The 58,543-nt window shown below is 39.7% G+C and overlaps 3 protein-coding genes across 3 annotated transcripts; 1 reads left to right on the top strand and 2 right to left on the bottom strand.

Moving 5' to 3' along the window:
• Nucleotides 1-10,341: 10,341 nt before the first annotated feature.
• LOC134673836 (gastrula zinc finger protein XlCGF57.1-like) lies at nucleotides 10,342-15,648 on the bottom strand. Its single transcript, XM_063531865.1, has 3 exons — nucleotides 15,505-15,648; nucleotides 14,952-15,207; nucleotides 10,342-12,303 (listed from the first exon to the last, which is right to left on the bottom strand). Exons 2-3 carry the CDS (start codon nucleotides 15,142-15,144, stop codon nucleotides 11,279-11,281), a joined length of 1,218 nt encoding a protein of 405 aa, XP_063387935.1. The 5' UTR covers nucleotides 15,145-15,207; nucleotides 15,505-15,648; the 3' UTR covers nucleotides 10,342-11,278.
• A 23,235-nt stretch (nucleotides 15,649-38,883) lies between these two features.
• On the bottom strand, nucleotides 38,884-41,482 carry LOC134673824 (zinc finger protein 260-like). Its single transcript, XM_063531852.1, has one exon. It carries the CDS (start codon nucleotides 41,443-41,445, stop codon nucleotides 39,325-39,327), a length of 2,121 nt encoding a protein of 706 aa, XP_063387922.1. The 5' UTR covers nucleotides 41,446-41,482; the 3' UTR covers nucleotides 38,884-39,324.
• An 11,749-nt stretch (nucleotides 41,483-53,231) lies between these two features.
• Nucleotides 53,232-55,894, top strand: LOC134673818 (zinc finger protein 883-like). Its single transcript, XM_063531844.1, has one exon. The coding sequence runs from the start codon at nucleotides 53,240-53,242 to the stop codon at nucleotides 55,358-55,360; it is 2,121 nt and encodes a 706-aa protein (XP_063387914.1). The 5' UTR covers nucleotides 53,232-53,239; the 3' UTR covers nucleotides 55,361-55,894.
• Nucleotides 55,895-58,543: the final 2,649 nt, after the last annotated feature.

The raw sequence follows: 58,543 nt of genomic DNA on the forward strand, positions 1-58,543 counted from the left end.
GAAATTTAAATTTTCTTATTTCAAGGACAATAGAAAATAATCCTTCAGATAGATGACATTATGAATCATATAAATGTGCAACATAGTACATTTTTCTAATATTTTGAATATAAAAAAAATTATGTTAATTCTTTTTAATAAAACACCCCTCAATCAATAGTTTTAAAGTTGTCCAAAAAGAACTGCACTTTGTGCTTATTTAAATTGGGATTGTCAAGTAATAAACATGTCTAAATAGACGTAGACGTATATACTCCATAGACGCGACCGCTACAGGCGCAATTGAAGTCTGATTTGAACTAATTTCCACTTGAACTAGTTTATTGTACATGAAGCAGGTACTCACCCAGCAGCGGGTCACCCGCGTCGCTCGCCCCGTCTCCGGCCGCCGTGTTTAACCGGAGCATGTCATCTAGAGCAACCAACACTATATTAAACCTCATGTTCCTCACAGTACCTGGGACTGAATGCAATTTCTTCTTTACAATGGTTCCGCTATAGGATTATTCTTAATAACACTTGTTACCTTGAAGTAATTTATTTAACTTTCACTTTTTTTCTGTTCTACACTACTGATAATATTAAATATTTTACAAACCTCTTAATACCCATAGATTCAATATTCACATTTATGCAATGTTTTAACTTTAGCCTGATGCTCACACATCACACATCATCATATCTTCTAAACCTGTCGTTAAAACTAATGACTCACGGAATCTCTCATCAAGTATTTCATCTTCTTCCAGCATCTCCGGTTTGACCGGGGGCTCGTCACCTGAAGCAAACATATAAGTTTATAAGCAACAGGCTAGTTCATCCACAAGGTATTCAAACCTAGTAACCACTACTGCAAATCTAATTCTCATTAGAAACCAAGTAGTGAGGGTTTGGAACAAACTGCCAGAAGATGTGGTCTCGGAACACAATGTCAACACCTTAGACAAGCACATACATGTGTCTTCTAATACTTGGCAATGACATTATCTGAAGATTGCTACACAGACAACATCAGTTGTTATAACTGCTTGTCAGCTTAATACATAATAATACTAATGTTCATTGAAGAGCAATAGACTCACCTGATACCGGCTCACTGGTCTCATCTTCCTCCTGCATTTCTGGAGTATCTGGCTCGACGGTAGATTCTTCTTCTAGAGCAAACAAACAGCATATAAATCACATCATCTTTCTGTTAAATTGATGTTCAAACAGCAATTTTAAAGAAGTCCAATAACACTATTGGATTTGGGCAGTCTGTCCTTAGCAGGAGGGTGTATGGTGATTGTAACATAGTTTTACAGTAGAGTTCTGTAAAGAGCTCCAACGGAATTACTACAATTCACTACTCATTTGATGGTCAGTGTGTCCCTACCTTTGACGCTCGCTCCCTGCAGCCGCGCCTGCAGCTCCGCCTGGCTGCGCTGCACTTGCAGCTTGAAGTCGCTCGCGTCTCGCAGGCGGCCCACGCATGCCGAGCAGATGCCGCACGAGCCCGCGCCGCCCACCACCAGCTGCAAGTTAAATTATTCAAACAGAAACATTTAAGTTTTCACAATTCATTGTTTGTGTACTCAGATATATTACGATAACTAGATTGTCATACTTTTACTTACATGTATATCGAAGCTCTCTTTGATCATGTCGGCATATATCTCCGTTTTGCCGAGATGTGTGTACGGCGTCGTCAGGTCCTTGTCCGGAGCACACCGCAGGCAGCAGCGACACGCGTGCGTCACGTCCATCGCAATTCACGGCAACTGTGCGGTGCGCAGAAATACTACAACGAATTCAAAAGAATACCACAACAAGAGGAACTGCTCTTTATATTGTTAGAAAATAGGCAGCTTCTTGAGCCTTTGCTAGTCAGTTAGGATTAGAGAATAAGTGCCAACAAAACTAAATAATAATATACATTATTAGATTTATTAGCAAGAAAATATGAAATCCAAAACTAAAAAACGGCGTACTCCCATGGTACTCTGGTACTCCCCGTACTAAGTGACATGACACTGACATTTAACATGGTTTGACAGATAGCAAAGCTAAGGATACGTTCAGAAATAGTAGTAAGTCTAAACGGGCAACTTTAGTCCGGTCCGAGGCTCTGTTCGATCGTGTAACGTATGCGGAGTGAAATGTGGACAAAGTTCAATATTGTTTTAAATTAAAAAAACACCATTTTTTTTTTAAATAATTATGTTCTTATAATAATGTATATATCAAGGCTTAATGTATAAAATAGTTTACTCCCATGCGAGATGCTTTACGGCAGTTCTGTGGTACTTTGTCCATCGCTGTCGAAAACACAGATGTCGGCACTTTATTCAGCTCCGATTTTATTTTTCGAATCAAACTCTGTACATTTTTGGGACGAAAATCATTGCAATATACTCGCCTCTTTAGATTTGCCCAAAAATCTTCTATAGGGCGAAGTTGCGGAACATTAGGTGGATTTGATGTCTTCGGTACGTATGGGATGTTTAACTGCGCCATTTTGCTAAGGGTTTTTTTGGAATAATGGCTTGAGGCTAAGTCTGGTCAAAACACTACATTTTCTCCTCTATGACTCGTATTTATGAAATCCCGCACTAATGGCAAACAACGCTCTATGTAGCGGTCGGCGTTCACAGCTAAACCTGACTCAAAGAATACAGGCTTAGACATTCCGCGTCGACTGATGGCAAGCCATAGCAAAACTTTTTTAAGAAATTTTGTATGCTCAACATATTTCACGTTCTCATCGGTTGGACCGTTGGTGTTCTCTAAATAGTAATTGCCTTGCCACTCGTTTCCATCTAACGTGAAATATGACTCGTCATCCATAACGCAAGTGACATTGTTTATAGCGTAAAATATTTCTTTGACTAATTTACGCAGCCGTACTTTCTGAGTGATTTCTTGGTTTTCAGAGACAGTGGGCTTAACTTTTCTACATCGCATATCGATGCCCATGTCTTTAAGATATTTTTTAACAGTTTTGCCGTCAGTTTTAAATTTTCTGCCGAGCTCTCTATAAGATTTTGCGACACGGCCGGCCGTAATTTTCTTTAATCGAGCTCTCTCGGAAACCTTGCTCAAGCTGGTATAGTTTCCAGAACCAGGTTTTCTAGCAGTGGTTTTCTTCAAGGCAAAGGACGCCAGAATATTGTAAATAGTGCTTCGACTCTCACCCATTTGCACAAAATATTCCACCACCTTTGATTTCGGCCATAGGGGATGGCTACTATAGAAATTACATACTGTTTGACGAAGGCGTTCTTGTTGATTTACCATAATTACAAAATTAAACACCCAATCTTTATGAGACTTACCAAACTGATTGACAGACATATTGACTTTACATTGACGACACGTCTTTTTTATTTAGATTTTTGTGTTTTTATATATACCAATTTTGTTCAAATTTCACTCCGCATACGTTAGAAGGTTGTTCGCCGTAATACACTACCGCACCGCACCAAGGTCTCAGGTAAGTGAGAGCGAGAAAGAGATATCTCGATATGCGGCACACCAAGGTTGCGGTACGGTACGGTAGTGTGGTATGGCTCTACGAATTTCGGATCTCTCGGACTGAATGTCAATTGTCAAATTTTAGAGGTTATGTTATACTGTGTTAATTTAATTTTGCTGTTTTACGATTACGGCCCAATTACTTAGATATATTTTAATTTTATCTTATTTTATTTAGTATTAGTTTTTAGTTTTATTTTATAGATAAGTTAGTTTATTTTCATTTTTAATATTTGTATCTACCTTATCAATAAACTTATTCATTTTGCTGTAAATTAGTTGTACCAGCGCGAGTTGTCTATGATACGTATTTTGTAGTTTTGTAAATAGATATGCTCCCGCTTTCGTTGACTGTTCGAAGCTGTAACGAGAAAGGTATTTTCATTACTTTCGTATGTTATAGTTACTATATTGTAGCTACTGTCACATGTAGGTAGTTATACTTGTTAACACAATTGCGTCTAACGCTATCCAACTTATATTTCTGTTACTATCTTATTTACCTCACACCAAACTACTCTGTGTATACATAGGAGATGTAGTGACAGTTATTTAGTTAAGGTGTTTTTTTTTCTTAATGAAATGTACCTTATTCTGTTGGAAATTAAATAACACAATGCTTCTTGATCTACTGTGATTGCTGTGAGGCTCCACAAATCATCACATGATTTTGCATTGCAGGTTCTCACTGGTACTAGCTTGTGGGCACACAACATGTCACTAGAGACAGTGTGTGTGAAGATGGAGCCTGGAGAGGTGTGTGTGAAGACGGAGCCTGGAGAGCAGTGTGTGAAGGAGGAGCAGGAGTGTGAGGACAGTGCTGGGGTGAGCGCGGCGGTTGCGCGGGCCGGACTGTATGTAGATCATGTGGTCAAGGACGAGCTCGTGCTGGGCCCTGAGGAGTGGCATCGCCCTAAACTGCTCCCACTACAAGGTCAGTTTATGATTTAAAAATAATAATAGTTTTGCACCTGCAGCCTAAGAAGCTGAGCTATTTATTATTAATATTAATATGGTAAGATTGTGCACCCATTTGTTTACAATCTAAAGTAGGTTAGGTTAGTTTTCATATCTCATGCTCTGAAAGTGGGTCGTTGTTGTTCTAAAAGGTGCGCAGAAAGTGATACGTTTATGCTCTAGTGCAGAAAAGTGGTGTACTCCTCTGCGTCCCCGTCCCACGAACACGAACACTACAGATAACCGGTGGACCAAACATGTCACAGAATGGTTACCAATAGACACACCGAGAAAACAGAAAAAACCGAATACTAGATGGAGAGATGAGCTACGAAATTTCGATAGATTCTGGTGGAGAACAGCACAGAATAGGAAGGAATGGGAAAAACTGGGGGAGGCCTTTTCCGCACACGCGGCATGCAAATGAATAAAATAAATTGAAAAACAATAAAAGTTAAAAAATTAATAATTTAATAAGTATAATAACAAAGAAAGTGTAAAAATAACAAAAAACGCATGAAATAAAGGCTATTACTATTACTATTACTATTACTCCTCTGCGTCCCCGTCCCACGAACTACTGGATGGAAAAATAGTGTCTTTATTTCCTCGCCTGGAACAATTGGTAATTGTTTAATTTTACTAATCCCACGTTGATCCTTTTTATATAAAAAAATGATGTGAATTGTTAAAAACAAATTATTCTTGATTTCTTTCGTTGAATTCTATTTACTCGATTTCATAAGGCGGGAACCAAAAGGAATACACCAAAAATATTTTTTTAACCTTACACTTGCGTAAATGAGCAAAGTCAGAATCTTATACAGCCACATTTAAACGTTTGTACGATATTAAATTGATTGTTAAAGTTATTTAGCACTATATTCATGAAAATAAAATAAAAAACAAGATAAAAATTACTTATACTATTAATTAAATTGTTATTTAATATTTAAAATACTTTTATTATGTTATTACGTGGTGTGGTGCACCAAGGTCGCGGTGCGGTCCGGTAGTCTGTTGCGGCTTTTAGAACGAAAAAGTATAAAATTAAAAAGTAAGAGGCAATCCCGCTGATTTTCATACTATAATGAACAAAGCATTTTAAAATTACTGCAGTTTGTAAAAAAATGTGTTTTTTCTTAAATATTGCAATCTAAATGTTTTTCGCTAGGGATTATTAATCTTCACACATGTAAAGTCTCCGATTGCAAGTAAGTCCTAAGGAAAATAAATCATGGCCGTAGATCTATTAGGTACTTCCATTACTGATTTTGTGAAAATGCCTTGTCTTGTTTGGTTTCCTCGCATTCGATATGAAAAGTAGAATGTTTAACTCGGGTGAAAGGCACCATTTCTGTCTCGGACTATTGGCTCTCTCACTGCGTTCGAGCGCCAACTACCTCGACAGGAATGGGTGCCTTTCAACCCTTGGTTAACAATCTACTATTGTAATCTTCCTACCATCAGTTTACAATTTCACTAGCAAGATTGTCAACTGATGGCTGTTTAAAAGTTTACTGTGATGTTGGACAAACTACTACTATGTGTAATTAAACTGATATTTATACAATGCTATTTCAATTATTTACTCACATACAACTTAAGTTCTTTGATCTATTTGGAGGACTGTTTAAAGACATACACAGTTAATAATTTTAAACTTAGTTTTTCTTTATTTGACGAAAACATATTTCTCATGGTTATAAATAGTTTGATTGTGTTGGTGATTATATTTGGACTGAAAAAGATACATAAACCATTAATCAATATTAGTATCACTACACCTTATAAAACAAAGTCCCCCACCATCTCTGTCTGTCTGTGTGTATGTATGTATGTTCGTTATAAATTCGAAAACTACTAAACGAATTTTCAGACGGATTTCACCTACCTATCAATAGAGTGATTCTTGAGGAAGGTTTACTTGCCTAAGTACTTGGTTGGCGCGATGACCCAAAATGGGTCTTGGCCTCCAACACAAGAGCACGCCACTTGCTCGGTCCAGAGCGGTATCCCGCCAGCTTTCGCCGAAGCTGAGGAAATTTTAGGTGTATACTTTGTTAAGGTTTTGTGTTACCCGTGCGAAGTCGGGGCGAGTCGCTAGTTGAGTAATACGAGTATGTAACAGTATGATCAATAATTACCTGTATAAGACCTACATACATAATTTTTACATGGATCGTTAGCTTGTTTGTAGATTATGGGAACACCAATAATAACTCCATATCGACAAGAAGGTCTCTGTCGGTAGATAATGAATGACTGGTACGACCAAGATAATTCTGCAGTGATTTTCATAAACAGCTCGGCTTTTATAAACATTTTTGACTTTAATGATATTTTTTCGTTGTCTTCCTTTGCATGTTCCTTTGTGGCACTCTACAGACCACACGTGTGGCCTGATTTGATATGACTTACTTCAATTGATTTGTCTTGATGGTCGTCCCTGTCACTCTTAACGCGCGTCAATCAGGCGAAATAGTCATTGAATGTAAGTGCTATATGTATATAATTAAAATTTTTTGTTCATTTGTGTTCCAGTGTGTTCGGACAGCAGCGCCGCCCGCGCCAGGGAACAGCTCGCGATGGCTTGTTCCGTGGTGCTCGAGCGCCTCCGCGGCGACGCGGCTGTTCACAGTGGGACCAAACCATACGGCTGCGAACACTGTGGCAAGCATTTCGGACACAAATATATTTTAAGGAACCACATACAAAACACACACTTGTCGACCGGACATAAGCCATTTGCTTGTGATTTTTGTTGTTCTACGTTTTGCACCGAATCGCTTGTAACAGAACACGAGAAGAGCGAACACGGGGTTACAAGTTTCATGTGTGCTGAATGTGAGTATACAACAAGTTCCAAAAAAAGTTTGGAGACTCATTTAAAGAGTCACTCTTTGGAGAATAATTTCAATTGTAGTCACTGTAGTTACAGGAGTTCGTGTAGAAGTGATTTACACAAACACCAAACAACACACATGGCTGGTGAGCCTTTAAAGTGTAGCGCCTGGAATTTCAAATGCAACGTTGAATCAAACCTGCAATGTCATCAGAAGACGCACAACCGGAGACACCAGAGGTTACACACTGAAGAAAAGCCTTACAAATGTAGTCATTGCGACTACAAGTGTAGTTTTAGTTCTATGTTACGAAAACACGAAAGGACACATACTGGCGAGAAGCTTTTTCAGTGTAGTCACTGTGATTACAAATGCAGTCGGAAGTCACACTTACAAAGACATCTAACGATACATACTGGGGTGAAGTCATTTCAGTGTAGCCACTGTGATTACAAAGGCAGTCAGAAGTCACACTTACAAAGACATCAAACGATACATACTGGGGTGAAGTCATTTCAGTGTAGCCACTGTGATTACAAATGCAGTCAGAAGTCACACTTACAAAGACATCAAACGATACATACTGGGGTGAAGTCATTTCAGTGTAGCCACTGTGATTACAAATGCAGTCAGAAGTCACACTTACAACAACACCTAATGATGCATACTGGGGTGAAGCCATTTCAGTGTTGTCACTGTGATTACAAATGCAGTCGGAAGTCACACTTACAAAAACACCTGACGATACATACTGGGGCGAAGCCATTTCAGTGTAGCCACTGTGATTACAAATGCAATCAGAAGTTAAACTTGCAACTACACCTGATGATACATACTGGGGCGAAGCCATTTCAGTGTAGCCACTGTAATTACAAATGCAGTCAGAAGTCAGGCTTACAAAGACATCTGATGATACATACTGGGGCGAAGCCATTTCAGTGTAGCCACTGTGATTACAAATGCAGTCGGAAGTCACACTTACTACAACACTTGACTATACACACTGGGGCGAAGACATTTCAGTGTAGTCACTGTGATTACAAATGCAGTCGTAAGTCACACTTACAACAACACCTATTTAAACATACTGGGGCGAAGCCATTTCAATGTAGCCACTGTGATTACAAATGCAGTCAGAAGGCATACTTACAACAACACCTGATGATGCATACTGGGGCGAAGCCATTTCAGTGTGGCCACTGTGATTATAAATGCACTCTGAAATCAAACTTAAAAAGACACCGGAGGCTACACACTGGAGAGAAGCCGTATACATGTAGTCATTGCGACTACAAGTGCAGTAATAGTTCAGCCTTACGAAGTCATGAAAGGACACATACTGGTGAGAAGCCATTTCAGTGTAGCCACTGTGATTACAAATGCAGTCAGAAATCATACTTACAAAAACACCTACTGAAACATACTGGGACGAAGCAATTTAAATGTAGTGATTGCGACTACAGATGCAGATTTAAATCTCATTTAAAAAGACACCAGACGATGCATACTAAGGCGAAGACATAACAATGTGGCATTTGCGGTTCCATGTGTCGTGAGACTGTAGACTTGCGCAATCACCAAAAGATACATTCAGGAGAGAAGCGGTACAAATGTAGTCCTGATCAGAAGCGCCATAAATATACCCACTGCAAGTACACAAGTCGACATAAGAAGTCGTTACAAATCCACCTAAGAACAACATAGACATTTCGTTTAAAATCCCTAGTGTGTGATTTGACAAGTGGTGAAAAATGTGATCCGCTAGTTACCGGTGGAGCATGTGTCGGGTGTGGGCTGTGTGATGTGTGTGTCGTGGTTCCCTTGCACGCGCGTGCACGATGTGTTCCCGGTGTCGTGCCGGCGTGTGTCGCGCAGGACGAGCGAGTGCCGTGTGTCGCGGCGAGAGGCTGCTCGCTAGCCGAGGGGCTCCAACACACGACACTGGACTGTATGCAGTAATAATGAGTTGAACGTGATTTGTAATATAATATGAAACTAATGTAGTATGTTGTTTTTATTGTATTTAATTTCCCACCCCGAGCTGTACCGCTGTGGTGGATGGTAACAAGTTCCTCAGCAGCCCCGGCCGGCAGCACGACTCCTGTTCCAATTTCAACCTCCTGAGACTCTGTGTACTTTTTTTGTATTTCCAGCTGTAAAAGTGCATGGCCATTTATAAATTATTTCCATTCTTAATGTATCCATGTAATTTTGCAGCTGGCTGTACATATTCCACAATATATTTTTAACCGTTGTACAGTAACTAAAATTTCCAAATTCAAACATAAACATATGCTTCTGAGTCTCCGGAAGATAAATACAATTTCAACTGATAAATGAATTCCTTTGCCGGAACCACGACTCGGCAGGATTATAAGCGACCACGTGGAAGATATTCTGCGGGATCGCAAGCCCTAGTCGCGGGACGTCTCCGGGCCTCGACGAGTATGCAAGAACCAGTAAGTACACTCACGCTCCGTGATTGTTACGCCTCTTAGGGTTCTAGCTAAATTGGGCATTCGATAGCGTAAGTATGGAACAACCAATTAATTTGACTCAGACACCCTGAGTGAAACCTACACGCCGAGTATATACACTCGCATTAGGTACATCAACGAGTTATGAAATGATTAACTTTGTATGTCGATGAAGTCATGAATGATGGGAGACACTGACACTTGTGCTCCAACGTACACGACGCGTTGCCGTGCTCCAAAAGGCTGGCAACTTCGGAATGTTCCAACTTTTTAATAAGGCAACCTAATAAGTTAATAAGGTAATATTTCTTATCCCGTATCTCGCACAGGGGAATGAGATAAAGCACACAGGCGATACCACAAAGGTATACCTTACCATTTGCATACATAAAGGCGTTATACCAGTTATATCCCCGCTCCTTCTGCGTTGCTGCTGTGTGGAGCCCCCTCCATGAGTATATAAGTAGTGTGAGCGCGGCGCAGTACTGGTGTCTACTCTGTGGCGCCGCTCGACGACGACATGTCGCCGACGTGACAGCCCGGGACGGTCGAGAGAGAGGGCGCTATGCGACAGCGAGTGTGTAGGAATGGTAAGGAAAATAAATATATACCTTTTATTAAAGGCTACACATGAATCAATTTTCAATTAGTTCTAATCATTAATAGTGAAATACAAACTACATATTCTAACACGCAGCGGCCTCAAGCCGCAGTTGGCACCGCGACCTTCGAGAATTGTGTAGATTATCTCCATCTCTGTCACTCCAATAAAGCAAGAGCGGAGGAGATGTAGATCTCACTGCATAACTAAGAGGGTTAGGACTTAGGACTATTGTTCTCATGACAACCCATTCAATAACTTTAATATGCAGGTTCATTTGATATATTTTCCTCCAGCAAGCAAACTACAAAGGAAAGCAAACTATATCGGAGCTGTCGAGGTGCTCAAAAATATCTGAACACGCGCTCTAACACCTTGACAACAGAGGCGTGTTCAGATATTTGTGAGCACCATGGCCGTAAGTCTCAAGAAAGTCGGTGGTACTTCGTGTCTGGAGTTTGAGCCCACGACCTCCGGCTTGGAAGCCACATGAGGGCATACCGCGAACATCAAACTCCGCAGATTGCGGGTATCTTTCTCTTTTCCTTCAATTAAGGCGCAATTAGAGGGACAGAGAAAGATGCCCGCAATTTGCCAACTTCGATTTTCGCAATTACAGCCCTGATCACTTCGCCCTCAGCGCTCACTCACTGCACTAACTAGCGGATCGACACTAATATAATATACTTCACCACTGTATTTTAATATTAAGTGATTACATTTGTACGAGTACATTATGTTTGTACTGTAGGAGCAGCACAGGAGCCCCCTGCTTATTGCGATGTGTCAATGTCAGGTTAAATTTCCCGTTTTAGGACAAAAGGCGACATACCCTCCGCCGCGAACGATCCCTTTATAAGTTCAGGCTGCACTTGCAGTCGCTATTATTGCTTTTTAAGCTTCGTCCCATGCGTCTTCTGGTGACGTCGCAGGTTGGATTTATTGCTAAATTTGTAATCACAATGACTACATATGAAAGGCTTTTCTCCAGTGTGTATCCCCTGGTGTTTTTTTATACTTGATTTAGTATTGCATTTGTAATCACAGTGGCTACATTGAAATGGCTTCTCGCCAGTATGTATCATCAGGTGTTGTTGTAAGTTTGACTTCTGACTGCATTTGTAATCACAGTGGCTACACTGAAATGGCTTCGCCCCAATATGTATCAACAGGTGTCTTTTTAAGTATGACTTCCGACTGAATTTGTGATCACAGTGGCCACACTGAAATATCTTCGCCCCAGTATGTATCAACAGATGTCTTTGTAAGTATGACTTCCGACTGAATTTGTAATCACAGTGGCTACACTTAAATGGCTTCGCCCCAGTATGTATCGACAGGTGTCTTTGTAAGTATGACTTCCGACTGAATTTGTGATCACAGTGGCTACACTGAAATAGCTTCGCACCAGTATGTATCAACAGGTGTCTTTGTAAGTATGACTTCCGACTGCATTTGTAATCACAGTGTCTACACTGAAATGGCTTCGCCCTAGTATGTATACTCAGGTGTCTTTGTAAGTGTGACTTTTGGTTGCATTTGTAATCACAGTGGCTACACTGAAATGGCTTCGCTCCAGTATGTATCTTCAGGTGTTGTTGTAAGTGTGACTTCCGACTGCATTTGTAATCACAGTGGCTACACTGAAAAGGCTTCTCGCCAGTATGTGTCCTTTCATGTCTTCGTAAGTCTGAACTTTGACTGAACTTGTAGTCGCAATGACTACAAGTGTACGGCTTCTCTCCGGTGTGTATCCTCTTGTGTGCTTTTAAGGATGATTTGCAACTGAATTTGCGATCACAGTAGCTACATTTGTGAACATTCGCGTCGTCGCGGAGGCGCTCGAGCACCACGGAACAAGCCATCGCGAGCTGTTCCCTGGCGCGGGCGGCGCTGCCGTCCGAACACACTGAAACACAAATTATAATTATTTTTCTGACCTCCGGCCGGAAAAGCCCAGCTCAGGACTCGCTGCGCTAAACGAAGTTGCCGCTTTCCGGCTTCGTCGGAGAGAAACATACATAGGATACATGTACAACTCAGGCAGTAAATAAGAAAGCTGAGGCTTCACGTGTAATTGTCGGCCGAGGCCAAGACATTTCTTACTTTACTGCTTTATTATTTATTGTGAAAACTTCTTTAACGGCGCTGTGCACTTTTTGTGATGGGGAAAAATGTTCAACTCGTAACAGGTGTCACGTGATCGTAAGACGTGACGTCACGTGCGACGGATACTGTTACAATGAGTTTTTCTTTATTGATTTTAATACCAACGACTTTATTGAGTTTCCCTCAAATTGGTACTTACAAAGTGATGTGCTTAGGGTTTTCAAGTAATGCGACGAAATAACGCTAGATGGCGTTAACCTCACAGTCGTGGTGCTGCAGACGTTCATTGAGTTTTCACTTCTGCCGGCACGCCCGGAGTGCAACCCGTTGTTTTTTTTTTAGCTTTATTTACTCAGTGCTAAACATATTAATATATACAATTCAGAAGTGTATTCAAATTGTTACTTAATCCTATTTCATGTTAGATTGGTTGCACTTTTGATTTCACTGATCCCTGCTGGGTGGAAGCCTCCTCATTACCCTTCCATTTCTCTCTGTTGTTTACTGCTTTAGATATGTAATATCACAAAACACAAAACGTTCGGACAATCCGCTGAAGTAAGAGTTAACAAAATCGACTCACACGTGTGATCTCTTGAGTGCCACACAGGAACACACATAAATATATACAGGGTGATCAATCCAAATGGGTCAGTATGGAGAAGTCAGAAACTATGAGAGATAGCAAAATCTGTTCTTAGGAACCATGGCTTCGATTTTATATTTAATAATAATGGCATTATTTTTTTTTAAATCTATCATACATAACCGGGATTCGAACACGGTCAATATTCTTGTTGTTTCTTTGTATGGCAACTTTTAAACGATGCGTGATAGGTGGGGGGTGCTCGGCCAAATATCATAGAGGGCCCCGAGACAAAACAAAGTACATTAAAAAAAATCAAAATGGCCGACTTTTTTTTGAATTTTTTCAAGTTGGTCCGAGCGCGCTGAGATTCGGCATGCGGCGAGCCTGGGGGCCCAAGATTACAATGTCAAAAAAATATTTTTGGAAAAATTCAAAATGGCGGCGGACACGGGCAAAGTAAAATTTTCAAGTAGGTTAAGCGAGCCCGAAGGGCGACCGACACGACCCAACACGTTTCCTATTGGGAGTCGCTTTTTGGGCGTCGGGGTGGAGGCTTCGGGCCTTCGGCTCTCCACCGGGGTCGGAAATTTGCCCGTGTCCGCCGCCATTTTGGATTTTTCCAAAAATATTTTTTTGACATTGTAATCTTGGGCCTTCAGGCTCGCCGCATGCCAATTCTCAGCGCGCTCGGACCAACTTGAAAAAATTAAAAAAAGTCGGCCATTTTGATTTTTTTTAATGTACTTTGTTTTGTCTCGGTGCCCTCTATGATATTTGGTCGAGCACCCCCCACCTATCACGCATCGTTTAAAAGTTTCCATACAAACAAACAACAAGAATATTGACCATGTTCGAATCCCGGTTATGTACGATAGATAAAAAAAAATGAATGCCATTATTATTAAATCTAAAATCGGAGCCATGGTTCCTAAGAACAGATTTCGCTATCTCTTATAGTTTCTGACTTCTCCATACTGACCCATTTAGATTGATCACCCTGTATATGTAGTAATATGTTAAAGCGGAATTTGCGCGATTAGCGAAATCATCCAACTCATTGAGGGTAGTAGGAAACAAAAAAATTACTTGATTGAGAAGGCCTTTTCTAGTATTAATGAATTTTATGGGTATTAATTAATTTTTAATTTATTTAATCATTATTATTATCGTGTAATCGCTTTTTATTTTTTAATTAATTGACTTGTGTATACGAGTATGTACAGTTTTAGGTTTAATTAGTTTTAGGTATGTATGTGATTTTATTTTTATGTTTTTACCATATTAAACAATCTGAATCTGAATTACTATGTAGTACACATTACCTTTACATCGTTTTGATTATGTTTAAAATTATTTGATTTATTTAATAGCCGTTTTAAATTTTTACACAATTTTCAATCGTAGCTGAATGGACGGGCCCGTGCCTTTGATGCCTAACTAAACTAGTAAAAAATTACAATATGGAAGACGAATGTATGTGCTTGCAGCTGTCGTGAATACATAGACTATCTTAACATTATATTAACTGTGGATGTATTTAAACAGTTCTCAAATTGAATCAAAAGAACTTATATGTGAGTAAATAAAATAATTTAAATAACATTTAGCCTTCTTGAGCTTACCGTGGGACTTAGTCAATTTGTAAAATAATATTTATTTATATATTTAATGTTGCATTGTATTTGAATCAGTTCAATCAGACACCAGTAGTCGGTCAAAGAAGGTTTGCAAATTTTGATGATAATGTACAATGGTAAATATCAGTATTTATTATATTATATTATGTGAATAGTAAAAGCCCTGCTCAGGTTCAAGGGCTGCACATGCAAACATATCATTATTCTTACATAATAAACGACTTTGTAAAGAGAGCACTTGAGGGCGATGCCACTCCTCGGGGCCCAGCACGAGCTCGTCCTTGACCACATGATCAACATACAGTCCGGCCTGCGCAGCCGCCGCGCTCACTCCGTGCCCGGCGCTGTCCTCACACTCCTCCTTCACACACAACTCTCCGGGCTCCGTCTTCACACACACCTCTCCGGGCTCCATCTTCACACACACTGCCTCTAGTGACTTGTTGTTGTGTGCTCACAAGCTAGTACCAGTGAGAACCTGCAATGCAAAATCATGTGTGGAGCCTCACAGCAATCACAGTAGATCAAGAAGCATTGTGTTATTTAATTTCCAACAGAATAAGGTACATTTCATTAAGAAAAAAAACACCTTAACTAAATAACTGTCACTACATCTCCTATGTATACACAGAGTAGTTTGGTGTGAGGTAAATAAGATAGTAACAGAAATATAAGTTGGATAGCGTTAGACGCAATTGTGTTAACAAGTATAACTACCTACATGTGACAGTAGCTACAATATAGTAACTATAACATACGAAAGTAATGAAAATACCTTTCTCGTTACAGCTTCGAACAGTCAACGAAAGCTGGAGCATATCTATTTACGGGGCGAAAACTACAAAATACGTATCGTAGACAACTCGCGCTGGTACAACTAATTTACAGCAAAATTAAATTAACACAGTATAACATAACCTCTAAAATTTGACAATTGACATTCAGTCCGAGAGTCCGAGAGATCCGAAATTCATAGAGCTATACCACACTACCGCACCGTATCGCAACCTCGGTGTGCCGCATATCGAGATCTAGACACGCGACAGCGTGTCAAGCCAAGCTCAAGCAAAGGAACTGGCTAGCCAGCGCCGAGTGTAATATTACACGAACCACTTGGTGCCACTTTTGACCCTTCTATAACTCAAAACATCTTTGACGTAAACACATAAAACTACGTGTGTTTAATTATATCCATAAGGATATCTAGAAGCCCAAATTTCATGAAGCTAGCTCAAACGGTTATAAAGGTATGAAGGTCAAAAAGTCGTAAATTTTAAGACTGACTTATGACTTATAGTACCTAAACCTAACCTACTTCCAGATGACCTAGAAGGATGAAATTTGGAATCCAGCTTGGTTATTGTGTGTAACCGTAGGAAAAAATCTAAAAATAAAATAAAGTTAAAAAATAGGGGGGGTCCCCATACAAAAAAACACTTTTTATTGGGACTGACATATAAGTACCTAAACCTAACCTACTTCCAGATGACCTAGAAGGATGAAATTTGGAATCCAGCTCGGTTATTGTGTGTAACCGTAGGAAAAAATCTAAAAATAAAATAAAGTTTAAAAATAGGGGGGGTCCCCATACAAAAAAAACATTTTTTATTGGGACTGATATAAGTACCTAAACCTAACCTACTTCCAGATGACCTAGAAGGATGAAATTTGGAATCCAGCTCGGTTATTGTGTGTAAGCGTAGGAAAAAATCTAAAAATAAAAAAAAGTTAAAAAATAGGGGGGGTCCCCATACAAAAATATTTTTTTATTGTAGCGTTGGAACCGTTACAAGCAGATATTTGAAACTACCCCAATATATGTATTATTATATTTGCTATATTAAAATAAAGTTTAGTCAAAAAATAAGTGGTGTCCCCATACAAAAAACTTTTAATACGCTCTAAACAACCGGCCAACGGTGTGTCGTCGGCGGCGCGCGGTACCACATAATTATACAAAGAACAGAAGTAAAAACCATACAGCGGAAACACAAGAAAAAACATTAAATCTCAATACCTGCCTAGTTTTCTTTACAAAAAGTATTGATATCCCACCAAAAACATAAATGTAAAAAAGGAGAGCCAAGTTCAATACAAAAATTATGCTTGGCTGTGGGGCTCGCCGCAAAAAGAATGCAGATCTAAATGAGTGCCACTGCCAAGTTCTATGCAAAATCCAAATATGTATTTATAGGAACAAAATAACATTATAAACAAGTATTAAACTCTATTTCTTTGCTTTATTGGATACCTATAACAATTGCTGTTATTTAAAAAAATGTGAGATCTTAAAGTAGGTTAGATTTGGCTTGGCCAGGTTTTATCAGAATTACAATATATATAAAATGATTGATATAATGAAAACTGGCCAAGTCAAATCTAACCTACTTTAAGATCTCACATTTTTTTAAATAACAGCAATTGTTATAGGTATCCAATAAAGCAAAGAAATAGAGTTTAATACTTGTTTATAATGTTATTTTGTTCCTATAAATACATATTTGGATTTTGCATAGAACTTGGCAGTGGCACTCATTTAGATCTGCATTCTTTTTGCGGCGAGCCCCACAGCCAAGCATAATTTTTGTATTGAACTTGGCTCTCCTTTTTTACATTTATGTTTTTGGTGGGATATCTCTTTCTCGCTCTCACTTAACTGTGACCTTGGTGCGGTGCGGTAGTGTATTACGGCGGACCACCTTCTATACGATCGAACAGGGCCTCGGACCGGACTAAAGTTGCCCGTTTGTTATAGCTTTAGACTTACTACTATTTCTGAACGTATCCTTAGCTTTGCTATCTGTCAAACCAATGTTAAATGTCAGTGTCATGCCACTTTGTATGCGGAGTGCGTCGTTTTTTAGTTTATGGTTTCATATTTTCTTGCTAATAAATGTAATAATGTATATTATTTAATTTAATTTTGTTGACACTTATTCTCTAATCCTAACTGACTCTAGCAAAGGCTCAAAAGGCTGCCTATTCTCTAACAATATAAAGAGCAGTTCGTCCTGTTGTGGTATTCTTTTGAATCCGTTGTAGTATTTCTGCGCACCGCACAGTTGCCATGAATCGTGATGGACGTGACGCACGCGTGTCGTTGCTGCCTGCGGTGTGCTCCGGACAAGGACCTGACGACGCCGTACACACATCTCGGCAAAACGGAGATATATGCCGACATGATCAAAGAGAGCTTCGATATACATGTAAGTAAAAGTATGACAATCTAGTTATTGTAATGCATCATTCATTCATTCATTTATTCCTTTATAAAACATAGTTTTACATGTCAATTACATTATTTCATCCAAGTACACAAACCATAAATTGTGACAACTTAAATGTTTTTGTTTGAATAATTTAACTTGCAGCTGGTGGTGGGCGGCTCGGGCTCGTGCGGCATCTGCTCGGCGTGCGTGGGCCGCCTGCGAGACGCGAGTGACTTCAAGCTGCAAGTGCAGCGCAGCCAGGCCGAGCTGCAGGCGTGGCTGCAGTTAGAGAGTATCAAAGGTAGAGAAACACTGCCCATGAAACGAGTAGTGAATTGTAGTAATTCCGTTGGAGCTCTTTACAGAACTCTACTGTAAAACTATGTTACAATCACCATCCTGCTAAGGATAGACTGCCCTAATCCAATAGTGTTATTGGACTTCTATATGCTGTTTGTTTGCTCTAGAAGAAGAATCTACCGTCGAGCCAGATACTCCAGAAATGCAGGAGGAAGATGAGACCAGTGAGCCGGTATCAGGTGAGTCTATTGCTCTTCAATGAACATTAGTATTATTATGTATTAAGCTGACAAGCAGTTATAACAACTGATGTCTGTGTAGCAATCTTCAGATAATGTCATTGCCAAGTATTAGAAGACACATGTATGTGCTTGTCTAAGGTGTTGACATTGTGTTCCGAGACCACATCTTCTGGCTGTTTGTTCCAAACCCTCACTACTTTGTTTCTAATGAGAATTAGATTTGCAGTAGTGGTTACTAGGTTTGAATACCTTGTGGCTGAACTAGCCTGTTGCTTATAAACTTATATGTTTGCTTCAGGTGAAGAGCCCCCGGTCAAACCGGAGATGCTGGAAGAAGATGAAATACTTGATGAGAGATTCCGTGAGTCATTAGTTTTAACGACAGGTTTAGAAGATATGATGATGTGTGATGTGTGAGCAACAGGCTAAAGTTAAAACATTGCATAAATGTGAATATTGAATCTATGGGTATTAAGAGGTTTGTAAAATATTTAATATCATCAGTAGTGTAGAACAGAAAAAAAGTGAAAGTTAAATAAATTACTTCAAGGTAACAAGTGTTATTAAAAATAATCCTATAGCGGTACCATTGTAAAGAAGAAATTGCATTCAGAAATAGAATAGAAATAGAAATAACTTTATTCGTGAGCACAAACACAAAATAAAAACTTTTTCTCAAAAAAAAATAGGTCGCGAAGCGCGTAGTTTATGGTCAGTCAAAAATTAAAAAGTTAAAAACATTGCAGTCTCGATTTTGGGACTGCAATGTTGCATACAAATTCCCATTATTTGTCGAGTTCCAAACTTTTTAAAAGTTGAAATGGCCATATCAAATGAAGGCACAGGCCCATTAAACAGCCAAACAGATGATTAGTACCGCGACTAATATTTAGGTGTCTCAAATAGGTTGGCGCATTTTCGGCAGAAAAATACACTTTTTATTAAAAAAATAAAAAGGCGGCAAGGGCTTTTTTCTGTGAAAATATATACGTAAGAACGTTGCTTTTGTAAAATATTTCTATAATATTTATATGTCTTGCACCATTTTTGAGAAAAGCACTATATATGACTCGGCTGGAAGGCTACTTGCTGGCTTCGGATTCAATTAAACGGACTCCCAAGGTCGTCCGTTTAAAACGAATCCTCAGCCTGCAAGTAGCTACTTCCGAGCCTCGACAATAATGTACTAATACTGAACAGAGAAAACAAAAAAGAGAGAGTGCCACGAAATGGTCTCACCTCAGCATGTTGCTGGCGACTTCCAGCGCTGATCTTCCGATAAGACCATCCGGTAAAACAATCACGACAGGGCACGACATTCATTCATTCGGCATTCAGTCCCGGGTACTGTGAGGAACATGAGGTTTAATATAGTGTTGGTTGCTCTAGATGACATGCTCCGGTTAAACACGGCGGCCGGAGACGGGGCGAGCGACGAGGGTGACCCGCTGTCGGGTGAATACCTGCTTCATGTACAAGTCACTAGTTCAAGTGGAAATTAGTTCAAATCAGACTTCAATTGCGCCTGTAGCGGTCGCGTCTATGGAGTATATACGTCTACGTCTATTTAGACATGTTTATTACTTGACAATCCCAATTTAAATAAGCACAAAATGCAGTTCTTTTTGGACAACTTTAAAACTATTGATTGAGGGGTGTTTTATTAAAAATAATTAACATAATTTTTTTTTTATTCAAAATATTAGAAAAATGTACTACGTTGCACATTTATATGATTCATAATGTCATCTATCTGAAGGATTATTTTCTATTGTCCTTGAAATAAGAAAATTTAAACTTCATGATATGATGAAGTTTAAATTTTCTTATTTCATGGCAGCGTGGCCACACTGAACCAGATCTGTTGCACCAGGCACGACCCGCAGCGAGGCTGCGAGATCCCTGAGTCGTCGACACAAACCCACGAACAGTATGTTTGTTTCAGGTGAAGAGCTCCTAGTTAAGCCAGAATCGACGAATGCAGATGACACAAGTGATGAGACGTTGCGTAAGTACCAACTTGAATGGCAAACACAACCTGTAGTATTGGCAAGGCTTTTCTCATCGGCGAACCAAACTACGAATATGCCGGGACCGGGACTAAAGATTATAACTAGGGGTCACAAAACCGTGCGTATTTTAGAAAACCGGTTTTTCGGTTTTTGTGAAACTGCAAAACCAGGTTTCCGGTTTTTGCGGTGATTTCGATTTTACGTATAATTTGTAAAATAAGCATGTATCTTTAGGATCAATGCTTTAATATTATGTCTTCCACGACATTTCTATTTACTTTATCTTTACCAAGACCATCAAATTCCATCAATAAAGTTTTAAGTCAACAATTCTAAAACGTAATGCCTAAGCAAAATATTTAATGACAACGGTGTTGACACAATATTACATATTGGTGTTGACATAGTCCTCCTTCTGGAAACAAACACCGCTGATGATGCCCAACTCGCTAAACGAGGTAAAATATCGGGATATGATTTGGTAGCGGCATTATACCATAATTATTAACAATATAGAACTTCGACATACGGCCGGTCTTTTCTTACTGCCCAGGCCATTGTGATTTCAATTGAATAACATCGATGGCAACAACATCGCCACAACGATTATTCAAATCGGTGAAACGCGAATGTGCCATATACATATAAGCCTCCACGTAGCTGCTGGCTTACTCCACCCCTTCTTTACATGCAACATCCATCTATTTACATTTGAGACTTAAATAGCTATCATACTAGCATATGGGAAATCTGACGCCAACGAGGAGTCGATCATGGACTGGGCAGATAGGAACAACACTGTTTTAATCGTTTCTAACAAAGGTCAAGGAACGCTCAAATCGGCTCGATGGAGAAGTGACTACAACCCGGACCTAGTCTTTACAACACGAGCAATAGACGGTACCCCAGTAGCCGCCGAGCTGTACGGGCTATCGGATTTTCCACACTCTCAACACCGCCTAGTATTAGTTGTCATAGGTCTGAAAATACCGATGGCTGAGTCGTATCTTGTGACACAAAACGACAGCTTGGAAATGGGACAAAATACCCTGGAAAAGGACCTGTATCTATTAGATGACTATTTCTCTCGGTGGCGTTTGTGCCCCAGCACTTTCAAGACCGAGGTGTCCTGTTTTCCCCTGTGCAACAAACTAGCCAACAAGGAGCTAAGAGTAAAATTCAGGGGCAATCTTGTCCGACACAACTTCCTTCCTAAATATCTCCGACGCATCCTGGATTGAAGCCTTAACTTCAAGGAGCACCTAAGCAGCCTATCTGCAAAACTGGGCGAACAGATATAACGCTAAAACGACTAAAAAGCTGTTCATTTATACTTTTATGCAATTATTAGTGCGTATAATGTATTGATTTTTTTCAAATTGCGCTTCAAAATAATTAAAAAATGTATATAAAACTGTAAAATCGAAAAACTCGAAAAAGCCGGTTTTATCAAATTGAAAACCCTGTTTTTGCAATTGGCTGTAAACCCGGTTATTCCGGTTTTTTCGATTTCGGTTTCGAAACCGGGTTTGTGACGCCTAATTATAACATTTAAGATTCAAGAATAGGATCTTCGAAATAAAAGTAATCAAAATAAGATATACTTATTTAATGACATACTGTGTACATTTTTGTAGATATTGCACTCCGGGCATTAAGTTGATTGTGATCAGACATAGTTATATTTAAGAATTTTAGGATCCATTATGCGGTCAGTACTCCAACTTAAGTGCCTACCCATGTCGCCACACTCGATGTGGCGTCCGCTTGGCAACTAATCCCAATAATTGCCTAAGGCACTAGCTACATTTAACCTTCCAACTCATAGGAGAGACTAGACCTTACTGGGAGTAGTCCGGTTTCCTCACGATGTTTCCTTCACTGTGTGCTGCATAAAAATACATTGTTTCAAGCATACTTTTGTCTAAATACTTATACCAAACTCTATCGCGTTAATCCAAGTTCGACAATGCGAGTTTTTAATACTACTTTTTAATACTACTGACTGGCCTGAAGTAGAATTGTTGTTGTAGTGGAGGAGCGGGCAGTCAAGTCGGAGGTGTCGGACGCGGCGCGTGACGAGGACTGCGTGTCGGGTGAGTACTGCGACACCACGAGTCATTCCCACTAGTTACCACTTAGTTCTTACCAGTGGTGACTACTGTAAAAAATCCCAGTAGGTACCACCAAACCGAGTTGGTTGGTTCGTGGATTTTGTAAAGCTGGGCGTACCTAATTGAAATGCGAGCGTGATGTGCTGGCTGGTGCGAGCAGTCAGCCCATCCGAAGCGCTTTATAAGCTGGTTTAGTAACAACCATATAAACCTGGTCTGTACTTATTTAGCCTTACTAAATTATGAATATTTAGTTCTGCGTCATATTATAATAGAATGAAATAAAGTAACTATAGCTTATTGGAATCATACAAAATTTTGATGGTAACTACTGAGTTTTTTGTAAAGTAGTTACTAACGGTAAAAGGTGGGAATAAAATTGTCAGTTATTACCACTGGTAACAACTTAGTGGTAACTATTTGGTAGACCCAACACTACGATACTACTGCATATATTACGATACGAGCCACACTACATTATACTTACGTAAGTACGTACGTACGACTCATATTCATTATGGTATGCACCACCCATACTCGTGATTATATAGCGAAGATATTTTTAGATTGCATGTAGCGGAGATGAGAATTGTCGTAAATAGCTTTGAATCATGCATGTTTAGTTTAGTCTTTACGTATAAGTTTGCTATTTTTACTTTTGTGTATATCATGTTTTTACTTTGTGTGCGTATATTATGTTAATGAATTGCGTGGAATGTTTTGTATCTAGTTATAAGTCTAGGATCCATGCTCCTTTCATACGTGTTAATAATTCATGAGATTGGCAGAAATAAATAAAACTGACTCTGCATGTAATACTCACTAGTTCAAAGGTACATACGGCCGGCAATTTACCTATATAAACCCGAGCCGTTTGTAGCTTATTCAGAGACTTCAGAGAGCTTAACTCAATCACTTGCCTGAACACTCTCCAGTAAATAAACTCAATTATATGTGTTTTTATTTCACACAACACATATACCGGTAAATGGAGGTATAGCGGACTTCGAGACATCCCAGCGGCCGGCGCGTTCCAGTTTGCCGAGTTCTACGCTTCACCCAACGAACCCCTCATCACTAAAGTTACAGTCTACACTCCACAAGAATGTTAAGATGGATGTGGGGCGTGACGAGAATGGATAGAATAAGGGATGAGTTTATAAGAGGAAGCCTCACAGTAGCAAAAGTAAGGGCGAATCGCCTAGCGTGGTACTGGCCTGTGATGCAGAGTGATGAAAGTCATGTGACGAGAAAGGTATTACGAATGAATGTGGATGGAAGTAAGACAAATGGAAAACCGAGGAAAAGGTGGATGGATTGTGTGAGCGATGATATGATGCGAACGCAACTGCACAGATGACGGATGACAGAGAAGTCTGGAAGAATAATTTTTAAGAAAACCGGGCAAGTGCGAGTCGGACTCGCGCACGAAGGGTTCCGTACCATAATGCAAAAAAAAAAAAAAACGGTCACCCATCCAAGTACTATAACCACTCCCGACGTTGCTTAACTTTGGTCAAAAATCACGTTTGTTGTATGGGAGCCCCATTTAAAACCTTATTTTATTCTGTTTTTAGTATTTGTTGTTATAACGGCAACAGAAATACATCATCTGTGAAAATTTCAACTGTCTAGCTATCACGGTTCGTGAGATACAGCCTGGTGACAGACGGACGGACGGACGGACGGACGGACGGACAGCGAAGTTTTAGTAATAGGGTCCCGTTTTACCCTTTGGGTACGGAACCCTAAAAAAAAAACCGACTTCTATCGTGGCCGGTGAATTATTGTAGATGGTACACTATGTAGAAAAGGAGGTAAAACCATCCACTTTTCTACTAGCATTTCGCTACTGTAAGGGTCGTAGTTCTAGCCTAACCTAACCCACTTCTCTGATAGTAGTTCGGTTCTGTGAGGATCGCAATTCGAACCTAATCAAACCCACTTTTCGAGTAGCATTTCATTTCTGCAAAGGCTCGCAGTTCTAACCTAACCCACTTAGGGCCACTTACACCATTCACTAACCCGGGGTTAACCGGTTAAACCTGAAGTTATCATGGTTACCAGTACAATTTAACACTGAGTTAACGGTTTAACCGCTTAACCCCGGGTTAGTGGGATAGTGCAAGTGAGCCTTAACGGCAAGTCAAAATCGAAATTCGTAATCACCAAACATGTCACTATACGTCGTTAAAGAGTTCTGTTCTGGTCATCATCAGCAGTTCCGCTTCATCAAATGCGACAGTTTTTAATTTAAATGCTTGATTTTATGATGAAAATACAAAAAAATCTATACGTATGCCTTTAATATTTGAAGAGTTCCCTCGATTCCTTATGGGTCCCATCATCAGAACTCGAGCTTGACAAAAATGTGACTTATAAACTTAACTTGCTTAACAAACATAACGAAGAGGAAAAATCGCAAAACGTGAACTATACGTCGTTGAAGAGTTCTGTTCTGATCATCATCAGCAGTTCCACTTCATCAAATGCGACAGTTTTTAATGAAAATGCTTGATTTTCTGATGAAAATACAAAAATCTCTATACGCATGCCTTTTAGATCTGAGGAGTTCCCTCAATTCCTCATGGATCCCATCATCAGAACTCGAGCTTGACAAAAATGTGGCTTAAAAACTTAACTTGCTTAAAAAACATAACGAAGAGGACAAATCGCCAAACGTGTACTATTCGTCGTTGAAGAGTTCCGTTCTGATCATCATCAGCAGTTCCACTTCATCAAATGCGACAGTTTTTAATGAAAATGCTTGATTTTCTGATGAAAATACAAAAATCTCTATACGCATGCCTTTAAAATTTGAGGAGTTCTCTCGATTTCTCATGGATCCCATCATCAGAACTCAAGCTTGACAAAAATGTGGCTTAAAAACTTAACTTGCTTAACAAACATAACGAAGAGGACAAATCGCCAAAGGTGAACTATGCGTCGTTGAAGAGTTCCGTTCTGATCATCATCAGCAGTTCCACTTCATCAAATGTCACGTTTTTGAATGTATATGCTTGAGTTGTTGATAAAAACACAAAAATCACTATATGTATGCCTTTAAGATTTGAGGAGTTCCGTCGATTCCTCATGGATCCCATCATCAGAACTGGATTTTGACAAAAACGGGACCAATCTGTATGCATATACATACAATCAAAAAAAGAATTTTCAAAATCGGTCCAGTAATGACGGAGATATGGAGTAACAAACATAAAAAATAAAAAAATAAAAAAAAAATAATAAAAAAAAACATACAACCGAATTGATAACCTCCTCCTTTGGGATTTGGAAGTCGGTTAAAAAGACATGCTGCGCCGACCCCAAGCGAATGGGATAATGGCAAGCGAAAGGTGATGATCTTGATGGTTGTGTTTGTCATAGCTCGGTTAAAATGAAAATATTTCGATGAAAATCCTACACAATGCCGAGATGTTTGTTAAATTAATTATACGCGTTATAACTTACAACCTGTTTAAATTGTTTTGTAAATGTGTGTTCCAGTGTGTTCGGACGGCAACGCCGCCCGCGCCAGGGAACAGCTCGCGATGGCTTGCTCCGTGGTGCTCGAGCGCCTCCGCAGCGACGCGACTATTCACAGTGGAGGCAAACCATACTACTGCGAGCACTGTGGCAAGCATTTCATGAACAAGTCTGTTTTACGAGAACACATTCAAAACACCCACTCATTGACCGGACAGAAACCATTTGCTTGTGATTTTTGTAGTTCTACGTTTCAAACCGAATTTCTTGTGATAGAACACGAGAAAAATAAACACGGTGTAACAAATTTTATGTGTGCTAAATGTGAGTTTGCAACAAGTTCCAAGAAAAGTTTGGAGACTCATTTAAAGAGTCACTCTTTGGAGAACAATTTTAATTGTAGCCACTGTAGTTACACAAGTTCTTGTAAAAGTGATTTACACACACACCAAACAACACACATTGCTGGAAATCCTATTAAGTGTAGCGACTGTGATTTCAAATGCAATGATGAATCAAAACTGCGACGTCACCAGAAGACGCACAACCGGAGGCACCAGAGAATACTCACTAGACAAAAACCTTACAAATGTAGTCATTGCGACTACAAGTGCAGTAATAGTTTCAATTTACGAATACACGAAAGGACACATACTGGGGCGAAGCCTTTTCAGTGTAGCTACTGTAATTATAAATGCAGTCAGAAGTCAAACTTACAACAACACCTGAGGATACATACTGGGGTGAAGCCATTTCAGTGTAGCCACTGTGATTACAAATGCAGTCAGAAGACAGACTTACAACGACACCTGATGATACATACTGGGGCGAAGCCATTTCAGTGTAGCCACTGTTATTACAAATGCAGTCAGAAGTCAGACTTACAACGACACCTGATGATAGATACTGGGGCGAAGCCTTTTCAGTGTAGCCACTGTGATTATAAATGCAGTCATAAATCAAACTTACAACGACACCTGATGATACATACTGGGGTGAAGCCATTTCAGTGTAGCCACTGTGATTACAAATGCAGTCTGAAGTCACACTTACAACAACACCTGATGATACATACTGGAGCGAAGCCATTTCAGTGTAGCCACTGTGATTAAAAATTCAGACAGAAGTTAGATTTACAAAGACACCTGATGATACATACTGGGGCGAAGCCATTTCAGTGTAGCCACTGCGATTACAAATGTAGTCATAAATCAAACTTAAAACGACACCTGATGATACATATTGGGGCGAAGCCATTTCAATGTAGCCACTGTGATTACAAATGCATTACTAAATCAAGTATAAAAAAACACCAGGGGATACACACTGGAGAAAAGCCTTTCATATGTAGTCATTGTGATTACAAATTTAGCAATAAATCCAACCTGCGACATCACCAGAAGACGCATGGGACGAAGCTTAAAAAGCAATAATAGCGACTACAAGTGCAGCCTGAAACAGCACCTGCGGAGACACCAGATGAGACGCGGAAGAGAACCCTTACTATAGGGATCGTTCGCGGCGGAGGGTATGTCGCCTTTTGTCCTAAAACGGGAAATTTAACCTGACATTGACACATTGCAATAAGCAGGGGGCTCCTGTGCTGCTCCTACAGTACAAACATAATGTACTCGTACAAATGTAATCACTTAATATTAAAAAAAATGGTGAAATTTGTGAAGTATATTAGTGTCGATCCGCTAGTTAGTGCAGTGAGTGAGCGCTGGGGGCGAAGTGGTCAGGGCTGGAATTGCGAAAATCGAAGTGTGCAAATTGCGGGCATCTTTCTCTGTTCCTCTAATTACGCCTTAATTGACGTAAAAAAAAAGATACCCGCAATCTGCGGAGTTCGGTGTTCGCGGTAGGCCCTCAGCCATGTGGCTTCCAAGCCGGAGGTCTCAAACTGCAGACACGAAGTACTTTCGACTTTCTTGAGACTTATGTACAGTCGCTATCAGATATATCGGAGCGGCCAAGGTGCTCAAAAATATCTGAACACACGGTGTTAGAGTGTGTGTTCAGATATTTTTGTGCACCTAGACAGCTCCTATACGGCGACTATGCATCACTTGATACTTACCAGTTCCTTTGTAGTTTGCTTGCTGGAGAAAAATACCTCAAATTTAATGAGCTGCATATTAAAGTTATTGCGCGGGCTGTCATGTGAACAATAGCCCTAACGTCTCTTATGCAGTGAGATCTTCATCTCTCCCGCTCTTGCTATATTGGAGTGACAGAGATGGAGATAATCTATACTTAGAATTCTCAAAGGTCGCAGTGCCAACTGCGGCTTGAGGCAGCTGCGTGTTAAAAATATAAATATGTAGTTACTTTGTATTCCACTAATAATGATTAGAACTAATTGAAAATTGATTGATGTGTATCCTAAAAAAGTATTATTCTATTCTACTTATTTTCCTTACCATTCCTTCACACTCGCTGTCGCATAGCGCCCTCTCTCTCGACCGTCCCGGGCTGTCACGTCGGCGACATGTCGTCGAGCGGCGCCACAGAGTAGACACCAGTACTGCGCCGCGCTCACACTACTTATATACTCATGGAGCCCCCACACAGCAGCAACGCAGAATGTGCGGAGATATAACTGGTATAATGCCTTTATGTATGCAAATGGTAAGGTATACCTTTATGGTATCGCCTGTGTGCTTTATCTCATTCCCCTGTGCGAGATACGGCATAAGAAATATATACAGTCATCTGTAATTTATTAGTGATAAGAAATAAATGATAGATAATATTCACATTGACACATCGCAAATATGTTGTCTAGTGATTGCGTACTGATAATATTAAATAAGTAATTAATTATTTTTTAATAAACTTATTAAATCTACTTCCCTCGTTTGTTATTTTAAAAATACCTGCACTAGTTAAGAGAATATTACCCAACAGAATTGAAAGAGTAAAGGTTGCCTTACTTACTTTCCCCTCTGCCCAACTGTGAGTTGCCAGGTGTAAAAAGGTAATTGGTGTTTTATACCCTCATCACCTCATCAGTTATATAATCGTAAATTATAGCAAATGAAAGGTATTTTTGTCTTAATTGAACTGTATTAACTTATTAGGTTGCCTTATTAAAAAGTCTGTACATTCCAAGGTTGCCAGCCTTTTGGAGCACGGCAACGCGTCGTGCACGTTGGAGCACAAGTCTCAGTCTATCCCATGAATCCCATCATTCACCACTTCATCGACTTACAAATTTCTAGTGTCCGACCGAAGGTTCGGTTTCGGTTTCGGCCAGTATCGGCCAAAAAATCATGTTTCAGCTGTAGTTTCGGTTTCGACCAAAAAACGGCCGAACCTTTCGGCCGGGCCGAAACTTACGAAATGGTACTTCGGACAAAGACCAAAAGTTGGGGAATAAGTAGGACAACAATATTAATACATACCTACATATACTGATTCATATATAGGTACAGAAATTAATTGGTTTATTATAAAACACAATTCAAGCACTGGTGGCCTAGCGGTAAGAGCGTGCGACTTTCAATCCGGAGGTCGCGGGTTCAAACCCCGGCTCGTACCAATGAGTTTTTCGGGACTTATGTACGAAATATCATTTGATATTTGCCAGTCGCTATTCGGTGAAGGAAAACATCGTAAGGAAACCGGACTAATCCCAATAAGGCCTAGTTTTCCCTCTGGGTTGGAAGGTCAGATGGCAGTCGCTTTCGTAAAAACTAGTGCCTACGTCAAATCATGGGATTAGTTGTCAAGCAGACCCCAGGCTCAATGCCGGGATAACGCGAGGAAGAAGAAGATTATAAAACACAATTCCACTAATGAGAACGCCACTGGACGGTCGTCGCAGTCTCTTTTAACCCTTTGACCGCCGTTGTCCGGTATAGAAGACAATGATAGAACGATACGCTGGCGCCGTCGTCTTGTATACAAGACACAAATTCAACCACTGAGTTAATGTGAAAATAATAACAATTGCAATTTCATTTACACTCGTGTTCATATTTAAGGTCTTTGTTTTTTCATTTATTTGCTTTTTAAGCCGCTATATAAATCCCTTCTTTTATAATAAGGCATTTAAAAAAATTGCTCCAATTTTCAACATTTTTCATGTTCCTCGTCGCCGTTGTCTTGTATAAAAGACAGCTAGGGATGGGAATGTTAACTCGATATGGGAATTTTTAACGTAAATATAAAGTCAGAAATATGTTTTTATCTAAGTATTTGAACACTTGTTAATGGCCAATTTTTTTCAACGAATAGTAGGTAACTACTTACTAGAATACGTAGAACGAGAGTCAGATAGGCATAACTATATTTAAAGTTCAGGTAGCTTCTTTAGCTCTATAAAGTAGAGTCAGACAAGTAAATTTGCCATTGTAGATTGTGGACTATTTAATTGCAGAAGAGATAAATAAAAAAAATAATTGATGTTATTTTATAGCTTAGTGGGAAGGGATACACCGCAGCGACCGCTTCGCACAAGTGTGGTACAGGGACATACCTGTTTATCAGACTTTACTTTTATTGTTATAACATTGAAGTTAATGTGTAATTTTTTTGTAACAAGTCGTTGAACGTTTTTTTGATAAGAGTTTACCTATAGATTAATGTAAACCAAACTGAAATTATAATGATAGATTCTAATTCCGGAATAATATCTTCACTCATTAAAAATTCAACCCACGTGTAATTTTCACTAAAACAGTTCCGGTATATTGACTTTATCGACACATGATGCGCAGCTTTAACGTTACGCCAATAAAGTTTACGCCGTTGACCTAGAGACTATTACTACTTGATCCGCGCGGAAACAGTCCTTGTCGGTCTGCATTGCGGGCAGTCCATGGGCGCCGTTGTCTTGTATAAAAGACTTCTCGTACAGCCTAGTGCGGCGATATCACGTCTTGAATCGACATTGTTTAGTGGTTGTTTTTTATGTTAAATCCCTATATTTTAAACATTTTCGGGTGTACAACATATGTTTAATTTTGGCAATTTGGAATGAAATTAAAACAGGATAAGAACAAAGCTAAATTAAAAAGATTTTTACCATAATATTGTAAATATCGATATCACTATTTGCAATCCCTAAACTTTTTATTAGTTGTTTACTTAAAATTTGCTCTGGCGTGTGAGTGAGCGTCTTTGCGGACTAGGTCCGGCGGCCAAAAGGTTAAGAGGCTGTCAATACCTATAACGCGCACACAGTCTAATTGTATCGGAGTGAATGAGATAGCACTGTCGCACGTAGCCGTTGGCCGAGTATCAGCTCGGCACGAGTCGAACGATGTCTTTTTCGCTCTTATTCACTCATTTTTAACCGACTTCCAAATCCCAAAGGAGGAGGTTATCAATTCGGTTGTATGTTTTTTTAACCGACTTCCAAATCTCAAAGAAGGAGGTTATCAATTCGGTTGTGTTTTTTTTTATTTTTTTTATTTTTTTTTATGTTTGTTACTCCATATCTCCGTCATTACTAGACCGATTTTGAAAATTCTTTTTTTGGTTGAATGTATATGCATACAGATTGCTCCCGTTTTTATCAAAACCCAGTTCTGATGATGGGATCCATGAGGAATCGACGGAACTCCTCAAATCTTAAAGGCATACATATAGTGATTTTTGGGTTTTTATCAACAAATCAAGCATATACATCCAAAAAAGTGACATTTGATGAAGTGGAACTGCTGATGATGATCAGAACGGAACTCTTCAACGACGCATAGTTCACGGTTGGCGATTTGTCCTCTTCGTTACGTTTGTTAAGCAAGTTAAGTTTTTAAGCCACATTTTTGTCAAGCTCGAGTTCTGATGATGGGATCCATGAGGAATCAAGGGAACTCCTCAAATCTTAAAGGCATGCGTATAGAGATTTTTGCATTTACATCAGAAAATCAAGCATTTTCATTAAAAACTGTTGCATTTGATGAAGTGGAACTGCTGATGATGATCAGAACAGAACTCTTCAACGACGCATAGTTCACGTTTGTCGATTTTTCCTTTTCGTTATGTTTGTTAAACAAGTTAAGTTTTTAAGCCACATTTTTGTCAAGCTCGAGTTCTGATGATGGGATCCATAAGGAATCGAGGGAACTCCTCAAATATTAATGGCATACGTATAGATTTTTTTGTATTTTCATCATAAAAACAAGCATTTACATTAAAAACTGTCGCATTTGATGAAGTGGAACTGCTGATGATGACCAGAACAGAACTCTTCAACGACGCATGGTACACGTTTGGTGATTACGAATATCGGTTTTGACTTGGACTGGGACCCGGACTCGGGCTCATACCCGGATCCGGTTCGGACCCGGACTCAGACCCGGACTCGGACCCGGACTCGGACCCGGACTTGGACCCGGACCTTGACCCGGAAAACCACTATGATACCTTAACTAAATAAATCACTAAATAAAGTATGATGATGCCAATCTTACTAGCCCTTCCCGCTTAAACCCCCGTACACCGCACCGCATGCGCCATTAAGTGGGTTAGGTTAGGTTTGAACTGCGATCCTCACAGAACCGAACTGCTATCTGAGAAGTGGGTTAGGTTAGGCTAGAACTACGACCCTTATGGCTCCTCTACACGATGGGCCAACGCCGGCCACTCCAAGGGACGCATTTATGCGTTAGAGGGAGCAAGTGATATTGCTATCTCATTCTACCGCATGGCTGCGTCCCTTGGAGTGGCTGGCGTTGGCCCATCCTGTAGAGGAGCCATTACAGAAGCGAAATGCTAGTAGAAAAGTGGGTGGTTTTACCTCCTTTTCTACGTAGTGTACCATCTACAATAATCTTTCACCGGCCCCCATGGAAGTCGGTTTTTTTTTCTTAAAAATTATATTTTTATTTTTTATTTTATTTTTTATGTTTGTTACTCCATATCTCCGTCATTACTGGACCGATTTTGAAAATTATTTTTTTGATTGTATGTATATGCATACAGATTGGTCCCGTTTTTGTCAAAATCCAGTTCTGATGATGGGATCCATGAGGAATCGACGGAACTCCTCAAATCTTAAAGGCATATATACATATGGTGATTTTTGTGTTTTTATCAACAAATCAAGCATATACATTCAAAAACGTGACATTTGATGAAGTGGAACTGCTGATGATGATCAGAACGGAACTCTTCAACGACGCATAGTTCACCTTTGGCGATTTGTCCTCTTCGTTATGTTTGTTAAGCAAGTTAAGTTTTTAAGCCACAATTTTATCAAGCTTGAGTTCTGATGATGGGATCCATGAGAAATCGAGGGAACTCCTCAAATCTTAAAGGCATACGTATAGAATTTTTTGTATTTTCATCATAAAATCAAGCATTTACATTAAAAACTGTCGCATTTGATGAAGTGGAACTGCTGATGATGATCAGAACAGAACTCTTCAACGACGCATAGTACATGTTTGGTGATTTCGATTTTGACTTGGACTGGGACCCGGACTCATACCCGGATCCGGTTCGGACCCGGACTCGGACCCGGACTCGGACCCGGACTCGGACGCGGACCCGGACTTGGACCGGGACTCGGACCCGGACTCTGACTCAGAGACCCGGACCTTGACCCGGAAAACCCCTATGATACCTAAACTAAATAAACCGCTATGATTATTAGCTACCATAAAATGTAGGTATAAAGTATGATGATGCCAAACCCCTCCCGCTCAAACCCCCGTACACCGCACCGCATGCGCCGTTAAGTGGGTTAGGTTAGGTTTGAACTGCGATCCTCACAGAACCGAACAAAAGTGGGTTAGGTTTGGTTAGAACTGCGAGCCTTACAGAAACGAAATGCTACTAGAAAAATGGGTTTGATTAGGCTCGAACTGCGATCCTCACAGAACCGAACTGCTATCAGAGAAGTGGGTTAGGTTAGGCTAGAACTACGACCCTTACGGACACGAAATGCTACTAGAAAGTACTGTTTTTACCTCCTTTTCTACATAGTGCACCATCTACCATAATCTTTCACCGGGCCCCATAGAAGTCGGTTTTTTTTTCTTAAAAAATATTATTCTATCTACCTCTAATGGCAAATTTTAAGCGAGGCTAAAGGCTACGCTCAACTAGTGCCGCAAAGTTGATTTTCTCAATAGTTAATATTTTGCGAAGCTGTGAACAGCTGACTATTGATTAAAACGAAGAAAAAACCCTTAAAAGTGTCCCCAGTACAGTTTTTCATACGAATGCTCGACCTTAGCCTCACGTTTTACCTCAATTTACCATTGGTTTGTGTTCCACATGTCCTCTACTTCAGCTTAGCCTTTGGCCTCGCTGCGCCATGCTCGGCCTGCGGTCTCGCTTTTTAATACAATGGACATTGGTTGGAGTCTGTGCTTAACTACTTATCCTGAAGCCTGAAGCACGGCTTTGACTTCGCATGAAAGTTCGCCTCACTGGGGCACTTCGGACTTTTAGGCCCAGGGCTATAACCGCGAAAATCGAAGTTCGCAAATTGCGGGCATTTTTCTCTGTCACTCTAATTACGCCTTCATTGGAGTAAAAGAGAATTTGCAAATTTCGGTTTTCGCGGTAGCCCCTCAGGTGAAGATCGGTACCCGGCCTTGCGATATTGTTAACAAAAAATTTCGCGCTTGCTGCGCTCGCGTTTTTGGTTGACCCTGTCGGTTGACCCTGTTTTGGTTGACCATCTACATGTTAGCTTGACTGGTGAATGAATAGAGTTAGACCAAGAAAATTCTGCAATGATTTTGATAGCATACGCAGTGCTACTAGTGCAAATGTAATTTATACGTCATAATTTCATGGAAGTTTTGACGTTTAAAGTAACACTTGCACTGCATGTGTTATCAAAATCGTTGCCGAATTATCTTGGTCTAACTCTAGTAATTTTCTTAAAAAACTGCTTAAGTAACATCAATTTCAAGGACATTGGGTGTTGACAGCCCCATAATATGTGTGTAAAAGCGGTTTTATGACATTTTTTCAACGATTTTAACAAGTCTACAAAAGTTTCGGTTTCGGTTTCGGCCGAAACTAGACCCAAAGCCGAACATTCGGTTTCGGTTTCGGCAAAAAAACATGTTTCGGTCGGACACTACAAATTTCATGACTCGTTGATGTATCTAATGCGAGTGTATATACTCGTGTAGGTTTCACTCAGGGTGTCTGTTCCATTGCTGTCGGCTCCAGCGACAACTACAGGAGATGGAAGCCCTTTATTACTACTACGTACGATGGTATGCGTATACGTGTGATGGAGCGTGATGACTGATGACACTCCGCGATTGTTACGCCATTTAGGGTCCTAGCTAAATTGGTTGTTCCATACTTACGTTATGGAATGTCCGATTAGCTAGAACCCTAAAAGGCGTAATAATCACGGAGCGCGAGTGTACTTACTGGTACTTACATACTCGTCGAGGCCCGGAGCCGTCCCGCGACTAGGGCTTCCGATCCCGCAGAATATCTTCCACGTGGTCGCTTATAATCCTGCCGGGTCGCGGTTCCGGCAGAGGAATTAATGATGAAACGTTCACCGTTGAAAATGTTGAGACTCAGAAGCATAGTTTGTTTTTGAATTTGGAAATTTTAGTGACTGTACAACAGTTCAAAATATATTGTAGAATATGTACAGCGCGCTGCAAAGTTACATGGACACATTAAGAATGGAAATAATTTATAAATGGCCTTGCACTTTTGCAGCTGGAAATACAAAAAAAGTACACTGAGTCTCAGAAGGTTGAAATTGGAACAGGAGTCGTGCTGCCGGGCCGGCGCTGCTGAGGAACTTGTTACCAACCACCACAGCGGTACAGCTCGGGGTGGGAAATTAAATAGGTACAATAAAAACAACATACTACATTAGTTAGATATTATATTAAAAACACGTTCAACTTGTTATTCTGCATACAGTCCAGTGTCGTGTGTCGGAGCCCCTCGGCTAGCGAGCAGCCTCTCGCCGCGACACACGGCACTCGCTCGTCCTGCGCGACACACGCCGGCACGACACCGGGAACACATCGTGCACGCGCGTGCAAGGGAACCACGACACACACATCACACAGCCCACACCCGACACATGCTCCACCGGTAACTGGCGGATCACATTCCTCACTATTTGTTGAACTACACTAAAGTTTTTAAATAAAATGTTATGTTCTTAGGTGATTCTGTAACGCATTCTTATGTCGACTCGTGGACTTGCAGTGGGTTGCATAAAGCTTCTAATCAGTGTGTACTCTCTAAAGGTCTAAAGACTAAGTAAGTATTTATTCTACTATAGACTACATTTATACCGCTTCTCTCCTGAACGTATTTTGATGATTGCGCAAGTCTACAGAAAAGAAATAAAGAAAAGAAAATATAGTGACATCGTTACATGTCGTTAGTAAATTTACATTTAAAGTATTATACTTCTAATCCTTCTAATTAAGAGCGCTCTTACAAGAAAAGTCGAAATAATGCCTAATCATTACCTATTTGTGTACTGAACATCAACATATCTAGACACGCGGCAGCGTGTCAAGCCAAGTTCAAGCAAAGGAACTGGCTAGCCAGCGCCAAGTGTAATATTACACGAACCACTTGGTGCCACTTTTGACCCTTCTATAACTCAAAACATCTTTAACGTAAACACATAAAACTACGTGTGTCTAATTATATCCATAAGGACATCTAGAAGCCCAAATTTCATGAAGCTAGCTCAAACGGTTATAAAGATATGAAGGTCAAAAAGTCGTAAATTTTAAGACTGACTGACATACCTATAGTACCTAAACCTAACTTACTTCCAGATGACCTAGAAGGATGAAATTTGGAATCCAGCTCAATTATTGTGTGAAAGCGTAGGAAAAAATCTAAAAATAAAAAAAAGTTATAAAATAGGGGGGGTCCCCATACAAAAAAACCATTTTTTATTGTGACTGACATATAAGTACCTAAACCTAACCTACTTCCAGATGACCTAGAAGGATGAAATTTGGAATCCAGCTCAGTTATTGTGTGAAAGCGTAGGAAAAAATCTAAAAATAAAAAATAGTTATAAAATAGGGGGGGTCCCCATACAAAAAAAACATTTTTTATTGTGACTGACATATAAGTACCTAAACCTAACCTACTTCCAGATGACCTAGAAGGATGAAATTTGGAATCCAGCTCGGTTATTGTGTGTAAGCGTAGGAAAAAATCTAAAAACCAAAAAAAGTTAATAAATAGGGGGGGTCCCCATACAAACTTATTTTTTATTGTGACTGACATATAGTACCTAAACCTAACCTACTTCCAGATGACCTAGAAGGATGAAATTTGGAATCCAGCTCGGTTATTGTGTGTAAGCGTAGGAAAAAATCTAAAAATAAAAAAAGGGGGGGTCCCCATACAAAAAACCTGTAATACGCGCTAAACAACCGGCCAACGGTGTGTCGTTGGCGGCGCGCGGCACCACATAATTAATACAAAGAACAGAAGTAAAAAACATGCAGCGGAAACACAAGAAAAAACATTAAATCTCAATACCTGCCTAGTTTTCTTTACAAAAAGTATTGATATCCCATCAAAAACATAAATGTAAAAAAGGAGAGCCAAGTTCAATACAAAAATTATGCTTGGCTGTGGGGTTCGCCATAAAAAGAATGGAGATCTAAATGAGTGCCAAGTTCTATGCAAAATCCAAATATGTATTTATAGGAACAAAATAACATTATAAACAAGTATTAAACTCTATCTTTGCTTTATTGGATACCTATAACAATTGCTGTTATTTAAAAAAAATGTGAGATCTTAAAGTAGGTTAGATTTGGCTTGGCCAGTTTTTATCAGAATTACAAAATATATATGTTGAATAACTTTATAAAATGACTGGTGTAATGAAAACTGGCCAAGTCAAATCTAACCTGCTTTAAGATCTCGCATTTTTTTTTAAATAACAGCAATTGTTATAGGTATCCAATAAAGCAAAGATAGAGTTTAATACTTGTTTATAATGTTATTTTGTTCCTATAAATACATATTTGGATTTTGCATAGAACTTGGCACTCATTTAGATCTCCATTCTTTTTATGGCGAACCCCACAGCCAAGCATAATTTTTGTATTGAACTTGGCTCTCCTTTTTTACATTTATGTTTTTGATGGGATAAAGATATTACATTTAGTAGATAATGATGGTTCAGTAATGGGTGGCGTGAGGAAGGAGTACTCTGCCGCTGTCCGCGAGCTGCGGGGCGGGGGCGAGCTGACTTTGTTGCTAACTCTTTGCTATTGTCTGTCTGGCCGACGACCGGTCTGGCCTAGTGGGTAGTGACCCTGCCTGCTAAGCCGATGGTCCTGGGTTCGAATCCCAGTAAGGGCATTTATTTGTGTGATAAACACTAATATTTGTTCCTGAGTCATGGGTGTTTTCTATGTATATAAGTATGTATTTATCTATATAAGTATGTTTATCGTCGCCTAGCACCCATAGTACAAGCTTTGCTTAGTTTGGGGCTAGGTTGATCTGTGTAAGACGTCCACCAATATTTATTTATTTATTTATTGTTGTGTGCACAATATTGCCACTTGTTGTGCGTACAATATTGCCACTTGTTGTGCGTACAATATTGCCACTTGTTGTGCGTACAATATTGCCACTTGTTGTGCGTACAATATTGCCACTTGTTGTGCATACAATACTGCCACTTGTTAAGCGTACAATATTGCCACTTGTTGTGCGTACAATACTGCCACTTGTTGTGCGTACAATATTGCCAGTAGGAGTAGAGACTAGAGATGCACCGGATATCCGGTTACTATCCAGTATCCGGCCTATCCGGCCATTATTTTACTATCCGGCCGGATACCGGATAGTGACCTTATATCCGGCCGGATACCGTATAGTAATATTGCTTGATTTCGGAGTAAACAAATTGGATTTAAGAAACAGACACGGTCATAATCGTACTTGTTTATTATTTTAAAACAATTTAATCAGTCCACTGACTTGCACGTGCACTCATTTCGAACCTAGAAATGAGTCCGCGCGAACGTTTACTGGGAAACAGGTCAAACCTGCACAATGCGCACCTGAAAAACCGAAATGTAGGAATAGTTCCGCCGGCCAGATACCGGATATTCGGCCAGTGTCCAGGCCGGAAATCCGGTATCCGGCCAAACAACTATCCGTTGCATCTCTAGTAGAGACATCGTCAAGGCCAATTGCTCGCTTTTTGAATATAAATACCCTATGCCGGTCCGCTGCTACAGTCTGACGAAACTTGTAATGTAATCGCAAATGCCACATTGTTATGGTATCGTCATATTATGACTCGTCTGGTGTCTTTTTAAACATGATTTCGATCTGCACTTGTAGTCGCAGTCGCTACATTTAAATGGCTTCGCCCCAGTATGTATCGTCAGGTGTTTTTGTAAGAGTGACTTCTTATTGCATTTGTAATCACAGTGGCTACACTGAAATGGCTTCGCCCCAGTATGTATCATCAGGTGTAGTCGTAAGTTTGACTTCTTATTGCATTTGTAATCACAGTGGCTACACTGAAATGGCTTCGCCCCAGTATGTGTCATCAGGTGTTGTTGTAAGCTTGATCTATGACTGCATTTGTAATCACAGTGGCTACACTGATAAGGCTTCTCGCCAGTATGTGTCCTTTCATGACTTCGTAAGGCTGAAATATAACTGCACTTGTAGTCGCAATAAGTACATGTATACGGCTTCTCTCTGGTGTGTATTCTTTGGTGAACTAGTAAGCTCGTTTTCAGATTGCTTTTGTATTCGCAGATGCTACATTTAAATGGCTTCGACCCAGTATGTTTCGTCAGGTGTAGTTGTAATTGTGACTTCTGAATGCATTTGTAATCACAGTGGCTACACTGAAAAGGCTTCTCGCCAGTATGTGTTTTTTCATGATTTCGTAAGGCTTTAACATAACTGCACTTGTAGCCGCAGTAACTACAAATATACGGCTTCTCTCCAGTGTGTATCCTCTGGTGTCTTTTTAAGCCTGATTTCCTATTGCATTTGTAATTACAGTGGCTACACTGAAATGGCTTCGCCCCAGTATGTATCATCAGGTGTCGTTGCAAGTATAACTTGCGACTGAACTTGTAATCACAGTGGCTACACTGAAATGGCTTCGCCTCAGTATGTATCGAGAGGTGATTTTGTAAGTATGACTTCTGACTGCATTTATAATCACAGTGGCTACACTGAAATGGCTTCACCCCAGTATGTATCATCAGGTGTTTAAGCAAAATGCACTTCAGACTGCATTTGTAATCACAGTGGCTACACTGAAAAGGCTTCCCGCCAGTATGTGTCCTTTCGTGTCTTCGTAAGGCTGAACTATTACTGCACTTGTAGTCGCAGTGACTACATGTGTACGGCTCCTCTCCAGTGTGTATACTCTGGTGTGTTAACAAGTTTTCTTTCAACCTGCAGCTGTACTCGCAATCTTTACACTTAAATGGTTTCGCCCCGGTATGTATCGTCATGTGTCTTTGTAAGCTTGATTTCTGACTGAATTTGTAATCACAGTGGCTACACTGAAAAGGCTTCTCGCCAGTATGTGTCCGTTGATGTACGAGTAAGCTTGCCCTAGAACTGTACTTGAAGTCGCATAGCCTACAAGTGTACGGCTTCTCTCTGGTGTGCATTCTTTGGTGAACTTGTAAGTCTCCTTTTCGATTGCTCTTGTAGTCACATTTGCTACATTTAAATGGCTTTGCCCCCGTATGTATCAACAGGTGATTTCGTAAGTTCGATTTCCGATTGCATTTAAAATCACAGTAGTTACACTGAAAATGCTTCTCGCCAATATAATGTGTCCTTTCGTGTTTTCGCAAGTTTGTACGTTTACTGCACTTGTAGTCGCAATTACTACATTTGTAAGCCTGTTTTCCAGTGAGTATTCTCTGTTGCCTCCGGTTGTGTGTCTTCTGGTGACGTCGCAGGTTAGATTCAACATTGCATTTGAAATCACAGTCGCTACACTTTAAAGCCTCTCCAGCCATGTGTATTGTCTGGTGTTTGTGCAAATCACTTCTACACGAACTCCTGTAACTACAGTGACTACAATTGAAATTATTCTCCAAAAAGTGACTCTTTACATGAGTCTCTAAACTTTTCTTGGAACTTGTTGTATACTCACATTCAGCACACATGAAATTTGTAACACCGTGTTCGCTCTCCTCGTGTTCTGTTACAAGCGATTCGGTTTGAAACGTAGAACTACAAAAATCACAAGCAAATGGTTTTATTCCGGTCGACAAGTGTGTGTTTTGTATGTGATTCCTTAAAATATATTTGTTTCCGAAATGCTTGCCACAGTGCTCGCAGCCATATGGTTTGCCGCCACTGTGACCAGTCGCGTCGCCGCGCAGGCGCTCGAGCACCACGGAACAAGCCATCGCGCACTGTTCCCTGGCGCGGGCGGCGCTACCGTCCGAACACACTGGAACACAAATTAACAAAACAATTTCAACTATAAACATATACCACTTACATTCAATGACTAACATACATCTTGAATTTCGCCTGATTTACGCGCGTTAAGAGTGACAGGGACGACCATCAAGACAAATCAATTGAATTAGTAGTAGATAACGAAAAAATATCATTAAGGTCAAAAATATTTATAAAATAACACTTCCGAGCTGTTTATGAAAAGTTATCTAGGTCGTATGTGTTATTATCTACCGACAGGGACCTTCTTGTCGATATGGAGTTATTGGTGTTCCCATAATCTACAAACAAGCTAACGATCCATGTAAAAATTATGTATGTGTACAGGTCATTTTTGATCACTTTGTTACGTATTACCAGGCGTGGCTCACTCCACGATTTAGTCGCTTTGGTACAGGCAGGCCTATGGAACTCGCCGCGAGAGCTCGGATTAATACCTACGAATCCGCTCGCGTTCACGGTAGACAAGCAAGCCAGTTGGTTGCCACACGCGCTAACGTACGCACGCGCGCGCTCGAATATGCCTGCGAGATCATTAATACGAAGGAAATGTCATCGCAACGAAAAAAAATTACACAGCTTGTAGTGTTTATGGCTGCAAAAATACCAAATCAAATAATAAATTATCGTTTTTTGCTCTTCCGAATGAGGAAACCTATACAGTTATGTTTACGATAGTTAAAAGCTACGAAATTTCCTTAAAAATGTAATGTTTCTGACGACACATTTAAAGTTATATACTTACCTATCTAAGTATCTATTTGAAACAAGTAAGTAGCTAACTTTTAAGTTCTTTTGGTACTGTCATGTTTATTTTGGTACTGTAACGCTAACGAAAGTACCTACATAGGTACTTACTGCTATTTCAATGTAGAACTACTGTATTGATGTTTTCTCTATTATGTAACGTAAAACTCTAACAGGTTTTAAACTACACGAAGTTTTAAAACTAATTCCTGCTGGGTTCAGGTTTATAAAACGGCGTAAACACTGCGGTTACTGCAGGGACATATGACCTTTTAAATTGTTTCGCAGACACTTCGAAATAAAATATAAACGGAATACCTATTAAAATGATTGCAACCTGACTTGCTTTTAGTTATTATACGCTAAGTACCTAAACTATTATATACCCAATGGAAAGTTCTAATGTGGTGATGTTGTACGGATGATAACTACAGCTGCATTAGGTACTGTTGTTCCCGTCTCTGTAATAGGTACTCAATTTTATAAAATAAGGGACAAATTAGGTAAGTACCGAGTGACTAAAGTCATAGGGGAGCGTGGGGCTTAAAGTAACAGGGGTAAGTAGTAGTAGTAGTCATAATAATATATGTATATACAAATACATGCACAATTATTAAGAACAAAAAAAACCACGCACACTAATATTTTACAAGGTGCCCCTGCTTTGTGTTACTTGCCCCATGGGCCCATTATGTCTATTTAATTAATTATGTCAAAAACTATAAGCTATAGGAGTATGTAAAAAAAGCAAATGAAAGCCAATTAAATTTACAATTGTTAAAATCAACATTTTCGTAAGATTTTCTTTCAATACCTGTTCGAAACAGAGCTCGTGTGCACATCCACTCGCTTCGATGTCTGGCGGGGTAATGGAGGCGTTTACGTTATTCCTCGAGTTATAAGAAAGTCATTCAGAAAAAAAAATTAAAATGTTTTAAATTCCCCGTCAAAACTGACTTACCCCTGTTACATTAAGCCCCCGGCTCCCCTAAATATCCTTTGTGGCACCACGGTTAAAAAATACAAAAAGGGAAATACAAGCTTAAGACTCGGTAACAACAGGCGGTCTTATAGCTAAAAAGCGATCTCTTCCATAAAACCTTTAAGTTCAGTTCTTACAACTTGGAACGGGTAGAGCCGATACATATAAATTAACAAACCTAAGACACAAATACTATTATAAACTTAAAATAATAGGTATATAAATACAAATATAATAAATATAAACACATCTGTGTTAAACACATACATACATAATTATATAATCATATAAATAAAGGCAAGTTAAGGTTAAGGCAGTGAAAGGTAATGTAATTTGAATAGATTTTTAAAAGTGGGAAGGGATTTAGCACGTTTGATATCTAACGGTAAAGCATTCCACAGCCGAACAGCTCGAAATGTAGGTACTAATAGGTGATAACGTACTTTATATTTACTAGGTACTTATTTTTAAAACCATTTCTAAGCGTCGACAACCCTAGCGTTGTGCCGGTGCGCGCGGTGTGGGGAGCGGCGCGTCGAAGGTCATTCCATTGTATTATTGCGTAGGTATTTAAACGGTAGGTATTTGCGTTTTCTTTGAGAGATAAGTATCTGTTCGTAAGAAGTATTATATAATCTGTGGTACAGGTAGCTAAAAGTACATCCGTGCCACACAAATTTTGGTGGCGCTGTCGCCACCTAGCGGCCATATCTGTCCTGATCGTAACAGACGCGTTTTGTTAGAGAGTGAGTCTTCTGTACCTAGTAATATTATTTATTCTGTGATATTACTCAACTAGCTAGGAAATTTTAGGTGTATAATTTGTATTTTATAACAAATTATACACCTAAAATTTCCTCAGCTTCGGCGAAAGCTGGCGGGATACCGCTCTGGACCGAGTTTCAAATACTTATTTAGTCGAGCACCCCCCACCTAGGTCTGACCTCACGAACCTCCTTCTGGGAGAACAATTATGTCAATCAATCTTCGGGTTGCGGCATTATATAATAATCATAGCTCAGCTTCTTGGGCTGCAGGTGCAAAACTATTATTATTTTTAAATGCATAATAAACTGACCTTGTAGTGGGAGCACTTTAGAGCGATGCCACTCCTCGGGGCCCAGCACGAGCTCGTCCTTGACCACATGGTCTGTATACAGTCCGGCCTGCGCGGCCGCCATGCTCAGTCCTTGCCCGGCGCTGTCCTCACACTCCCGCTCCGTCTTCACACACAGCTCTCCGGGCTCCGTCTTCACACACGCCTCTCCGGGCTCCGTCTTCACACACGCCTCTCCGGGCTCCATCTTCACCCACACTGTCTCTAGTGACATGTTGTTGTGTGGTCACAAGCTGGTAACAGTGAGGACCTGTAATGCAAGTAAATATAAAAAGATAAATTTAATCAGGATGATAATTTCTACTTGACTAGAATGAAACTCTTCTATTTTATTTTTTACATTTATACCGGTAAAACTGTTTTAATATTTTTGATCACTTTTAAAGCAGTTTACTGAATCACTAACTGACACATAATTATTTATTACAGCATGCTACATTTATACTATACTATTTATACTGTTTTTATTAGTATTGAATTCTAACAATATTTTGGTGGTAACTACTAGGAAAAAAAATCCCACCTTTTACCAGTGGTACCTACTGGGAATAAAAATTCCCAATTCCCAGTAGTTACCAGTGGTAAAAGTGTGGTGTGCTATAAGTGAACTTACTGCTAATAAGTTCATACCTTTATTAGACGTGCGCGCCGCCGCGGCGCGCCGCCGCCATAAGGAGTCAGCGCGCCGCCGCCGCCGCCGATAGTTTAAAATTCGCGCCGAGACAAAGTCCGCAAGAGTACAAATTTAAAATCAATGGTCATAAAGCGCGTGCGACGTGCCTATTAGCTTTAACATTCTGATGTTCCGTTTTTATTTACATTCATTGCTTGATTTATTTTAACCCTTAAATCGATAAAGTCCACTATAATGGACATCCCAAGAAAAAAAAATCTGCACCAAATATTAAAGCATTGCGTTACTTTCCTCGAATGATTGAACGATATGTTTGTCCCTTTGAATGATATGTTATTTTTAAGTATGAGTATATAAGAACATATTGGGAACCAGTGTGAACATAAACATAATCTTTTTGACAAAGTCCTACAGAACGCAGAACTTGCAAGGAAGCATCCGACAGACTGACATTTTACCCATATTTCATTATTTTTTTTATATGACAGTATTAAGCAGCGTTAAAATAAAACGTGTAATAGGTTACTAACTGGTCTGTTTATTACGTGGCAATATGATTTACATAAAAATGTTTTTTTGTTTATGGGTAAAACAAGTGTAAAAAGTGTAATGTCCAGTATTTTGCCCGTTGTAATTGACAACACGGCGCTTTTGCTAAGTCCAATATGTTAGACTTAGACGTTGCCAAGTACGCGAAGAGTAAAAATATTAAATTTTCTGGTATGTTAGGTGTTTCAAAACATTTTAAAAAGTCATTACTTGCCGTATTACGTAATGAACCAAATAGATAAAAAAATATTCATATGGATTTTTTCCCTGTGGATGTGGTGTGTGTGTGTGCTTGTTTGTTTCCTGTTTGTGTGTGGATTTGTTTTCATCAAGAGACATACCCGATTTCATTTGAGAAATTTGTTAGGAAAATTTTGATAAGTGCATGCATTATTGTAAAAACCATTGCTTAGATGTTATTACTTCCTAGGATAACCCACTGTTTGATTTAATGTTAAATAAATGACGTCAATGACTGGTGACTGGTAAAATGTTACCACATACGAACTATAAAGTTATTCCAAAAATATAAAAATAATAGGTTTACTTCAATTCATTACATAAGTTGGCATTATCAGTAAGTGTATTTCTAATTAAAAAATGCAATTATTCTATATTTATTTTAAAAAAACATGAATTGGACTAAAAAAACCTTATGCACGTAAAATGGGTAGTCTATACTCGGCAACGTCCAAAATACTGGACGTCTTTTCATTACGAGGCGTATCTTTTTATTTACACCGATCCTGGCAACGTCCAACATACTGAAATATGTTTTTTTCATGATATTTCTACAATAAACCAAAAAAAACGACGTAACACAGTCTTTTTGAGATTTTTCCCGTGTTGATTTAAGAGTAAATCTTGGTTTCTCATTATACGTATATTGAAAAGTTGAAAATCCCACGCCGCCGGCGTTACGCCGCCGCCGTGGATTTTTTCGTGGCGCGCCGCCGCCCGATTTTTTTCGACCGGCGCGCACGTCTAACCTTTATATTATAGTTTGTTTCTTTTAAATACTTATTCCATGTTAAACAAATATATCCAAAAATGTATGTTATAAACTTTTATAGGTGTTTAGCCTGAGAAAGTAATTTTGTATCCACGATTTGTAAGTGTTTGGTTTAATGTACAGCATATTGTATATATATTTTAAAATAAAGAACATATAAAAACAAACCAGTGGTAAAAGGTGGGAAAAAAATTCCCAGTAGTTACCACTGGTAAGAACTTGGTGGTAACTAGTGGGAATAACCCGAGGGTGTGGGAGAAACTTTTTATTACGCCATTTCAAATTAGGGGGGGGGTCTGGATATCGGATGACGGTAGCATGAAGTAGGAGGAAATGGGGTCATTAGAAGCATGATTTTTGGATGATTATAGGGGGGGGGGGGGTCAAAATTCGACAAAAATCGATGACGTCGACTGTATTTTTCTTTTAGTTTAGGTGGCTATATAGGTCATTGTGGAACTGGTGTCACTTGTATATTATTTGTTATGTTGTAATGGATATTTATCAAAAGATTACTCCTTCTTGGAGTTGCTAAAACCTTTATTTACAAGTTTCATACTTTCCATGACAGATGTGATTCAGCTACATTTTAATGATTACTTTTTCTTGGTATTGGAACACCTTAAATACTTTATACTTGTCCTACTTGGGTAATAAAATTAAAATTAAAAGCCATATCTTTCTGATTAAACATACACTATGAAGTATTTGAACTTAATCTAAGATAAATCTTAATTACTAAAAAGTTTCTCCCACACCCTCGGGTTATTCCCACTAGCAGAGGCGTATTTACAAATTTGGCGCGCCGGGCCATTTTGATTTGCCGCCCCCCTTCATCAGTGACGGTAAAGTATTTTATTTAAGAAAAAAAAAACCTGCAAAAACTACCTTTGGGGTGTGAAATAAAATAAAAAATAAACATTTATAATTTACTCACATAGGCATTTACATTGTTTTCCTATGTACAAATTGGATGACAAAATCATCAAAGACGCTGTCGTAATTTAAAACGTTTGTCAGCTCAGCTTCTATATTAAGAAGAGCTAAGCTATTCAGGCGCTCTTCGCTGATAGTGGAACGTAGATAATTTTTTTTTTTTCAGTGCAGAAAGGTGACGCCACTAATGTCACTATTCTAGAAACAGATTTATATGGGCCGTTTTTGTCACTCAGTGACCATGCGACCTCGTTATATTTGCCTGATCTGATCGGTGACCGGTGGGTACTGCTGGGTTTTGGCCATTGAGAATCAAGGTGAGGCATTGGCAGTCAGGCTGGATATAGCTAAGGAGTTCGGGCGGGTGTGGCATCGAGTCTGCTCGAGGAACTATTTGTTATACAAATGGATCGCTAGCTTTTTTCCGGTAGACGCATCGCATATAAGCCGTATAGTAGACGGAAGCTGCTCCGATAGTGTGGACATTACCGCTGGCGTTGCCCTAGGTTCTGTGCTTCTGTGCTGTCATCGCTGCATATCAATGATAATCATTGCTATTTATGCAGACGACAGTAGTAGGGATGTATTACACACGTATTACAGATGTATTACACAGGCCGTGCTATTAATATCCCTCATTCTGTGGTGCTGGAAAGTCATGAAAAGTTTTGTATCTGATATTGAGAGCACTTTATCTATACTGAGTTTCGGCATGGGATCGGAACAATTTAGTGAGATTCAATACCACGAAGACACAAGAACCGCCCAATGTAGTCAGATGGGTCACAAATAATGTAGGTACGTAAGTGAAAACGCGAGCGTAGCGAGCACGAAATTTTTTCGAGAAAATAGTAGGTAAGTTTTTAGGGTTCCGTACTTCAAAAGGAAAAAACGGAACCCATATAGGATCACTTTGTTGTCCGTCCAGCCGTCTGTCTATCTCAATATAAAGGGTCTTGCCATGAAAGAGGGCGGCAAAATCGACAAATAATGGTTTTTATTTAAATTTTACAAATAAATAGGGGAGCGACAAAATTCTGGTCGACCCTATCTGAACAGCAAATACAATATTTTTTTGACCCAAATTTGCCGCCCCCTAAAATCTTCCGCCCTAGGCTTCAGCCTACTCAGCCTAGTGGTAAATCCGCCACTGCGCCCTACGCCCTACTAATACTTCTTGAACGAAAATGTTGCTTAATTTAGGTAGGTACTTGTTGGTAGATATTTTAAGCAATTGGTGGGGTTTGAAGCGTTCGTTTGTTTATTACTTTTCTCCAATATGCTCGGAAATGTTCACCTTACTGTAGCAAAAATAGTACGGGAAGTTCTTCGTTAATGTCAAACTCTAACTAAAAAACATCAAACTATCGCTGTCCTGTTCTAGCGGACGGGAAGTAAAAAAACACTACAGTAATAACTTATTACTGTAGTGTTTTTTACTTTTTAATAATAAAAAACGCAAACAGCCAATTATTATTGCCGCGAGCCGCTTCTACACGACCCGATCAGCTATCATTTCACGTGTATGATCGTGCGAATACTGCTTAATAAAATCAAAGATTATTATTATATTTTTTTTAAATCTCATCCGTGTTCATAAAGCTTACATAGTTTGTCAAAGGACTTTCTCATTTCAAACATAGACAAAGAGAATCATGCTATCTTTGTCTTACACTAGTACTAGCACCCAAAAGAAAAGGATGGGTGTAGTTTTCCTGGTTCTTACTGACTGAAAAGTTGGTTTGACAAACTATATTGCGCAATTATATTGAATGAACGAATATTGAATGGTACTGAATGGCAGAATAAGTTTGTGCCTTTAACTTTTAAAAATTAATTAAAGAGGGAAATTGTTTTTGACATTTTGGATGTGAAGGTTTGATTTGAGTGATGCTTGATGCTTAAATAATAATTATTTTAGCTTATTTCCTCGCATGTTTGGAGAAAAGCACTATATATGCCTCGGCAGGAATAGCAATTCGTGGATTCGTCTTCTTTGTCGGACTCCGCTTCGCGTCGTCCGACAAAATCGAAACTCATCCACGAATTGCCCTTTCCCGGCCTCTGCAATAATGTACTATTAAATGTCAATGAAAATATAGCTAAGTTTGATTATAAAAGGCCCCAGAAAAAGCGCGCGGGGGCGGCTTCGCCGCCCCCCCTCGGCCTGCCGCCCCGGGCCATGGCCCCCTTGGCCCTAGGGTAAATACGCCCCTGCCCACTAGTTATCACCAAGTTCTTACCAGTGGTAACTACTGAGAATTTTTTTCCCACCTTTTACCACTGGTAACTACTGGAAATTGGGAATTTTTATTCCCAGTAGTTACCACTGGTAAAAGGTGGATTTTTTTTTCCCAGTTGTTACCACCAAAATATTGTTAGAATTCAATACTAATAAAAACAGTATAAATAGTATAGTATAAATGTAGCATGCTGTAATAAATAATTATGTGTCAGTTAGTGATTCAGTAAACTGCTTTAAAAGTGATCAAAAATATTAAAACAGTTTTACCGGTATAAATGTAAAAAATAACATAGAAGAGTTTCATTCTAGTTAAGTAGAAATTATCATCCTGATTAAATTTATCTTTTTATATTTACTTGCATTACAGGTCCTCACTGTTACCAGCTTGTGACCACACAACAACATGCCACTAGAGACAGTGTGGGTGAAGATGGAGCCTGGAGAGGCGTGTGTGAAGACGGAGCCCGGAGAGGTGTGTGTGAAGACGGAGCCCGGAGAGCTGTGTGTGGAGACGGAGCGGGAGTGTGAGGACAGCGCCGGGCAAGGACTGAGCATGGCGGCCGCGCAGGCCGGACTGTATACAGACCATGTGGTCAAGGACGAGCTCGTGCTGGGCCCCGAGGAGTGGCATCGCTCTAAAGTGCTCCCACTACAAGGTCAGTTTATTATGCATTTAAAAATAATAATAGTTTTGCACCTGCAGCCCAAGAAGCTGAGCTATGATTATTATATAATGCCGCAACCCGAAGATTGATTGACATAATTGTTCTCCCAGAAGGAGGTTCGTGAGGTCAGACCTAGGTGGGGGGTGCTCGACTAAATAAGTATTTGAAACTCGGTCCAGAGCGGTATCCCGCCAGCTTTCGCCGAAGCTGAGGAAATTTTAGGTGTATAATTTGTTATAAAATACAAATTATACACCTAAAATTTCCTAGCTAGTTGAGTAATATCACAGAATAAATAATATTACTAGGTACAGAAGACTCACTCTCTAACAAAACGCGTCTGTTACGATCAGGACAGATATGGCCACTAGGTGGCGACAGCGCCACCAAAATTTGTGTGGCACGGATGTACTTTTAGCTACCTGTACCACAGATTATATAATACTTCTTACGAACAGATACTTATCTCTCAAAGAAAACGCAAATACCTACCGTTTAAATACCTACGCAATAATACAATGGAATGACCTTCGACGCGCCGCTCCCCACACCGCGCGCACCGGCACAACGCTAGGGTTGTCGACGCTTAGAAATGGTTTTAAAAATAAGTACCTAGTAAATATAAAGTACGTTATCACCTATTAGTACCTACATTTCGAGCTGTTCGGCTGTGGAATGCTTTACCGTTAGATATCAAACGTGCTAAATCCCTTCCCACTTTTAAAAATCTATTCAAATTACATTACCTTTCACTGCCTTAACCTTAACTTGCCTTTATTTATATGATTATATAATTATGTATGTATGTGTTTAACACATATGTGTTTATATTTATTATATTTGTATTTATATACCTATTATTTTAAGTTTATAATAGTATTTGTGTCTTAGGTTTGTTAATTTATATGTATCGGCTCTACCCGTTCAAAGTTGTAAGAACTGAACTTAAAGGTTTTATGGAAGAGATCGCTTTTTAGCGATAAGACCGCCTGTTGTTACCGAGTCTTAAGCTTGTATTTCCCTTTTTGTATTTTTTAACCGTGGTGCCACAAAGGATATTTAGGGGAGCCGGGGGCTTAATGTAACAGGGGTAAGTCAGTTTTGACGGGGAATTTAAAACATTTTAATTTTTTTTTTCTGAATGACTTTCTTATAACTCGAGGAATAACGTAAACACCTCCATTACCCCGCCAGACATCGAAGCGAGTGGATGTGCACACGAGCTCTGTTTCGAACAGGTATTGAAAGAAAATCTTACGAAAATGTTGATTTTAACAATTGTAAATTTAATTGGCTTTCATTTGCTTTTTTTACATACTCCTATAGCTTATAGTTTTTGACATAATTAATTAAATAGACATAATGGGCCCATGGGGCAAGTAACACAAAGCAGGGGCACCTTGTAAAATATTAGTGTGCGTGGTTTTTTTTGTTCTTAATAATTGTGCATGTATTTGTATATACATACGAGTATATTATTATGACTACTACTACTACTTACCCCTGTTACTTTAAGCCCCACGCTCCCCTACGACTTTTGTCACCCGGTACTTACCTAATTTGTCACTTATTTTATAAAATTAAGTACCTATTACAGAGACGGGAACAACGGTACCTAATGCAGCTGTAGTTATCATCCGTACAACATCACCACATTAGAACTTTCCATTGGGTATATAATAGTTTAGGTACTTAGCGTATAATAACTAAAAGCAAGTCAGGTCGCAATCATTTTAATAGGTATTCCGTTTATATTTTATTTCGAAGTGTCTGCGAAACAATTTAAAAGGTCATATGTCCCTGCAGTAACCGCAGTGTTTACGCCGTTTTATAAACCTGAACCCAGCAGGAATTAGTTTTAAAACTTCGTGTAGTTTAAAACCTGTTAGAGTTTTACGTTACACAATAGAGAAAACATCAATACAGTAGTTAGTACATAAGTTTACTACTTAATACCTACATTGAAATAGCAGTAAGTACCTATGTAGGTACTTTCGTTACAGTACCAAAATAAACATGACAGTACCAAAAGAACTTAAAAGTTAGCTACCTACTTGTTTCAAATAGATACTTAGATAGGTAAGTATATAACTTTAAATGTGTCGTTAGAAACATTACATCTTTAAGGAATTTTCGTAGCTTTTAACTATCGTAAAAATAACGGTATAGGTTTCCTCATTCGGAAGAGCAAAAAACGATAATTTATTATTTGATTTGGTATTTTTGCAGCCATAAACACTACAAGCTGTGTAATTTTTTTTCGTTGCGATGACATTTCCTTCGTATTAATGATCTCGCAGGCATATTCGAGCGCGAGCGTGCGTACGTTAGCGCGTGTGGCAACCAACTGGCTTGCTTGTCTACCGTGAACGCGAGCGGATTCGTAGCTCGCGCGGCGAGTTCCATAGGCCTGCCTGTACCAAAGCGACTAAATCGTGGAGTGAGCCACGCCTGGTAATCAAAAATGACCTGTACACATACATAATTTTTACATGGATCGTTAGCTTGTTTGTAGATTATGGGAACACCAATAACTCCATATCGACAAGAAGGTCCCTGTCGGTAGATAATAACACATACGACCTAGATAACTTTTCATAAACAGCTCGGAAGTGTTATTTTATAAATATTTTTGACTTTAATGATATTTTTTCGTTATCTACTACTACTTCAATTGATTTGTCTTGATGGTCGTCCCTGTCACTCTTTAACGCGCGTAAATCAGGCGAAATTCAAGATGTATGTTAGTCATTGAATGTAAGTGGTATATGTATATAGTTGAAATTGTTTTGTTAATTTGTGTTCCAGTGTGTTCGGACGGTAGCGCCGCCCGCGCCAGGGAACAGTGCGCGATGGCTTGCTCCGTGGTGCTCGAGCGCCTGCGCGGCGACGCGACTGGTCACAGTGGCGGCAAACCATATGGCTGCGAGCACTGTGGCAAGCATTTCGGAAACAAATATATTTTAAGGAATCACATACAAAACACACACTTGTCGACCGGAATAAAACCATTTGCTTGTGATTTTTGTAGTTCTACGTTTCAAACCGAATCGCTTGTAACAGAACACGAGGAGAGCGAACACGGTGTTACAAATTTCATGTGTGCTGAATGTGAGTATACAACAAGTTCCAAGAAAAGTTTAGAGACTCATGTAAAGAGTCACTTTTTGGAGAATAATTTCAATTGTAGTCACTGTAGTTACAGGAGTTCGTGTAGAAGTGATTTGCACAAACACCAGACAATACACATGGCTGGAGAGGCTTTAAAGTGTAGCGACTGTGATTTCAAATGCAATGTTGAATCAAACCTGCGACGTCACCAGAAGACACACAACCGGAGGCAACAGAGAATACTCACTGGAAAACAGGCTTACAAATGTAGTCATTGCGACTACAAGTGCAGTAAACGTACAAACTTGCGAAAACACGAAAGGACACATTATATTGGCGAGAAGCATTTTCAGTGTAACTACTGTGATTTTAAATGCAATCGGAAATCGAACTTACGAAATCACCTGTTGATACATACGGGGGCAAAGCCATTTAAATGTAGCAAATGTGACTACAAGAGCAATCGAAAAGGAGACTTACAAGTTCACCAAAGAATGCACACCAGAGAGAAGCCGTACACTTGTAGGCTATGCGACTACAAGTACAGTTCTAGGGCAAGCTTACTCGTACATCAACGGACACATACTGGCGAGAAGCCTTTTCAGTGTAGCCACTGTGATTACAAATTCAGTCAGAAATCAAACTTACAAAGACACATGACGATACATACCGGGGCGAAACCATTTAAGTGTAAAGATTGCGAGTACAGCTGCAGGTTGAAAGAAAACTTGTTAACACACCAGAGTATACACACTGGAGAGGAGCCGTACACATGTAGTCACTGCGACTACAAGTGCAGTAATAGTTCAGCCTTACGAAGACACGAAAGGACACATACTGGCGAGAAGCCTTTTCAGTGTAGCCACTGTGATTACAAATGCAGTCTGAAGTGCATTTTGCTTAAACACCTGATGATACATACTGGGGTGAAGCCATTTCAGTGTAGCCACTGTGATTATAAATGCAGTCAGAAGTCATACTTACAAAAACACCTCTCGATACATACTGAGGCGAAGCCATTTCAGTGTAGCCACTGTGATTACAAATTCAGTCGCAAGTTATACTTGCAACGACACCTGATGATACATACTGGGGCGAAGCCATTTCAGTGTAGCCACTGTAATTACAAATGCAATAGGAAATCAGACTTAAAAAGACACCAGAGGATACACACTGGAGAGAAGCCGTATATTTGTAGTTACTGCGGCTACAAGTGCAGTTATGATAAAGCCTTACGAAATCATGAAAAAACACATACTGGCGAGAAGCCATTTCAGTGTAGGCACTGTGATTATAAATGCATTCAGAAGTCACAATTACAACTACACCTGACGAAACATACTGGGTCGAAGCCATTTAAATGTAGCATCTGCGAATACAAAAGCAATCTGAAAACGAGCTTACTAGTTCACCAAAGAATACACACCAGAGAGAAGCCGTATACATGTACTTATTGCGACTACAAGTGCAGTTATATTTCAGCCTTACGAAGTCATGAAAGGACACATACTGGCGAGAAGCCTTATCAGTGTAGCCACTGTGATTACAAATGCAGTCATAGATCAAGCTTACAACAACACCTGATGACACATACTGGGGCGAAGCCATTTCAGTGTAGCCACTGTGATTACAAATGCAATAAGAAGTCAAACTTACGACTACACCTGATGATACATACTGGGGCGAAGCCATTTCAGTGTAGCCACTGTGATTACAAATGCAATAAGAAGTCACTCTTACAAAAACACCTGACGATACATACTGGGGCGAAGCCATTTAAATGTAGCGACTGCGACTACAAGTGCAGATCGAAATCATGTTTAAAAAGACACCAGACGAGTCATAATATGACGATACCATAACAATGTGGCATTTGCGATTACATTACAAGTTTCGTCAGACTGTAGCAGCGGACCGGCATAGGGTATTTATATTCAAAAAGCGAGCAATTGGCCTTGACGATGTCTCTACTAGAGATGCAACGGATAGTTGTTTGGCCGGATACCGGATTTCCGGCCTGGACACTGGCCGAATATCCGGTATCTGGCCGCCGGATATTCGGCCGGCGGAACTATACCTACATTTCGGTTTTTCAGGTGCGCATTGTGCAGGTTTGACCTGTTTCCCAGTAAACGTTCGCGCGGACTCATTTCTAGGTTCGAAATGAGTGCGCGTGCAAGTCAGTGGACTGATTAAATTGTTTTAAAATAATAAACAAGTACGATTATGACCGTGTCTGTTTCTTAAATCCAATTTGTTTACTCCGAAATCAAGCAATATTACTATACGGTATCCGGCCGGATATAAGGTCACTATCCGGTATCCGGCCGGATAGTAAAATAATGGCCGGATAGGCCGGATACTGGATAGTAACCGGATATCCGGTGCATCTCTAGTCTCTACTCCTACTGGCAATATTGTACGCACAACAAGTGGCAGTATTGTACGCACAACAAGTGGCAATATTGTACGCTTAACAAGTGGCAGTATTGTATGCACAACAAGTGGCAATATTGTACGCACAACAAGTGGCAATATTGTACGCACAACAAGTGGCAATATTGTACGCACAACAAGTGGCAATATTGTACGCACAACAAGTGGCAATATTGTGCACACAACAATAGCAAAGAGTTAGCAACAAAGTCAGCTCGCCCCCGCCCCGCAGCTCGCGGACAGCGGCAGAGTACTCCTTCCTCACGCCACCCATTACTGAACCATCATTATCTACTAAATGTAATATCTTTATATGTTGATGTTCAGTACACAAATAGGTAATGATGTGTTAATTAGAAGGATTAGAAGTATAATACTTTAAATGTAAATTTACTAACGACATGTAACGATGTCACTATATTTTCTTTTCTTTATTTCTTTTCTGTAGACTTGCGCAATCATCAAAATACGTTCAGGAGAGAAGCGGTATAAATGTAGTCTATAGTAGAATAAATACTTACTTAGTCTTTAGACCTTTAGAGAGTACACACTGATTAGAAGCTTTATGCAACCCACTGCAAGTCCACGAGTCGACATAAGAATGCGTTACAGAATCACCTAAGAACATAACATTTTATTTAAAAACTTTAGTGTAGTTCAACAAATAGTGAGGAATGTGATCCGCCAGTTACCGGTGGAGCATGTGTCGCGTGTGGGCTGTGTGATGTCTGTGTCGTGGTTCCCTTGCACGAGCGTGCACGATGTGTTCCCGGTGTCGCGCCGGCTTGTGTCGCGAGTGCCGTGTGTTCAGGGGCGTATTTTGATATTTGGCACCCCGGGCCAATACGTTTCGCCGCCCCAGAAGTCAAGGAAGAAAAAGAAAATGCAATCCGCCAAGGGTTGGCGCCCCGGGCCATGGCCCGGATGGCCCTAGGGCCTAGGGTAAATACGCCCCTGCGTGTGGCTGTTGAGGCTGCTCGCTGGCCGAGGGGCTCCAACACGCGACCCTGGACTGTATGCAGAAATAAGTTGAACGTGTTTTGTATTATAATATCAAATTAATGTAGTATGTTGTTTTTCATATCTCATGCTCTGAAAGTGGGTCGTTGTTGTTCTAAAACGTGCGCAGAAAGTGATACGTTTATGCTCAAGAGCAGAAAAGTGGTGTACTCCTCTGCGTCCCCGTCCCACGAACAACTGGGTGGAAAGAAAATGGAAAAATAGTGTCTTTAGTTCCTCGCCTGCAACAATTGGTAATCGTTTAATTTTAAGAATCCCACGTTGATCCTTTTTTTTATAAAAAATGATGTAAGTGAATTGTTAAAAACAAATTATTCTTGATTTCTTTCGTTGAATTCTATTCACTCGATTTCATAAGGCGGGAACCAAAAGGAATACACCAAAACTATTTTTTTAAACCTTACACTTGCGTAAATGAGCAAAGGCAGAATCTTATACAGCCACAGTTAAACGTTTGTACGATATTAAATTGATTTTTAAAGTTATTTAGCACTATATTCATGAAAATAAAATAAAATACAAGATAAAAATTACTTATATTATTAATTAAATTATTATTTAAAATACTTTTATTATGTTATTACGTGGTGCGGCGCACCAAGGTCGCGGTGCGGTCCGGTAGTCTGTTGCGGCTTTTAGAACGAAAAAGTATAAAATTAAAAAGTAAGAGGCAATCTCGCTGATTTTCAATAATTTTCATACTATAATGAACAAATCATTATAAAATTACTGCAGTGTGTTAAAAATGTGTGTTTTCGTAAATATTGCAATCTAAATGATTTTCGCTAGGGGTTATTAATCTTCACACATGTAAAGTCTCCGATTGCAAATAAGTCCTAAAGAAAATAAATTATGGCCGTAGATCTATTAGGGACTTCCATTACTGATTTTGCGAAATTGCCTTGTCTTGTTTGGTTTCCTCGCATTCGATATGAAAAGTAGTGTGTTTAACTTGGGTGAAAGGCACCATTTCTGTCTCGGACTATTGGCGCTCTCACTGCGTTCGAGCGCCAAACTACCTCGACAGAAATGGGTGCCTTTCATCCCTTGGTTAACAATCTACTATTTATTGTACCTATTTAATTTCCCACACCGACCTGTACCGCTGTGGTGGATGGTAACAAGTTCCTCAGCAGCCCCGGCCGGCAGCACGACTCCTGTTCCAATTTCAGCCTCCTGAGACTCTGCGTAGTTTTTAAATATATTTTGAACTGTTGTACAGTAACTAAAATTTCCAAATTCTAAAACAAACAAATGCTAATTCCTCTGCCGGAACCGCGACCCGGCAGGAATATAAACGACCACGTAGAAGATATTCTGCGGGATCGGAAGCCCTAGTCGCGGGACGGCTCCGGGCCTCGACGAGTATGCAAGTAGGTACAGTCACGCTCCGTGATTATTACGCCTTTTAGGATTCTAGCTAAATTGGACATTCCGTAGCGTAAGTGGGCATTTCCATTTAAAGTTGTACCATGACTCACTTGACGAGTTGAAAATATAATTTGGATTATTTGATACTTTTTTATGTGATTCTAGGAGTAAATATATTCTAGTTTACGAAACACAAAAGAGAATCGTTATATTCTTAG

Source organism: Cydia fagiglandana, chromosome 19 (genome assembly GCF_963556715.1).
Source record: "Cydia fagiglandana chromosome 19, ilCydFagi1.1, whole genome shotgun sequence".
NCBI lineage: Eukaryota > Metazoa > Arthropoda > Insecta > Lepidoptera > Tortricidae > Cydia > Cydia fagiglandana.

What these genes read in the sequence shown, in the direction of transcription:
- LOC134673818 (XM_063531844.1), top strand. Translation starts at nt 53,240, where the DNA reads ATGGCTTGCTCCGTGGTGCTCGAGCGCCTGCGCGGCGACGCGACTGGT.
- LOC134673824 (XM_063531852.1), bottom strand. Translation starts at nt 41,445, where the DNA reads ATGGCTTGTTCCGTGGTGCTCGAGCGCCTGCGCGGCGACGCGACTGGT.
- LOC134673836 (XM_063531865.1), bottom strand. Translation starts at nt 15,144, where the DNA reads ATGGAGCCCGGAGAGGTGTGTGTGAAGACGGAGCCCGGAGAGTTGTGT. An exon ending in TCAAGTGCTCTCTTTACAAA is followed by an intron (nt 12,304 to 14,951) that starts GTCGTTTATTAT and finishes TTTGTGTTTCAG; the next exon opens with TGTGTTCGGACGGCAGCGCC.